Source organism: Centropristis striata, chromosome 1 (assembly GCF_030273125.1).
Source record: "Centropristis striata isolate RG_2023a ecotype Rhode Island chromosome 1, C.striata_1.0, whole genome shotgun sequence".
In the NCBI taxonomy this organism is placed as follows: Eukaryota; Metazoa; Chordata; class Actinopteri; order Perciformes; family Serranidae; genus Centropristis; species Centropristis striata.
The window spans coordinates 28,511,320-28,562,027 of record NC_081517.1 but is presented as its reverse complement, the minus strand read 5'-3'; the positions used below and the strand labels follow the sequence as shown (position 1 = coordinate 28,562,027).

The 50,708-nt window shown below is 38.1% G+C and overlaps 3 protein-coding genes and 1 long non-coding RNA gene across 4 annotated transcripts; 2 read left to right on the top strand and 2 right to left on the bottom strand.

Annotated features, from left to right (window-relative positions):
* Nucleotides 1–17,309: 17,309 nt before the first annotated feature.
* Nucleotides 17,310–18,039, top strand: LOC131978070 (uncharacterized). Its single transcript, XR_009394929.1, has 3 exons — nt 17,310–17,385; nt 17,718–17,774; nt 17,902–18,039. It is a non-coding gene; the product is annotated as an uncharacterized LOC131978070 (long non-coding RNA).
* A 5,333-nt stretch (nt 18,040–23,372) lies between these two features.
* On the top strand, nt 23,373–30,768 carry LOC131977431 (spore coat protein SP96-like). Its single transcript, XM_059340730.1, has 4 exons — nt 23,373–23,503; nt 23,608–23,681; nt 24,011–24,082; nt 30,566–30,768. Exons 2-4 carry the CDS (start codon nt 23,625–23,627, stop codon nt 30,737–30,739), a joined length of 303 nt encoding a protein of 100 aa, XP_059196713.1. The 5' UTR covers nt 23,373–23,503; nt 23,608–23,624; the 3' UTR covers nt 30,740–30,768.
* A 4,213-nt stretch (nt 30,769–34,981) lies between these two features.
* LOC131977979 (neurofascin-like) lies at nt 34,982–36,045 on the bottom strand. Its single transcript, XM_059341502.1, has 4 exons — nt 35,915–36,045; nt 35,737–35,810; nt 35,348–35,404; nt 34,982–35,220 (listed from the first exon to the last, which is right to left on the bottom strand). Exons 2-4 carry the CDS (start codon nt 35,791–35,793, stop codon nt 35,065–35,067), a joined length of 270 nt encoding a protein of 89 aa, XP_059197485.1. The 5' UTR covers nt 35,794–35,810; nt 35,915–36,045; the 3' UTR covers nt 34,982–35,064.
* Nucleotides 36,046–46,777: 10,732 nt separating this feature from the next.
* odam (odontogenic, ameloblast associated) lies at nt 46,778–49,638 on the bottom strand. Its single transcript, XM_059331688.1, has 9 exons — nt 49,565–49,638; nt 49,436–49,471; nt 49,289–49,336; nt 48,963–49,211; nt 48,807–48,863; nt 48,592–48,714; nt 47,160–47,192; nt 46,966–47,028; nt 46,778–46,813 (listed from the first exon to the last, which is right to left on the bottom strand). Exons 1-9 carry the CDS (start codon nt 49,625–49,627, stop codon nt 46,778–46,780), a joined length of 708 nt encoding a protein of 235 aa, XP_059187671.1. The 5' UTR covers nt 49,628–49,638.
* Nucleotides 49,639–50,708: the final 1,070 nt, after the last annotated feature.

Below are 50,708 nucleotides of genomic sequence, written 5' to 3'. Positions count from 1 at the left end.
AGCACTGGAGACACAGTATTTGAAAGAGGGAAACTTGAACTTTATTTGATATTATTTATGGAAAAAAACAACCACAAGTTAAAAGATAATGCATCAGAAACTTCATTGACACATTGTTAGTCCAAAGATTTATTCAGTCATGTTTTTTCTCATTGAGTTATCTCAACCATCTATCATCTTTGGCTGCTGTCTCAGACAGAGTTTCCTTGTGTGGGCTGGAGTTTGGGTTGAACAGGTGTTTGAACAGTGGCTGCGTCCTGCGCGGCCCTCTCCAAACCTACAGGGACCCCTTCAGTGTTCTGCTGTTGTCCAGAGATGGCCGGCCCCTGAGTCTGTGGCACTACAACTGAGGACGTCCCCACAGTTGGCACGATGCCTTGCTGATCTGGGTTTGCGAGCCCAGCGGCCTGGTTCACAGACGGAAGAGCTCCTGCAGGTGAGTTTGTGAGCAAGGTGGACAGGTACACACCCAGCTGACCCATTTTAGCTGCCATCTTAGACACAGAAGAGAGGAAAGATAGTGTAAGAGGACATCCAGGGTGAACAATTGGATCATCAGTGGGATCATTGGGTTTACTGCGCAGATGGTTTGAACAAGCTGAGAGACGGATAAAAATCTTGGCTGTGTTACCTGCAGTTCCTCTGAGCTCAGGCTGCCAATTGGAGAGCTCTAACAAAGAATAACAGCAAATGTCAATAAAGCGTAATCAGAGAGAAGATAAAACCAGACCGCACATTAATCATGATTACAGCATCATGATATAAGTTTACAGAGTGCATTTACCTGGGGTTGCTGGAGCATGTATACAATTTGGGGATTCTGTGGGTGAAAATTAGACAGTCTGAATATAATGCAGGTTTTACTTTGCCTTAAATTTTGCCACATTTTGAGAATATGCTCGCTTTTTTATTTATGATACAAGTGCTGCTGTCCAACTTAAAGTCCCCCTCCACTCAAAAACGTGTTATTTTATGTTCCCTAAAATGTCTGACCTTGGCTGTTTGACTTGTATCTGTGCAAAGTTTGTCACTGGAGAGGTGACTGCACATTCCTCTACTGAAGGGGCAGATGTCTGTTTACTTACATACAACATAGGTCTGACAAGCTAGCTTACATCCATCACAACTTTGTAAAACAATCAAAATCTGTAAAAAAAACAAAAAACAAAAAAACAGTGCAGTTAGTCAGCACAAAGACTGAAACACACTGTAACATCATAGCAGATAGTCTTGTATTGTATACTTCACAACCACTAATGATGTGTCAGCCACTGTGAGTTACAAGATAAGAAGCTAAAAGAGGTCAACTACACATACCATTTGGATACATCAGCTCGTTACCAATTTTGTTGCACAACAGACTCCTCACCTGAGTCTGGAGGCTGAAACATGCATGGCTGAATCTCTCCTTTGTTTCCTTTGACAAAGAAAATAGACCAAATACCAAAACTACCACAGCAGTCTGTGCATTGCAAGAATAGTCGACTTGCACTGCCCTTTCACTGGTCAACCTAGCGTGAGTAGTGGTGATGGATGAGGTGGGGGCCAGATAAGGAATTAACATATTTCATATAGGTAGAGACACCTGTTGTTGTTGCTGCACTGGCTGAGGTGCATCTACTGAAGGACCCGCTCCAGAAGGTGTTTCTGCAGGTAACACGGGACTGTTCGGAGGTTGATTTACTGGATTTTGTGGAAGAGGTGATTGAGGAACCATCGGGAATCCATATGGGGAGATCTGAAGAACAAAAATAAATAAATGTATACTTTGATATGTGTCAATAATTTCTGCACTGAGACAAGAACAATTTCAGGCTTCAAACTTCAGATATAAAGTTTTACAGTTACGGTGTAACAATGTTTTTCAAGGCAGCAAGCCAAGCTTCCATCTCAGACTCATAAATCAAGTGACAGATTGCGGCCATGTACAAGTGTCTCTATTTCCACAACACTGTCTGTATGGCTGTTTCAGGTTTCCTATACAGAACATGTTGACAGACCAAAACATGCTCTGTAGAAATATGTTAAAGAGCCCCCAGGTGAAATCTTTACAGCTGGGTTGTGGTTGTAAAATGTTCCACAGTCTATAGTTCAGTATAGAGCAGTACAAGGAAGACTGTTCGCAATGCATGGGAATATTAGACTCAGAAACCCAAGATAGTGTATTTCGGTAATAAAAATATATGAACTTACCAGTTGGTTACTATAGGGAGATGAGAAAAAAGGGAAGTATCTATAAGGAGGGAAAATCTGAAAGAAAAAAATGTAATTAGTTGCTTTCAGATATTCATTGAATATGTCTGGGATTTATTTGATTGTTGTAAGAAAGTAACAGAATAAATGTATTATATAAATGTAAAAGATTAAAAAATATACTTGGCATCATTGTAAATGAGGGCATTACCTCAATAATTCCTCAGAATTTCAATAAAGGCTGAATAAACAAAAATGTTTTGTATGCTATACGTTTTCTCAGATGTTTTATGTCCTACCAGAGGCTGCTGTGGGAGTGTTGGCTGGTGAGTAGGCTGAGATCCGTAGACACTCGGCTGCAGAGGGAAGATCATTGGGCTTCCTGCGAGTGGAGACCAGGTGTAGTATTGTGTTGGAAATAGCAACTGGGGGCCAACTTGAGGACCTGGCTGCTGGGGGACCCCAGGCTGTGGTTGCTCCACATTAGGGGAAAGCGGGGCTGGTGTCTGAGCATTAGATAGCTGGTTTGTGGCTTCAATGACTGTTTGAGCTTTAGTGACTCCTCCTTGTGAAAGGACAGGAGGAAGGACGCTCGGACGGACCTGAAAATAAAAAATAAAAAAACAAAATGATAATTGTCACAGCAGGCTTCACACAAAGCGAATCAAATGTTTAAACTCAGGATATAACATTTCAAATAACATTTTAAAAATACAATCAATAAATGAACCTACTTACTGGTACTGCAGACACCATTATGGTAAAACATGATAATAGGATTAAAATAATCATTTCCAAAAAACAAATTGGTTCCCACAAGATCAATAAAAGTTGTGGGGAATGTCCACTTGAACCACTTAGAGTAAATTCAGTGAAGCACTATGAGAGGGGGCATTGACTTATGCGCTGCTCTCGGAGGGAAACAACCAATCACATGACAGAAAAAAAACAGACAAATTCAAACTAATCTTCTGTTGTGAATGAAGCAATGAGGTGGAAACCAAAGAAAATCCAATGAATGCCCCAAAGTGCCTGTTTTCCTTCAATTATGCTGCTGTAATGTCTACAGAAATGAATAAACAAACACACAAGAACCCAGGACTTGCGGTTTTCCTGTTACTCAGAGCACCTGTGGGTGCGGCTGATGTGTCAGTGTCTCACTGATGTAATTATGGTCAAACCAAATATGTGTAATGTGCAACAAAACCAAGAAAAAGATGAATAAGGAAGTGGTTAAAAGGTAGGAACCAGTCATGGACATTCATCAGAGATCAAATTCGTAATATGAAACAGCATCTTCATACTAAAGCCGAAGTTGATTCAACCAATCAAAAGGCATTGGTTGTATGAAGTGTAAAGAAGTTGTTGTTTTATTTGGTGAATTTTTAATGTTCCACGTCCCAAACATTGTTTTTATGCTCCGCTCCATTGAAGTTTCTGTCTTTTGAAGCCCTGTTCCTGAAAAACCACATTCCGCTCTAATTGGTCAGGTTTTCAAGGTCTTCCACATTTGCACTCTTGGCTTTCTCTGCACCATCATTGCAGCTAGAGAATGACTGTAATGGCAATGTAGTGGCACTTAAGTATAGTTGTGCAAAACCTGTGACAAAAGACAGTTTAAGACACAGTTTCTGAATACTGGCTTAGGCTTTATTGAGAATTTTAATGCTTTCAATTATTTTTGAAGGACCTTCTTTATGATTAAAAAAGACATGTGAAATGCTTTCAGGACCTTTAAAACATGATCTTTGATAATAACAAACAAATACTGCAGAAAAGGGTAAACATATCAATGCAATGCTCAGTTATCAATGAAACATTTCATAAAGTCATGATTTTAAATATAATAGTGAACAAACACACAGCTTGTTTAGTATTTTCAGCTGGACAGATACAGGAATTGCAGGTATACACAAGTGCACAAGGGGGCAGACTAAAGCTGGAGGCTTTTACTTTCAGTCAGGGATCTTCATTACATTTCAACAGCTGGAGGTTTCAGTGCTGTGGGCAGAAAATAGTAGGATACCTTAAAATATATCCAGCAAACTCAGGTGTTTCTAGAGTCTATCCCAACATGCACTGTGAATCAAGGTGACACCCTGCAGGTAACCATTATATTACACAATCAGCAGTAATAGGCAGATGCACACTCACTTGTATTTATAGCTACGAGGCTTGACTGAGTATAAAGCTGACCTGACTATTATGTCTCTGGCTCAAACAGCAGCCTGAATCACTGTTATTTAATATTGTACATTGTACAGCATGTATATTGTACAGTATTGAATACAAGAAGTGACCTCCAGCCACATTCTATCTAATGATCAGCGGCTCCACTGGTTACAGAAAGAAGTCAAATGATATCAAACTGTATCAGAAAATAAGGTTTCAATGCTAGTTCCAAGTCTTCTTTAATACAGCATGAAGTTGTGTAAATGATGGTCCCATTCAGAGTAAAATACATGATTAAGCAGGAATGCTTTAGTCCATGTCTACTTTGTGATTGATAAGTCTCTACCACGGCACACTGTGTATTTTAATCTCAGAACTGTAACCCTTTTACAGACTGTTTTCAATTCATGAAAGCAATTGCAACATTTGCCCCCTTTCATATTTCTTGTTCAGTGTGCGGTTGTAGTTAGAGACACTCTAAGGCAGTTTTCCCAATTCTCTCCTGGCATACCACTTGTCCTGCATATTTTAGATCTCTCCCTGCTCCAACACAGTTGATTGAAATTATCAGTATGTCATCAAGCAGCTTCAGGAATTTCACAATAAGTTGATAATTTGAATCAGCTGTGCTGGAACAGGAAGAGATCTAAAACATGCAGGAAAGGAAAGGTTTGGGAAACACTGCTCTCAGGAGATGGCTTTTCATTTTGAATTAAAGATAAATGCGGCTAACCAAGCTAACTCACTTGTGCTAGCATTAGCTGACAACATAGTGTCTTTAGGGTTGCCACAAACATGTCTGTCCAAACCTGGTTCCGAAAAAACATGATGTTGCGGCCAAATTGCCAAACAGTTACCGTGTCTGTGCCCACTTTTTATTTTTAATGCAGTTTTTACATTTTTATACAGTCTATGGAATACTTTTTACTTCTGCACAGTTGCTTTTTACACAAAGCTCAAGTCATGTCACTCACAAACTTGGGATTTATTGTGATGTATGAATTATTGTAGCTCTTTGTAGCATTTACATTTCATTTAAAGGGTTCTCAACATGGCAGGCTGAGCTAGTGGCTAGCAGCTAAAGGTGCTAACACCTCTTATGGGTGACTGTTATGTTTTTCTCTTATGAAACAACACCACTTACTAAAGCAACAGATGTTTTCATTGTAGAGAGATGACAGAGGCATTTTTTAAATTGTGAAACACAATTAATGCTGTAATAACAAATAATAAAGTGGTGAGACAAGCTGGTTTGGCACAAACAACACAAAGCAGGAATGAAATCAACAAATGAAAACAGATCAGTGGACAGACTGACAGAAGATGCCACTCTGCCTGTAGATTAAAAAACTCAACATGTTTCTTCAAATTCGATTTTATTTTTCATAACCCCTATCTAATATGAACCATAATACACAAAAGTAATTATTCAGTGCATGATTAAAACATATTGATTTACACCAACTTCTTGCTGTTGATTGGTTGCATTAACATTATATAACAAAGTTTGCATGTTAAATTGAAATTGACAAACAAAAACGTACTAAAATAAAGTTACATTCACAATGCTGAGCAAAACGCACTGTTTTGGCACAAATACATGAAAAAAACTGTGATTGAATTGTACACTAAGACATGGGTGTATATTTGTGAGAATGTTAATGCAGCAAAGAGTTGGCAGTACAGTTCAATGAATGGGCTGAGTCATGATAAAGTACAGTGTGACAGACTTCACTGATGAAGCAAAGAGTCTGGCATTAAAGGCTCAATGATCATCCCTTTCTAAAGCTGTGTTGATCCAGGGATGGTGATGAGTGAGTGGATATTACACCAGCATGTCGTCAGCATCCTCTGAGCGGTGTCTCCACCGCCGTCCTGAGCCCAGCCTCCATTCTAAATTCATAATTACGCACCGAGGAAATGCCTGTCTCACTTTTACATGATCCAAATCACAATATTTCACTAGATTATTTCAATTTGTAGGAGTAGGAAAAATACAAAAAAATACAAGTGGAAAGGTTGCTGAACCAATACTGAAATATGCATTTTAATACATTTACAGTTTTGCAAAAGTCTGCTTCAAACTCGGGCTGTCACAATATCAGATTTTCACTATTTGATTATCATGGCCTCAAGAATTCACGATTATGATATTGAAGAAGATAGAAAATAGAAAAGTTGGGGGAAAAAAGTCAAATTCATCTTTAACTTTGATCACTGAGTTTTTTCTCTGTAATGGCAAATTAATTACACTCAAAATACTAATATAGGGAGGTGGGGAGAGACTTTGTAGTGCCATAATTATAAAACAAAACATATTATGTGTTTTATCTACATGATATCAATATTTAATTTTTTATCATCAATACTGTTATATCGTGACATCCAGAGTTCAAAACAAGGCAACATGATACATTATTACAAACATATAAATGCAAACACACACACACACACACACACAGAGAGAGAGAGAGAGAGAGAGAGAGAGAGAGAGCATACATTCACATACTATCTGTTTTTCCTGTTCTTGGGTCTGTCCAGTTCATCCGTTGTCTCCTCGCGGTTCCTCAGTGGTAGCATTTACTGGGGGCTGCGTGCCTGGGGCTGGTGTTGGGCTTGGGGTTGTGGTTGGTGCTGGAGGTGGAGCTGGGGCAGGAGCTGGTGGTGGCTGCGGGAACAGATCAGGAAACAGCCAGAATGGAAAGGAAGGCAAGGGAGGCAAGGGAGGCATGGGAGGAGGTTGGTTGCCACTCTGCAACAAGACAAAATAAACACAACAGAAAATTTTAAAAATCAAAGTTGTGATGCTCTAATCTCACTATGGATGATGAAGGATTAATTACATTCTTACCTCAACGCTGTCAGAGTCACTGCTATCGCTAGAGTCCGAATCACTGCTACTACTACTACTACATTTCTGAAAAAAAAAACACTCAATTAAAAACTAGTTTGCTTTTCTTATTAGCTGAAAATCAAGCAAGAACAGAGTATACATTTTGGTACTTACAGCTACAGGGAAACTGATCAAGAGGAAAATCAACAGAAGAAAAAACTTCATCTTGCACCTCATATTGTAATTTAAATCCCTTGATAGAGTTAAAGTGCGAGTGTAAGAAGCGGAACAATGAATACAATATTAAGTCTCTGTTCGCTACCTTCAAGCTGCTCCTTTCAGGAAAGCTCATTAGCTTTTAAACAGCCTCGGTGTGTCCACAATGCTCTCATACTTTAAAGGTGTGTTACTTCAGATGTGGTCAGTCTCATGGCAGCCGCCGGAGACAAAACCAAAATAGGCGTGAACACAGTTTCATTATCCAACTAGACTGTGTTTCTGACACATTAAAGGTCCACATCCTGTTGATAATCCTCGTGGATTTAAAGTATTTTCTGACACATGCTGATCTGAATTAACCACAACCCAATTTGTACCGCTGATCATGTACACACCTATACACACACACACACGCACACACACACACACACCCATGCACACCGCCTCCTGTTTTTTAAAGGAAACAATTGATTTCTGAGAAAATAACACACTCTAATTCATTAAATGAGCAGTTATAATTAAAGAAGAATTTCAAATATTTGCTGTCAAAGTGAAGATTGATATGGTGTTGTAGTGCTCTGCACTTGCGAAACAGTCATATCTGTTGCCCGGAGCTATATTTCCACCTGCAAAACAATACTTGCTCAATCCTTTCCCAAATACTGTAATCATCTTGTTTACTCAGGGTGGACCTCTTTTATTTCCTCTATAGCTGTCATTAAATTTTAGTACCTACTGCAAGTGTCATCCAGAGATTCTATCTCGGACTATCTAGAGATTTAAAAAAAAGTTTTATTTCCCAATGATCTGCAAAAGTGCGAAGATCAACACTGATATTAAGGCTTCATGCTTCACAGACCACTGGTTCCATCATCATGATCTGTGTTTTGTTGCAACATAAGTTGAACAGTCTTTTCTATCTGTTCTTTTCCAGACTACCAGGGGAAATTAGTTTTCAGGCTTACAGGCTACAAGCTGAACATTGTTACCAGTAATTTGATCATTGTACAGATTGATATAGTGCTTTGCTACAAACCTTGTAACAGAATCTGAGGGCTGTATTGTTGTCAGTTTGGTTTTTACTAAATATTTCATAGGACTTGTTATTGTTTAGTTACATTTTCTCACTAACAGAGCAGGCTTACCCATGAATGGTTTGTAGTTATCCCTGTGAAATAAATGCACCAAATTTTGTGGCTATCCCATGAGATTGGAGACTGGTCTCACCTCAGAAACGACAATATCGGTCATCTGTACAGGAAGCAAAGACCACTATTTACATTTTAGCCTGTCCTCCGCCGCCTTCATTCTTTTGAATGCATAAGTTCATCCTATAAGTAGTTATTTTAAGCCTAACCCTGCCCTTTTAAGCCCTACCTTTAAAGAAGTGACTTTGCTGCCCAAACCTAAAGGAATAGTTCCAGCACAATGTATTCTCAATATCTTATGAAAACAAATATGTTGTGATTTGTATGATATGCTGGGGAATATGACACCGTTTTCAACACGGAGCAGACTAGGGCTGGGCGATATGGACCAAAAGTCATATCCCGTTATATATTAAGGCTGAATATCAATACGATATATATCCTGTTATTTTTATCGCAAAGTGAGAACAAATGTTCAGTCAAAGTCAAAGCCAAATATGACATGTCACAAGTAGTTTTATTGAAACCATTTATTTAAGTGAACATTAATACTGAATAACAACAGGAGAACCTTTTTTCAAATCAAAGCTCCATAAAGGGCACATTTAAATATATAAAAAATATCTTGAATAAAAAATAGCCTATGAAATAAAATAGGCCAACCTTTTTCTGAAAAAAAATAAATAAATAAATAAATAAATGGCTTGTTTAAAGTTAGAGGGGAGAAAGAACAGGGTTAGGCTGAAAAACTACTTCTGGACTTCTGGACAACAACAACGGGACAAGCCCTGGGTTTATACACGTGCTTTATAAGGGACTTATGTAGCTTTTTACATAATGTTGCTTCATTGGAGGACATTAATGGTAAATGCCAGTGCAAAATAACATGCAGACTCTGACATCTACTAAAAGACACTTCAGAAAAAACATCATAAAACAGAGAAGTTTGCCCTCAGGGGCATAAGCAAACTGAACCAGGTAAAATTCTGATCAACACATCACTGACAAACAGCTCATAAAAAGATTATTCTTGCAACAGATTTTATGATGTGTAGTTTTTTGACACGCCACATGTTAAGCAATGCAGGACTCACACAATGTATGGCATATGTTTATTTTACGGTCTTTTACAGTCATGACACACTTAATCCACCCAGGCCTCCCTCCCACCTCACCAGATACTGATGCTTTGTCACGGCTCTTGGCATCTGACACAAGTTTCTGTTAGTGTCTGATTAAGATGCACAGGGCTTTGCTTTGACTGTAATTTAAACCCATCTGCAGCATTATTTGATGCTTAGAGTAACAGACATATTAAAAAGAGGGTGAAGTTTTCACTTAGGAGACCAGTGTTGGTGTCCCGTGTGAAACCAAAACTCCATATTATTATTTGGAGTCAAGCTATGTTTTTGCTTTCAGTAGTTCAGTGCAGAAGACAACTCAAGTGTCAACTGCTTTCATTGTCTCAAGTTGTTTGTTTCCTGTGAAGATAAGGAAGAAGTTTATTTTGAAACGTCACTTTGCAAAGCCAAAAGTGACATACAGGCCCTGACACGTTCATAACTGATGCAAAATGAAGCCTTCTGCATCTGTATCAGAGACAAAGGGCCTTTTCAAAGCGTCAAAGAGTTGGGTTTCCATTTTCTGTTTTTCTGTCATGGGCAAGTCCATTTGTGGCACGATCCACATCTTTCCCCATTTATTCCAAAGGAACCATTTCCCCTGGTAATCTAAAATGTTTCTCTCGACAAGGAAATTGTTTATGAAATAACAGTTAACAATGTACCTGCCTGTCTGGCCTCTGCAGGGAGCATAAAATAATGCAAATTACTGTTTTTTTTGCTGGTTTGAAATTGAGATAAAGAAGAAACTATTTTCCAAGACAGGGAGAATATTCAACGGGACATGTTAAAGCATTAATGTGTTTATGTGTACATTTTTCTGGATATTTTACTTGGACCTAAAAAAAATGTGTGTATGTGATATAATCAGTGCACATATAGTCATACAGAATCAATCAGGTCTGGAGGATAACATATCTAACACAACCTGTTGATTTTTACAGCATTTTGGTTTTTCTGTTCTTCTAACTTCCACATGGAATCTCATTGCTTCAGACACAAACCAGAGTTGTTACTGTGATATTGCACATTTGTGAAATATATATATTTTCTGCTGTGAGGTTGCTATGGCAATTCTTGTCTGAGCTTGAAACCTGATGTGGCAGCAGCTGACCATAAGGATAGCTTTGTGGCGTTATTGTTTCCTTCATGCAGCAGTATGGGGATCAGACCAACATTCACACAGTTACAGAATCACAACACATTAAATGCATGGTCATTGTGTTATGTATTCCTTCCATTTGTATTAAACAATTAAAAAAGTTATTTATTCAGAGCATGACCACATCATGGTTTTGGAGTTGCAGGAGGTTGTTTTGTCAAGTCCTGTAGAAACTTCAGGATCTTGAGCATCTCAGTAACCTGGGCCAAGGATGGAGTGTTGTTGATGTTTTTTTTGTTGCGGCGTGCAGGTCTTCTCTCTTGGCATTTATGTTTTGCAATATCAACACATTTTCTATTACCCACATTACACCAAGTTATTTAATTAAAAGCATTGTATGTTTTGTGTGTTAGGTGCATATGTCCATCAATAAATCAACAAGATAGCCACACTGCCATCAAATACCAGAATAGATTGGTGAATTTTATGTTGTTTTTCCTGACAGTTGATTGATTGATTAAATTATGAACAAACTAACCACCATGCAGCTAGCACAAATGCATTTTACAGACTGAATTTCAAAAGACACAGTACAAAGACGACCTGGGAGATCGTTATTAATATTGTGTATCACAACATGAAGTTGTTCCTGGAGTGAAAAGCTTCTACAATTCAGTGATCCAATTAAAGTCATTAAACTACATACATATATATATATGAAGTCAAAGGAGGTGTTTTATTCCTGTCATCCTGAGTGACTTCCATTTCTAATGTGCTATAGCCCTTTTTTCTGTTTATATTTTAGTTTATATTCATGAATCCTTCTGTAACAAACAAGTATTGTTTTACCAGGTGAAGAAGATTAGATCCTGATACAGGCATTACAAACAGCTGGTCCTTGTCTCCCCTGACAAAGACAGAAACTGATGCCTGCTGTATTTTGTGTTACATTTGGGTTTTATTTCCAATTGTGGTCCAGTAAACTGTAGGGATTGAGTATTTTTTACCAACTTGCATGAAGTTATTGTTGTTGCTGCTGTCATTTATCACTGCAATTCAAAGCAATCTGTTGGCTATGTCGTCATTAACTTTTGGCATGTTGTAAAAAGATCAATTTTACATCTATAAAGAGTCATTATATTTTTGACCAGCAAATTGTACTTATTTTATTGCTGACAATGTTAATATTATTAATAAGCTGTCATGACAACCCGGTCTCGACCCCAACTCATCAAATTACGAAGCTTTTTCACAGCCCCTCACCCTGTGATACTGACGCACAAGATACGCTGAAGTTGAGTATGAGAAGCGGGCTTTCCATTGACTTTGTTGCATTTTTAAAGTCATTTTACAGAATATGACTTATTTTGTAAGTAAGAGAACCTTTGTCAGCTCATAACACCTTGACTTGAAAGTACTGTAAAGAAATTCAGTTGTGCAAGCTGCAGGCTGCTTCTCTTTAACTATGAATAATCTCAAGAGATGAAAATCATTCCTTCAAAGTCAAGAGTGAAGTCCACAATAAAGGCTAAATGCAGAGTCCAGTGGTGAATTTCAGACTGAGGAACTTTTATCTCCGAGTGAACTTTTAAAAGAAAAAACTCTACCTCCAGTCGTCCCATCGGCTGTCAACTGTGTTTTGATTTTGTAATTGACCTAAAGGTGTGGAACGCTTTCATAAGACTGATTGAATACATATTTATAATATCTTGCCAATTTACATCAGCATTGTTACCTGGCGAATCAAAATCAGTGCGCCAAGGTAGCCTTGATGGTGTAGTCCTAACCCTGCAAAAGTTTTCACCTTGAGAAGAATACAGATATGGGACACAGAGTTTATTCCCTCTGGCACATAAAGGTGTAACACTTTATAATAAGTGTGGTACCCATAGTATTATGGGTCATGTTAATGAACAGTTAAAAGAGTACACCCCCCATTATAATGTTAATGTACTATTTTATTCTCTGAATTTAATTCATTTGTTCCTGATTTTATTTTTGTAATATTTAATTTAATTAACTCATGCACTATGTCCTTTCACATTAGAAGCTAGTTTTGATCAGGTAAAGTTAGGGTGTCTATAAATGAAGTTTATACAGGCACTGTGGGCAGCACAGGGGTCCATGAGAAGAGTCAAGAAGACCATGCATGTGAGATGAAAATGTAAACAGTGAGCAGCATCATGCTAATGTGCTTGTGTATACGTGCAGAGGAAACCGAACCCAAGTAAACTTTATTTTTTGAACTTATGCACGCCTGGAAATCCCTTTTTGTGTCCAAGTCTGCAACGTAAGCACTTTAATTATTGTATAGTAAAGATTAGAACATTTTAAAGTTAGTTTAAGGAAAATGCTCTCACTACAGTAAAAATGCTAATTTGAACTAACATCATCACAAAAAAGCAGCATGTGTTTGATCCCAAACTGGATCTATCTATCTATCTATCTATCTATCTATCTATCTATCTATCTATCTATCTATCTATCTATCCATCCATCCATCCATCCATCCATCCATCCATCCATCCATCCATACATTGCCCTATGGGGGGAAAAAAAGAAAAACAAATATCTTTGAATACAACTTTTTCCATGATTGTTGTTTATTTGGCAGACACTACACTACATTAATTTCATTTGTTTGTTGAATTGAACTACAATGATTCAGACAATGTGTTGGTTGTCAGTAAAACATGAAGACATACTGACACAAAACAAAGCAGATGTCAAAAATCTAAGCCATTCATTCACTTATTAATTGGTTAAATTGCAGATCAATTTATTTGATTTCCTCTGTAGTAGTAGTAGTTGTAGCAGGATATTATCCTAATAAGGCCTGGAGCAATTGCAAGATCTGTGCAGATGACAGAGTAGTAGCCGCCGTAGTTGCAGCAGTAGTTGTCGCTGCCGTTGTCGTCGTCGCCGCTGTTGTTGCCGTTGTTGTCGTTGTTGTCGCTGTTGTGGAACTCTTTAAGAAATTCAGAAACATTCATTGTCAAATACACAACACATCAGAGGAGTTTCTAAGACATTTTGCAATAATTTACATCCGGGTGTTTTGACTGTTGAATTGTAGAGGAAATAGGAAGAACTCACCTCTCCAGAATTGGAGTTAGAGCTAGAGCCAGAGTCAGACTTAGACCGAGCAAGTCGTTTGTGCTCCATGTCCGTCTGCAGAAAATCCAAATGTTTACCATAACAGTAATGGTATAAACATGTAAGAACACTGGTATTGATAGTGACAATGTCATACTTACAGGGTGAGCCAGAATGAGGCTCAGGAGGCATCCAAGCACAAGTACTACCTTCAGCATGGTTACAGTGATCACACCTATGAAAATGGAAATAATAAAGATTTGCTCAGATGAAGAGAACAATCACCAATAACCTCAGACAGAAAGACAGAAACAGAAGATTCTTAAAATTACCTTCAAGTCTTCACAACTTCAGCAGACTGTCTCGCAGATTGTCGAGGAGGTTGTTTTGTGTTGATCTGAATGTTGAGCTTTACTTATATACAGCAACAGGAGCGGATTTGATCTCATTGGCAAACAGCACTGTTGGGAAATTGCAAATATTAGGAAATCTTCTACATTGACATTTCAAGAGGTGTCTGGGGATCAGAGATGGCCACCACACTTGGATCGTATGATATGAAGCTTTCATTTCATCATAGTAATTTCATCAAATCTAGAAATAATATACTGGACTTAACTGGATTTGTCCAAAATTCAAATATAAATATTTCTTTTCATATAGTCTGATACTATTTTATATTACCACTGCCCCCTTGTCACATTCCCTGAGCCAGTTTGTGACACAGTAGAATATACAACTCCCAAAACTACACGACTGTCTATGTCAAAGAATAATGGGAGAAAGAATTGGTTATTTCAAAGATAATTGGAATGATATTTGCAAAAGCTTAGACCACCAACTCAAGTTTGGTTTGAAGAACATAACAGTGACTCCAAAATGGAAAATGTATCCAAAGACTTATCAGCAACAAGAAGAACGCTGGAGGCAAAGTGACACGAAAAAAGACTTTCATATTTTAGGAAACAGCTAAAGGAATAGTGAAAAATGTTTGGAATAAAAATTGCTCTTAGTTTTGCATAGCCGGACAGTGCTGTGTCACTGGAGCACAGGAGAGAGGTCTTGCAGCCCCTGTTATTAGTCAGGTAAAAAACACCACAGCTTATTTGTGTACCTTTAAAACAGTCTAAGCCCTGGTTATGGAAACAATGCACCTGTAAAATAGATAGTGGAGACAGAAGTTGGGGAGGAAAATTCCATCTGAAATAGAGGACAGGCGTATCTCAATAGTCTATATCCAGTGAGTCAGACGACTCTTTTGTCACATTATACCTGACCAAACCCCAGACAGACTCATGTCTCAGGATGATTGTTATTCTGTGTGAAAAAAGTTCACATAGTCACCAGCCCCCATTGGTTTGTGGACTATAGTTTTGAGGCCTCAAGTTTGGCATTTTGTCTATCGCTATCTTGTTTTTCTGAGACAAAAGTGGCCATAATTTGGAACAGAGGGTGGGGCTGGGGAAGAGAACACTAAGATGTCTTCTAATCAAGCGGCAACCTCCGGGTCTGAGCAGGGAGGCAAACCAGGAAGTGCCTTAAGCTGCATTCAACCAAAAATTGTGGCTGCAAAAACATTTCTGTCCATTAATTTCAATGCAAAATGAGAAAACTTCTCACTTCATTTATTGCCTCAGAATTTTTTTTAGGACATCACTATGGTTTCAATCGCTAAAAAATCTTCTTCAAGACAGTTTCATTTCAATAGTTAAATAATGGCCCTATTTAGAAGAAAAGAGAAGATAAAGAATCGTATGATTTGCACAAGTAGAACAATGCTTATCCACAGCACTGTGTCAATAAAGTTATACATAACATTATATAGATTTTTTTTTTTTTTAAAGACGTCTACAGGTTTGGTCTCATAACTTTGAGCCTTTCATATTTTATTAATTGTTACTGTTGATGATTAAAGGCACAGTACTCTATTTTTTCCACAGTTCTTATAGTCTTAAAATCAATTTCTACACATAGTTAATTTTATTTATAATTGCAGTTCAGGTGTTCTGTTGGAGAGTTTGGCTGCATTCTTTTTTTGTGACGGCTAAAATGTTAACTTTAAACAGACAATTGCTTTGAAAATGAGTCCTTAAGCTTTTCCCTCACTTATAATGTAAAGTAGAGCCATTCAATTTCATTCCAGATTTTTTCATTGGATCACTTTTTATTCCTTTGACACAAAAATGTGTTAAATGACCACATCTTTTAAAATCCCTGAAGTGTTTTCTCACTAAAACTCACCAACACCTTCAAAACTCAGTCCATTTTGTTTTCAATCGATACAAACAGTTTAACCTCTGTTCAACACCTCATATAAAACAGAATTACTCTAAATTCTGCTGCAATCTGCTGCATTCTTCTACTCGTATTTATAAGAAGAGTTTAAAAAAATCCTGATTGTAACCTATAACAATGAATCGGCCTCTTTCTCCTGAACTCGGAGGTTCAGGTGAGGAAAAAGGGCATTTTGTAATTGTTTGGGACGATGAAGCGTTTCACCATTCTCTCCCAGTCACAGACTGGTGTACAGTTCATCCCAGGATGATGAAACGTTTCTACACACCTAACTCTCTATTCCTCAAACCTTTTTGACTGAATGCTGGATGTCTGGACAAGTCTACAGAAGATTTCCAGGGATTGATAAAACATGACAAACTTATTGCAGTATTTCATACAGTAAAAAGAAAAGGGGCAATGCTGATCAATCATATACTAGCGGTCAGAGTGAAAATTATGTTGCCAAGATACTGTTGTTATTACTCTGATTTTACTGATGTTTATTGACAGAATTATTTACTTTTGAGGGATAAGCTTTGGATTTTAGTTAGGCTCTTGCAGGTAATCCATTGTGTGCTGCTGTTTGAGACATTTGTTAATAATAAGGATGATTAATTCATTCTGGGACATATACAAACATGTTGTTTTAAGGCAAGGTGTAATGATTGACAAATGTTGTCAGAGTGGTGGTAGAAGAGTTCATCCTGAGTGTTGTATTACTTGTGTTTGTATTAGTGCATTTTGGGTGTTTGATTGTGTTGAACTGCATTTTGGTAACAAATAACTGTGTGAAAAACCACAGTATTGAGAAAAATGTGTGAACATTTATTAAAAATAATTAAATATAGCTACATATCATATCATATCTCTGATCATTAGCCACACCTGGGATGTGGAAGATTTCCTAATATTTCCCAACAGTGCTGTTTGCTAACAAGATCACATCCGCTCCTGTTGCTGTATATAAGTAAAGCTCAACAGTCAGAGCAGCACAAAACAACCTCCTCGACCATCTGTGAGACAGTCTGCTGAAGTTGAACTTGAAGGTAATTATAATATAATTATTATAAGAATCTTTCTTTTCTGTCTTTTCTGTCTGAGGTTGGTGATGATTGTTCTCCACAAATCTTTATTATTTTCTTTTTACTAGGTCCGATCACTGTAACCATGCTGAAGGAAGTCTTTGTGCTGGGATGCCTCCTGAGCATCATTCTGGCTACTCCTGTAAGTGTAACATTAAACATCATCACCAGTGTTGTCAGATTAAAAGGATACATTACTCCAGGCAAACTGTATTGTATTGTATTTTCATGCACATTGGCATGATTGTGAATGTTTTTATATTATTAACATTCAACATTATTTATTGTGGCCTCCATTAAATAATGTTAAACATATACTGTAGAAAATATTTTCATTGTCTAAGAAATTTATGTTTTTTACCCCTCTGTCTGGGCCCCTGGTAGCAAGAAGGCCCAAGACATGCATAGATCCAGCCCTGGATGTTATACGTTGATACCTTTAATACATTTGCAACTTTTGCATTTTTTCTACAGGACATGGAGCACAAACGATTTGCTCGGTCTGACTCTAGCTCTTCAAGTTCTGAAGAGGTGAGTGCTTTCTTTTTCCTCTTTAATTTAACATTCAACACACAATTAATATAGTTAATTATTATAAAATGTCTGAGAAACTCCTCTGATGTATATTTAACTATGAATATCTCTCATTTCAATGTAGGGTACTACCACTGCCGCTACAGCTGCCACTACCACTGTCAATGCGTTGCAGGCCTTAATCTTACAATTACTTCAACAATTGGCTACTGCTACTACTACTACTGCAGCTACTACTACGACTACGACTACAGCTGCCGCTGCTAATAAAACCGGTTAATGACATCAACTTTTGACATCAGATCCTGTTTTGTGTCAGTTTGTCATGACAACTGCTTCTTTTCAAATTAAAATAATGTTTTTTTAACCAGAATGTTTTAACAACCATCATTGTAATTCAATAACAACATATGGATAAAAATCACGTCATCCTCTGTAGGATCTGCCAAATAAACATCATGAATGGAAAACACTGAACTGATATCTTTGTTTTTCTTAAACTCCATGTGTATGACAACAAAAACATTAATGAAGATGTGTAGAAAGATGTGTATCTATGGAGTTGGCTCCTGGGGCTCCATTCTCAAATGTTTTCTCTAAAGCTGAGAATGTTTTAAATTTTTTAAAATACCTTTAACTCTGGGTTATTTCCCCTCAGTCTCTCTGACTGGAGCAGAAAATCAATGGAGCAAAAGTTGCATTACTGGGGAAATGTCACCATCTAGTGTTTCACTCTAACATTGTCACGGGGAGTTGTTCTATGCTCCTACCTCTACTACGATTAGTACTACTACTAAAACTATACAATTGAGCAAATGTTTTGTCTTTGGCTTATATATATATACAAATGTGACAAATGTAAAGTATTGCTTGAATTTGAAAAATGAAAATCTACCAATGGGAGTATGCGGAAGTATGTTTCTGGACCCTGCCTTGGTTTTGGGCTGAGCCCTGAATGTTTACAAAGTCTGGCTCTGCCCCTGTATGTTTAAATATGCATGCATAGACAGAGAGACAGACAGACAGACAGACAGACAGACAGAGATAGATAGATAGATAACTAGATAGGTAGATAGATAGATAGATAGATAGATAGATAGATAGAGCAACAATCAACACCTATGATATTTCCCAGCACCTCTGAGTGTCTGTCTGACTCTTGTGGTGACTGTGGTTGGAATGAGCCACCGCATACTGTCCATGGCTTCATCACATTTCCCACCAATAATAGAAATTCTAAATCCCAAGCCCACTTTGACAGCTGATTGGATGACTGAGGGGTAGAAATGTCTTTAAAAAGGGGACCTGCACCCATCCTTCCACCCTCCAGCCGTCCTTCCACCTGTCCCACCTGTCATCCCTCCAATCGGAAAATAAGTTGGCCACCTGACTGACTGGAGCTAGTCTGAAATGTTATACAATTTGAATAAAGCAATATATGTATGAATAAGTGATTGACCTCTTAGTGTTTTGTTTCCACCCATTAAGAGTGTAACTGTGAAGACAGCTTTTATACTATCGCAGCTTTCTGAGACTAAAATGTTTCTGCCAAAACATCAATATATTAAGTTTCCTTGTACCGACTAATAGTTGCATTTTATAAACAATTCTTGGGCAGACAGGAAACTGGTGTACCAGATACCTCAAAACTGGACTGATGCGATCCTTTTTTTTAAACTTAGTGAGGACTTGAGCAGCAGCATTCTGAATCAAAAATTTAATAAATAATATAAATGATAAAATATATCCATTTCTTGCAACTTGCTTTGAATAATCAGGGTCTAAATATGTTTGGTTGATCTTTTTTGATCAAAAAAAGGGAATGACATTGGCAATATCATACTCTCTTGAAGAATGTAAGAGTGACATCTTAAGCAATAATTCACCATCAACTTAGACTACAATATGAGGTACATCTATCTATCTATCTATCTATCTATCTATCTATCTATCTATCTATCTATCCATCCATCCATCCATCCATCCATCCATCCATCCATCCATCCATCCATACATTGCCCTATGGGGGAAAAAAAAGAAAAACAAATATCTTTGAATACAACTTTTTCCATGATTGTTGTTTATTTGGCAGACACTACACTACATTAATTTCATTTGTTTGTTGAATTGAACTACAATGATTCAGACAATGTGTTGGTTGTCAGTAAAACATGAAGACATACTGACACAAAACAAAGCAGATGTCAAAAATCTAAGCCATTCATTCACTTATTAATTGGTTAAATTGCAGATCAATTTATTTGATTTCCTCTGTAGTAGTAGTAGTTGTAGCAGGATATTATCCAAATAAGGCCTGGAGCAATTGCAAGATCTGTGCAGCTGACAGAGTAGTAGCCGCCGTAGTTGCAGCAGTAGTTGTCGCTGCCGTTGTCGTCGCCGCTGTTGTTGCCGTTGTTGTCGTTGTTGTCGCTGTTGTGGTACTCTTTAAGAAATTCAGAAACATTCATTGTCAAATACACATCAGAGGAGTTTCTAAGACATTTTGCAATAATTTACATCCGGGTGTTTTGACTGTTGAATTGTAGAGGAAATAGGAAGAACTCACCTCTCCAGAATTGGAGTTAGAGCTAGAGCCAGAGTCAGACTTAGACCGAGCTAGTCGTTTGTGCTCCATGTCCGTCTGCAGAAAATCCAAATGTTTACCATAACAGTAATGGTATAAACATGTAAGAACACTGGTATTGATAGTGACAATGTTATACTTACAGGGTGAGCCAGAATGAGGCTCAGGAGGCATCCAAGCACAAGTACTACCTTCAGCATGGTTACAGTGATCACACCTATGAAAATGGAAATAATAAAGATTTGCTCAGATGAAGAGAACAATCACCAACAACCTCAGACAGAAAAGACAGAAACAGAAGATTCTTAAAATTACCTTCAAGTCTTCACAACTTCAGCAGACTGTCTCGCAGATTGTCGAGGAGGTTGTTTTGTGTTGATCTGAATGTTGAGCTGTACTTATATACAGAAACAGGAGCGGATGTGATCTCATTGGCAAACAGCACTGTTGGGAAATTGCAAATATTAGGAAATCTTCTACATCGACATTTCAAGAGGTGACTAGGGATCAGAGATGGCCACCACACTTGGATCGTATGATATGAAGCTTTCATTTCATCAGAGTAATCTATCTATCTATCTATCTATCTATCTATCTATCTATCTATCTATCTATCTATCTATCTATCTGTCTGTCTGTCTGTCTGTCTGTCTGTCTGTCTGTCTGTCTGTCTGTCTGTCCATCTGTCTGTCTGTCTGTCCAAACAGCTTCATTCATGACAAACTTAGTCAAAATTATGTTGTCAAGATACTGTTATTACTCTGATGGTTACTGTTTATGATTAAAGGCACAGTACTCTATTTTTTCCATTATTTTATCCATCCATCCATCCATTTTCCTCCGCTTATCCGGGGCCGGGTTGCGGGGGCAGCAGGCTAAGCAGGACATTCCAGGCGCCCCTCTCCCCAGCCACGTCCAGCTCCTCCTGGGGGACCCCGAGGCGTTCCCAGGCCAGGAGAGAGATATAATCCCTCCACCGTGTTCTGGGTCTTCCCCGGGGCCTCCTACCAGTTGGACGGGAGGCGCCCGGGAGGCATCCTTACCAGATGCCCAAACCACCTCAGTTGGCTCCTTTAGACACGAAGGAGCAGCGGCTCTACTCCGAGCTCCCTCCGGATGTCTGGGCTCCTCACCCTATCTCTAAGGCTGAGCCCAGCCACCCTACGGAGGAAACTTATTTCAGCTGCTTGTATCCGCGATCTTGTTCTCTCGGTCACTGCCCAAAGCTCATGACCATAGGTGAGGGTTGGAACATAGATGGACTGGTAAATCGAGAGCTTTGCCTTCCGGCTCAGCTCCTTCTTCACCACGACGGTCCGGTACAACACCCGCATCACTGCCGACGCCGCACTAAACTGCCTGTCCATCTCACGCTCCATTCTACCCTCACTCATGAACATGACCCTGAGATACTTGAACTCCTTCACTTGAGGCAGTACCTCTCTCCCCACCTAGAGGGGGCAGTCCACCGTTTTCCGGCAGAGAACCATGACCTCAGACTTGGAGGTGCTGACTCTCATCCCAACCGCTTCGCACTCGGCTGCAAACCGCCCCAACGAGTGCTGGAGGTCCCGGTCTGATGAAGCCAAAAGAACCACATCATCTGCAAAAAGCAGAGATGCAATTCTAAGGTCACCAAACCGTACCCCTTCCTCCCCCCGCACAGAATCGGAGACAAGGGGCAACCCTGGCGGAGGGCAACACCCACTGGGAACGTGTTTGACGTTGTGCCGAGTATGCGGACACAGCTCTCACTTTGATTATATAGGGACCAGATAGCTCGTAGCAACGAGCCCGGTACCCCATATTCCCGCAGTACCCCCCACAAGACTCCCCGAGGGACACGGTCGTAAGCCTTCTCCAAGTCCACAAAGCACATGTAGACTGGATGAGCAAACTCCCATGACCCCTCCAGAAGTCTCGCAAGGGCAAAGAAGCCGCATTGTTCCTCCTGAATCTGAGGTTCGACGATCGGCCGGAGCCTCCTTTCCAGCACCCTGGAGTAGACTTTTCCGGGGAGGCTGAGAAGTGTGATTCCACGGTAATTGGTCCACACCCTCCGGTCCCCCTTATTCACTATTTTATATAGTCTTAAAATCAATTTCTCCATACAGTGAATTTTAGTTGCAATTGCAGTTCAGGTGTTCTGTTGGAGACTTTGGCTTTCTCAGCAGCTAAGATTTCAATTTTAAACAGGAAATTCCTTTGATCATGAGTCCTTAAGCTTTTCCCTCACTTATAATATAAAGCACAGCCATTGATTTTTATTCCAGATTTTTTTCATTGGATCTTTTTATTCCTTTGACACAAAAATGTGTCAAATGAGCACATCTGGATTACAACCACAGACTGGTTTACAGTTCATCCCAGGATGATGAAACGTTTCTACACACCTAACTCTCTATTCCTCAAACCTTTTTGACTGAATGCTGGATGTCTGGACAAGTCTACAGAAGATTACCAGGGATTGATAAAACATGACAAACTTATTGCAGTATTTCATACAGTAAAAAGAAAAGGGGGAATGTTGGTCAATACTAGCAGTGAAAATTATGTTGCCAAGATACTGTTGTTATTACTCTGATTTTACTGATGTTTATTGACAGAATTATTTACTTTTGAGGGATAAGCTATGGATTTTGGTTAGGCTCTTGCAGGTAATCCATTGTGTGCTGCTGTTTGAGACATTTGTTAATAATAAGGATGATTCATTCATTCTGGGACATATACAAACATGTTGTTTTAAGGCAAGGTGTAATGATTGACAAATGTTGTCAGAGTGGTGGTAGAAGAGTTCATCCTGAGTGTTGTATTACTTGTGTTTGTATTAGTGCATGTTGGGTGTTTGATTGTGTTGAACTGCATTTTGGTAACAAATAACTGTGTGAAAAACCACAGTATTGAGAAAAAGGTGTGAACATTTGTTAAAAATAATTAAATATAGCTACATATCATATCATATCTCTGATCATTAGCCACACCTGGGATGTGGAAGATTTCCTAATATTTCCCAACAGTGCTGTTTGCTAACAAGATCACATCCGCTCCTGTTGCTGTATATAAGTAAAGCTCAACAGTCAGAGCAGCACAAAACAACCTCCTCGACCATCTGTGAGACAGTCTGCTGAAGTTGAACTTGAAGGTAATTATAATATAATTATTATAAGAATCTTTCTTTTCTGTCTTTTCTGTCTGAGGTTGGTGATGATTGTTCTCCACAAATCTTTATTATTTTCTTTTTACTAGGTCCGATCACTGTAACCATGCTGAAGGAAGTCTTTGTGCTGGGATGCCTCCTGAGCATCATTCTGGCTACTCCTGTAAGTGTAACATTAAATATCATCACCAGTGTTGTCAGATTAAAGGGATACATTACTGCATAACTGTATTGTATTGTATTTTCATGCACATTGGCATGATTGTGAATGTTTTTACATTATTAACATTCAACATTATTTATTGTGGCCTCCATTAAATAATGTTAAACATATACTGTAGAAAATATTTTCATTGTCTAAGAAGCTGATGTTCTTTACCCCTCTGTCTGGGCCCCTGGTAGCAAGAAGGCCCAAGACATGCATAGATCCAGCCCTGGATGTTATATGTTGATACCTTTAATACATTTGCAACTTGTGAATTTTTTCTACAGGACATGGAGCACAAACGATTTGCTCGGTCTGACTCTGGCTCTAGCTCTGACTCTGGCTCAAATTCTGGAGAGGTGAGTGCTTTCTTTTTCCTCTATAATTTAAAATTCAAGACAAAATGTTAATTTTTATAAAGTGTCTGAGAAAGTCCTATAATATATATTTAACGCTGATCATCTCTGATTTCCCTGTAGACTACTACCACTACAGCTGCCACTACCACTGCCCTAAATCCACAGTCATTGCAGATCTTGCAACTACTTCTTCAACTATTGAATCCTACGACTACTGCGGCTACTACAACTACCACTACAGCTGCTGCTGCTAATAGAACCGGTTAATGACATCAAATTTTGACATCAGATCCTGTTTTGTGTCATGATAACTGCTTCTTTTCAAATTCAAATAATGTTTTTTTAACAAGAACTTTAACCATCATTGTAATTCAATAGAACATGTGGATCAAAATCACATAATTCTCTGTAGGATCTGCCAAATAAACATTATAAATGGAAAACACTGACCAAATATGTTTGTTTTTCTCCATGTGTATGACAACAAAAACATGAATGAAGATGTGTAGATGTGTTTCCATGGAGTTAGCTCTCGGGGCTCCAGTCTATTGTTTCACTCTTTCACTCTAACATTGACTAACCCATAGAATCTATGCTACTACCTCTACTATTACTACTAGTATGATGAAAACTTTACAATTGAGCAAAGGTTCTTGCTTTGGCCTAATAATAAATTCACAGCTTTGAAGAACACATTTACTTAGCTTTGTATTTGCAATCAATTAAAATGTTTCTAGATTAGTATTACTCTTAACACCAAATTCCAACCCTGCCTCTGTTACGTAACTTAAAAATAGTAACATGAGACAATTTTCTTGGGAGAATCTAGTCATCATTACGTACGTACAGACAGACAGACAGACACACAGACAGACAGGCCGACCGAGATAGATAGATAGATAGATAGATAGATAGATAGATAGATAGATAGATAGATAGATAGATAGATAGATAGAGCAACAATCAACACCTATGATATTTCCCAACACCTCTGAGTGTCTGTCTGACTCTTGTGGTGACTGTGGTTGGAATGAGCCACCACATACTGTCCATGGTTTCATCACATTTCCCACCAATAATGAAATTCGATATCCCAAGCCCACTTTGACAGCTGATTGGATGACTGAGGGGTAGAAATGTCTTTAAAAAGGGGACCTGCACCCATCCTTCCACCATCCAGCCGTCCTTCCACCTGTCCCACCTGTCATCCCTCCAATCGGAAAATAAGTTGGCCACCTGACTGACTGGAGCTAGTCTGAAATGTTATACAATTTGAATAAAGCAATATATGTATGAATAAGTGATTGTCCTCTTAGTGTTTTGTTTCCACCCATTAAGAGTGTAACTGTGAAGACAGCTTTTATACTATCGCAGCTTTCTGAGACTAAAATGTTTCTGCCAAAACATCAATATATTAAGTTTCCTTGTACCGACTAATAGTTGCATTTTATAAACAATTCTTGGGCAGACAGGAAACTGGTGTACCAGATACCTCAAAACTGGACTGATGTGATCCTTTTTTTTAAACTTAGTGAGGACTTGAGCAGCAGCATTCTGAATCAAAAATTTAATAAATAATATAAATGATAAAATATATCCATTTCTTGCAACTTGCTTTGAATAATCAGGGTCTAAATATGTTTGGTTGATCTTTTTTGATCAAAAAAGGGATTGACATTGGCAATATCATACTCTCTCGAAGAATGTAAGAGTGACATCTTAACCAATAATTCACCATCAACTTAGACTACAATATGAGGTACATCTATCTATCTATCTATCTATCTATCTATCTATCTATCTATCTATCTATCTATCTATCTATCCATCCATCCATCCATCCATCCATCCATACATTGCCCTATGGGGGAAAAAAAAGAAAAACAAATATCTTTGAATACAACTTTTTCCATGATTGTTGTTTATTTGGCAGACACTACACTACATTAATTTCATTTGTTTGTTGAATTGAACTACAATGATTCAGACAATGTGTTGGTTGTCAGTAAAACATGAAGACATACTGACACAAAACAAAGCAGATGTCAAAAATCTAAGCCATTCATTCACTTATTAATTGGTTAAATTGCAGATCAATTTATTTGATTTCCTCTGTAGTAGTAGTAGTTGTAGCAGGATATTATCCAAATAAGGCCTGGAGCAATTGCAAGATCTGTGCAGCTGACAGAGTAGTAGCCGCCGTAGTTGCAGCAGTAGTTGTCGCTGCCGTTGTCGTCGCCGCTGTTGTTGCCGTTGTTGTCGTTGTTGTCGCTGTTGTGGTACTCTTTAAGAAATTCAGAAACATTCATTGTCAAATACACATCAGAGGAGTTTCTAAGACATTTTGCAATAATTTACATCCGGGTGTTTTGACTGTTGAATTGTAGAGGAAATAGGAAGAACTCACCTCTCCAGAATTGGAGTTAGAGCTAGAGCCAGAGTCAGACTTAGACCGAGCAAGTCGTTTGTGCTCCATGTCCGTCTGCAGAAAATCCAAATGTTTACCATAACAGTAATGGTATAAACATGTAAGAACACTGGTATTGATAGTGACAATGTTATACTTACAGGGTGAGCCAGAATGAGGCTCAGGAGGCATCCAAGCACAAGTACTACCTTCAGCATGGTTACAGTGATCACACCTATGAAAATGGAAATAATAAAGATTTGCTCAGATGAAGAGAACAATCACCAACAACCTCAGACAGAAAAGACAGAAACAGAAGATTCTTAAAATTACCTTCAAGTCTTCACAACTTCAGCAGACTGTCTCGCAGATTGTCGAGGAGGTTGTTTTGTGTTGATCTGAATGTTGAGCTTTACTTATATACAGCAACAGGAGCGGATTTGATCTCATTGGCAAACAGCACTGTTGGGAAATTGCAAATATTAGGAAATCTTCTACATCGACATTTCAAGAGGTGGCTAGGGATCAGAGATGGCCACCACACTTGGATCGTATGATATGAAGCTTTCATTTCATCAGAGTAATCTATCTATCTATCTATCTATCTATCTATCTATCTGTCTGTCTGTCTGTCTGTCTGTCTGTCTGTCTGTCTGTCCGTCCGTCCGTCCGTCCGTCCGTCCGTCCGTCCGTCCGTCTGTCTGTCTGTCCAAACAGCTTCATTCATGACAAACTTAGTCAAAATTATGTTGTCAAGATACTGTTATTACTCTGATGGTTACTGTTTATGATTAAAGGCACAGTACTCTATTTTTTCCATTATTTTATCCATCCATCCATCCATTTTCCTCCGCTTATCCGGGGCCGGGTTGCGGGGGCAGCAGGCTGAGCAGGACATTCCAGGCGCCCCTCTCCCCAGCCACGTCCAGCTCCTCCTGGGGGACCCCGAGGCGTTCCCAGGCCAGGAGAGAGATATAATCCCTCCACCGTGTTCTGGGTCTTCCCCGGGGCCTCCTACCAGTTGGACGGGAGGCGCCCGGGAGGCATCCTTACCAGATGCCCAAACCACCTCAGTTGGCTCCTTTAGACACGAAGGAGCAGCGGCTCTACTCCGAGCTCCCTCCGGATGTCTGAGCTCCTCACCCTATCTCTAAGGCTGAGCCCAGCCACCCTACGGAGGAAACTTATTTCAGCTGCTTGTATCCGCGATCTTGTTCTCTCGGTCACTACCCAAAGCTCATGACCATAGGTGAGGGTTGGAACATAGATGGACCGGTAAATCGAGAGCTTTGCCTTCCGGCTCAGCTCCTTCTTCACCACGACGGTCCGGTACAACACCCGCATCACTGCTGACGCCGCACTAAACTGCCTGTCCATCTCACGCTCCATTCTACCCTCACTCATGAACATGACCCTGAGATACTTGAACTCCTTCACTTGAGGCAGTACCTCTCTCCCCACCTAGAGGGGGCAGTCCACCGTTTTCCGGCAGAGAACCATGACCTCAGACTTGGAGGTGCTGACTCTCATCCCAACCGCTTCGCACTCGGCTGCAAACCGCCCCAACGAGTGCTGGAGGTCCCGGTCTGATGAAGCCAAAAGAACCACATCATCTGCAAAAAGCAGAGATGCAATTCTAAGGTCACCAAACCGTACCCCTTCCTCCCCCCGCACAGAATCGGAGACAAGGGGCAACCCTGGCGGAGGGCAACACCCACTGGGAACGTGTTTGACGTTGTGCCGAGTATGCGGACACAGCTCTCACTTTGATTATATAGGGACCAGATAGCTCGTAGCAACGAGCCCGGTACCCCATATTCCCGCAGTACCCCCCACAAGACTCCCCGAGGGACACGGTCGTAAGCCTTCTCCAAGTCCACAAAGCACATGTAGACTGGATGAGCAAACTCCCATGACCCCTCCAGAAGTCTCGCAAGGGCAAAGAAGCCGCATTGTTCCTCCTGAATCTGAGGTTCGACGATCGGCCGGAGCCTCCTTTCCAGCACCCTGGAGTAGACTTTTCCGGGGAGGCTGAGAAGTGTGATTCCACAGTAATTGGTCCACACCCTCCGGTCCCCCTTATTCACTATTTTACATAGTCTTAAAATCAATTTCTCCATACAGTGAATTTTAGTTGCAATTGCAGTTCAGGTGTTCTGTTGGAGACTTTGGCTTTCTCAGCAGCTAAGATTTCAATTTTAAACAGGAAATTCCTTTGATCATGAGTCCTTAAGCTTTTCCCTCACTTATAATATAAAGCACAGCCATTGATTTTTATTCCAGATTTTTTTCATTGGATCTTTTTATTCCTTTGACACAAAAATGTGTCAAATGAGCACATCTCTTAAAACTGTTTTCTCAATAAACTCGCCAACACCACCAAAACTCAGTCCATTTTGTTTTTGTTTTCTATAGAAACAGTTTAACCTCTGTTGAACACCTCATAATCAACAGATTCACTGTAACGATTGTAACCTATAACAATGGATAGGCCTCTTTCACCTGAACTCTGTGAAATAATTGTGCCAGGTGAGGAAAAAGGGCATTTTGTAATTGTTTGGGACGATGAAGCGTTTCACCATTCTCTCCCAGTCACAGACTGGTTTACAGTTCATCCCAGGATGATGAAACGTTTCTACACACCTAACTCTCTGTTCCTCAAACCTTTTTGACTGAATGCTGGATGTCTGGACAAGTCTACAGAAGATTACCAGGGATTGATAAAACATGACAAACTTATTGCAGTATTTCATACAGTAAAAAGAAAAGGGGGAATGTTGGTCAATACTAGCAGTGAAAATTATGTTGCCAAGATACTGTTGTTATTACTCTGATTTTACTGATGTTTATTGACAGAATTATTTACTTTTGAGGGATAAGCTATGGATTTTGGTTAGGCTCTTGCAGGTAATCCATTGTGTGCTGCTGTTTGAGACATTTGTTAATAATAAGGATGATTCATTCATTCTGGGACATATACAAACATGTTGTTTTAAGGCAAGGTGTAATGATTGACAAATGTTGTCAGAGTGGTGGTAGAAGAGTTCATTCTGAGTGTTGTATTACTTGTGTTTGTATTAGTGCATGTTGGGTGTTTGATTGTGTTGAACTGCATTTTGGTAACAAATAACTGTGTGAAAAACCACAGTATTGAGAAAAATGTGTGAACATTTGTTAAAAATAATTAAATATAGCTACATATCATATCATATCTCTGATCATTAGCCACACCTGGGATGTGGAAGATTTCCTAATATTTCCCAACAGTGCTGTTTGCTAACAAGATCACATCCGCTCCTGTTGCTGTATATAAGTAAAGCTCAACAGTCAGAGCAGCACAAAACAACCTCCTCGACCATCTGTGAGACAGTCTGCTGAAGTTGAACTTGAAGGTAATTATAATATAATTATTATAAGAATCTTTCTTTTCTGTCTTTTCTGTCTGAGGTTGGTGATGATTGTTCTCCACAAATCTTTATTATTTTCTTTTTACTAGGTCCGATCACTGTAACCATGCTGAAGGAAGTCTTTGTGCTGGGATGCCTCCTGAGCATCATTCTGGCTACTCCTGTAAGTGTAACATTAAATATCATCACCAGTGTTGTCAGATTAAAGGGATACATTACTGCATAACTGTATTGTATTGTATTTTCATGCACATTGGCATGATTGTGAATGTTTTTACATTATTAACATTCAACATTATTTATTGTGGCCTCCATTAAATAATGTTAAACATATACTGTAGAAAATATTTTCATTGTCTAAGAAATGTATGTTTTTTACACCTCTGTCTGGGCCCCTGGTAGCAAGAAGGCCCAAGACATGCATAGATCCAGCCCTGGATGTTATATGTTGATACCTTTAATACATTTGCAACTTGTGCATTTTTTCTACAGGATGTGGAGCACAAACGATTTGCTCGGTCTGACTCTAGCTCTTCAAGTTCTGAAGAGGTGAGTGCTTTCTTTTTCCTCTTTAATTTAACATTCGAGACAAAATGTTAATTATTATAAAGCGTCAGAGAAAGTCCTATAATATATCTTTAACGCTGATCATCTCTGATTTCCCTGTAGACTACTACCACTACAGCTGCCACTACCACTGCCGCTACCGCTGCCACTACCACTGCCCTAAATCCACAGTCATTGCAGATCTTGCAACTACTTCTTCAACTATTGAATCCTACGACTACTGCGGCTACTACTACGACTACCACTACAGCTGCTGCTGCTAATAACACCGGTTAATGACATCAAATTTTGACATCAGATCCTGTTTTGTGTCATGATAACTGCTTCTTTTCAAATTCAAATAATGTTTTTTTAACAAGAACTTTAACCATCATTGTAATTCAATAGAACATGTGGATCAAAATCACATAATTCTCTGTAGGATCTGCCAAATAAACATTATAAATGGAAAACACTGACCAAATATGTTTGTTTTTCTCCATGTGTATGACAACAAAAACATGAATGAAGATGTGTAGATGTGTTTCCATGGAGTTAGCTCTCGGGGCTCCAGTCTATTGTTTCACTCTTTCACTCTAACATTGACTAACCCATAGAATCTATGCTACTACCTCTACTATTACTACTAGTATGATGAAAACTTTACAATTGAGCAAAGGTTCTTGCTTTGGCCTAATAATAAATTCACAGCTTTGAAGAACACATTTACTTAGCTTTGTATTTGCAATCAATTAAAATGTTTCTGGATTAGTATTACTCTTAACACCAAATTCCAACCCTGCCTCTGTTACGTAACTTAAAAATAGTAACATGAGACAATTTTCTTGGGAGAATCTAGTCATCATTACGTACGTACAGACAGACAGACAGACAGACCGACCGAGATAGATAGATAGATAGATAGAGCAACAATCAACACCTATGATATTTCCCAACACCTCTGAGTGTCTGTCTGACTCTTGTGGTGACTGTGGTTGGAATGAGCCACTGCATACTGTCCATGGTTTCATCACATTTCCCACCAATAATAGAAATTCTATATCCCAAGCCCACTTTGACAGCTGATTGGATGACTGAGGGGTAGAAATGTCGTTAAAAAGTGGACTTGCTGGACCGAAGGAGGACCAGTGCAAAATACAACACACTAGGTGGCTATTACAGTAAAATCCTAAAAAGCTGCTGATTTTGATTTCGTCCTTCACGGTATTGTGTTCCTCCATCCCGGTAAGTATCTATGAGTCACATGTTCATTTATCTGCTGTTGTGGTATACTTTGTATACTTATGTCCATCAAAACAGTTTCTGATGTGAGATTATCTATAACTGAAGGTCTCTGAGGAAAAGAGCCGAGTCAAGCGCTCAGATGATAGTGATGAGGTGAGTATCTGGGTGCCACTGTCAAAATAATCACCTACAATACACAATACACCTCTCTGTTAAATTTGCTTTTCTTTTTCACTTTGTTTTCCAGATGAACCAGAACTACATGCAGCCTGAAAAACAGAATAACAGGAGCGCTGCTGGTGTCCCTAAACACACCGGTGCTCTTGCAATGGGTAAACAGTGAACTCAAAAGAAGAAAATGCAGGCACTCAGGTGGATTGACAAAAGTTAAAAACCCTTTATTTTACATGGGTTGCATATAAAAAACACCAACGCGTGTCGGCTTGCGCCTTCCTCAGGTTGTATGACATGCAGCCTGAGTTCCAGCCATTTCCCATCCCAATTCCTGAGCCACTCCCACAGCTTTTTGCTTTTCGACCTGTCCCTCCACCCGTCCACCTGTCTCACCTGTCATCCATCCAATCGGAAAATGTGTTGGCCACCTGACTGACTGGAGAAAGTGTGAAATGTTAGGCTAAATAGTTTTAATAAATGAATAAGTGATTTAACTGTGAAGACAGCTTTTATACTATCCCAGCTTCCTGAAACTAAAATGTTTTTGCCAAAACATTAATATATGACAAGTTTCCTTGTCCTGACTAACTGTTGCATTTTAAAACCAATTATTGGACAGACAGGAAACTGGTGTACCAGATACCTCAGAACTGAGGGACTGGACTGATGTGATCCATTTTTTTGACTTAGTGAGAACTCGAGCAGCAACATTCTGAATCACCTACAACTGTCTGACTGATTTTTAAGGGAGACCAGTGCAGACACCGTTACAGTAGTTACGTCTATTTAAGATAAATGCATGGACAAATTTTTAATGCTGCTGAGACTCTCCATTAAAAGAAATAAAGTCAAATGTGGGAGGTAGCACTGACCTTTTTCGGTCATTTCTCAATATAAAATATAAATAATATGATAATAAACTAGAAAATTTCCTCTGGGGAAATTTTGAAAGGGTGTGTGTGTGTGTGTGTGTGTGTGTGTGTGTGTGTGTGTGTGTGTGTGTGTTTGTTTGTTTTTACTCTTCCTGTAAGTCTCTTTGGATAAAAGCGTCTGCTAAATGTCAATGTAAATGTGTGTGTGTGTGTGTGTGTGTAATTAAAATCACATAAAGTTACTGTGTGTGTGTGCGTGCGTGCGTGCGTGTGTGAGGAGTGTGCATGCTTACGCGCATGTGTGTGTGTGTGTGTATCTGTAACTGTAATCACATCAAAGATCAAAGGCAATCAGATCAAAGCAATCAACAGAAATAACGACACCTGTTCCGGCATGGTGACAGCAGAGGTGGACAGACTGAAATTTCTGGTCTCGAACAGAAAGCATTTTTGGCAAAACCATAATACCTATCATTGATCCGACTTCACTTTGAGCGTCCTGAGTTTTTCCTGAACGTCTACATATGGTTTTTTTTAAAGAAAAATGAAAAAATAGCTTTGTTAGAGCGATCTAAAAAAACAGTTTTTTCGGCTTTTTCCGAAATCTTCCTGCGTTTTTAATATAGGAGCCAATGAGGCAGTTGGTGGTGTTGGTGGATCATCTCTGCGTCTTACGCCCAAACTATAACTCTGACAGCTTTACCAGAGGATTGTGAGTGAGAAGACAAATTTTCCTACGTTTCTATGTATATATTATTTCTGTAGAGTGGAATTTGCGGCCTGGAGTGCAGTTTTAAAATTTATTTTTTGACAGTTTTACCTCTCCCTCTACACTCTGAGCGATGACATCACACACTCTGACACGAACATTCCGTGCAATACACACCCATTATAATCTCAGAATTTCTCCAAAAATGATCATGGTCATTGAACAGGGATTGACAAAAAACTATATGACCTATCGAAACGTGGATTAATACACCGATACACAAGACTTGTGTCTACTGTTTAAAGTTTAAATGGAGTCTCTAGGTGAAATTATGCCGGAGAAGTAGACGTTTAAAAATATCCAATGATTGTTCTTTTTCGCTCATTTTTTGTCGGCCGTCCCATTCATTTCAATGCAAAATTTTGAGCAGTTTTTCGCGACTTACGTCGCGAAAAATTTGTATTCTGTAGAGAAAAGTAATAGCACACCGATCCCGATCAAACCGCACGTTTTGATATATAATTTGTAGCGGGACGAAATTGCGTCCGCAAGAGGAATAAGAAGAAATCCACAGTATAACAGTAGTTATACTGTGGATTTCCTAAGTACATGTATAAATTTATTAATGAATTAGTTCGCCCCGAGCACTGGTCCCTACAGCTATTGCTGTATGGGACCAGTGCTTGGTGCGATTGCCCCGAGGCCCTAATAATATAAAAAATAAAGTATACCCATTTATTGCAACTTGCTTTGAAGAATCGGGATTTAAATATATTTAATTGATATTTCGGTGCAAAAAGAAGCGATTGACATAGGCAATAATACTCTCTCAAAGAACGATTTAAGAGTGACATCTTAAAGGCACAGTATTCTATGTTTTCCACTATTTATTCAAATCATATTATAGTCTTAAGGTCAATTTCTCCATATAATACAGTTCATTTAATTTACAATCTAGAGAGTTTGGCTGCAGTCATTTCTTTGTGACGGCTTTCTACGTAACAGCTAAGATTTTATGTTTAAAAAGACAGTTTTGTTCGATCATGAGTCCTAACTTTTATGCTTATTGCTTGCAAAAGTGAATTTTGCGTTTTACACAACAAATGTTGACAATAACTAGATTCTCTCAAGAAAAGTGTCTGGTGTTACTATTTTTAAGTATATATATATGTATATATATATATATAATGCCAAAACAAGTTTTAATCATACTAGTAGTAATAGTAGTAGAGGTGACAATTCCCTGTTAATGCAACTTTTGCTCCATTGATTTTGTGCTCCAGTCAGAAAGACTGAGGGAAAATAACCCAGAGTTAGAGGTATTTTAAAAAATGTAAAACATTCTCAGCTTGAGAGAAAACATTTGAGAATGGAGCCCCAGGAGCCAACTCCATAGATACACATCTTTCACACATCAAGATATCTGCTCAGTGTTTTCCATTCATGATGTTTATTTGGCAGATCCTACAGAGAATGACGTGATTTTGATCGACATGTTTTATTGAATTACAACGATGGTTGTTAAAACATTCTGGTTAAAAAAACATTATTTTAATTTGAAAAGAAGCAGTTGTCATGACAAACTGACACAAAACAGGATCTGATGCCAAAATTTGATGTCATTAACCGGTTTTATTAGCAGCGGCAGCTGTAGTCGTAGTCGTAGTAGTAGCTGCAGTAGTAGTAGTAGCAGTAGCCAATCGTTGAAGTAATTGTAAGATTAAGGCCTGCAACGCATTGACAGTGGTAGTGGCAGCTGTAGCGGCAGTGGTAGTACCCTACATTGAAATGAGAGATATTCATAGTTAAATATACATCAGAGGAGTTTCTCAGACATTTTATAATAATTAACTATATTAATTGTGTGTTGAATGTTAAATTAAAGAGGAAAAAGAAAGCACTCACCTCTTCAGAACTTGAAGAGCTAGAGTCAGACCGAGCAAATCGTTTGTGCTCCATGTCCTGTAGAAAAAATTCACAAGTTGCAAATGTATTAAAGGTATCAACGTATAACATCCAGGGCTGTATCTATGCATGTCTTGGGCCTTCTTGCTACCAGGGGCCCAGACAGAGGGGTAAAGAACATCAGTTTCTTAGACAATGAAAATATTTTCTACAGTATATGTTTAACATTATTTTATGGAGGCCACAATAAATAATGTTGAATGTTAATAATATAAAAACATTCACAATCATGCCAATTTGCATGAAAATACAATACAATACAGTTTGCCTGGAGTAATGTATCCCTTTAATCTGACAACACTGGTGATGATATTTAATGTTACACTTACAGGAGTAGCCAGAATGATGCTCAGGAGGCATCCCAGCACAAAGACTTCCTTCAGCATGGTTACAGTGATCGGACCTAGTAAAAAGAAAATAATAAAGATTTGTGGAGAACAATCATCACCAACCTCAGACAGAAAAGACAGAAAAGAAAGATTCTTATAATAATTATATTATAATTACCTTCAAGTTCAACTTCAGCAGACTGTCTCACAGATGGTCGAGGAGGTTGTTTTGTGCTGCTCTGACTGTTGAGCTTTACTTATATACAGCAACAGGAGCGGATGTGATCTTGTTAGCAAACAGCACTGTTGGGAAATATTAGGAAATCTTCCACATCCCAGGTGTGGCTAATGATCAGAGATATGAAATGATATGTAGCTATATTCAATTATTTTTAATAAATGTTCACACATTTTTCTCAATACTGTGGTTTTTCACACAGTTATTTGTTACCAAAATGCAGTTCAACACAATCAAACACCCAAAATGCACTAATACAAACACAAGTAATACAACACTCAGGATGAACTCTTCTACCACCACTCTGACAACATTTGTCAATCATTACACCTTGCCTTAAAACAACATGTTTGTATATGTCCCAGAATGAATGAATCATCCTTATTATTAACAAATGTCTCAAACAGCAGCACACAATGGATTACCTGCAAGAGCCTAACTAAAATCCATAGCTTATCCCTCAAAAGTAAATAATTCTGTCAATAAACATCAGTAAAATCAGAGTAATAACAACAGTATCTTGGCAACATAATTTTCACTCTGACCGCTAGTATATGATTGACCAGCATTGCCCCTTTTCTTTTTACTGTATGAAATACTGCAATAAGTTTGTCATGTTTTATCAATCCCTGGAAATCTTCTGTAGACTTGTCCAGACATCCAGCATTCAGTCAAAAAGGTTTGAGGAATAGAGAGTTAGGTGTGTAGAAACGTTTCATCATCCTGGGATGAACTGTAAACCAGTCTGTGACTGGGAGAGAATGGTGAAACGCTTCATTGTCCCAAACAATTACAAAATGCCCTTTTTCCTCACCTGAACCTCCGAGTTCAGGAGAAAGAGGCCGATTCATTGTTATAGGTTACAATCAGGATTTTTTTAAACTCTTCTTATAAATATGAGTAGAAGAATGCAGCAGATTGCAGCAGAATTTAGAGTAATTCTGTTTTACATGAGGTGTTGAACAGAGGTTAAACTGTTTGTATCGATTGAAAACAAAATGGACTGAGTTTTGAAGGTGTTGGTGAGTTTTAGTGAGAAAACACTTCAGGGATTTTAAAAGATGTGGTCATTTAACACATTTTTGTGTCAAAGGAATAAAAAGTGATCCAATGAAAAAATCTGGAATGAAATTGAATGGCTCTACTTTACATTATAAGTGAGGGAAAAGCTTAAGGACTCATTATCAAAGCAATTGTCTGTTTAAAGTGAACATTTTAGCCGTCACAAAAAAAGAATGCAGCCAAACTCTCCAACAGAACACCTGAACTGCAATTATAAATAAAATTAACTTTATGGAAAAATTGATTTTAAGACTATAAAAACTGTGGAAAAAATAGAGTACTGTGCCTTTAATCATCAACAGTAACAATAAATAAAATATGAAGGGCTCAAAGTTATGAGACCAAACTTGTAGACGTCTTTAAAAAAAAAAAATCTATATGATGTTATGTATAACTTTATTGGCACAGTGCTGTGGATAAGCATTGTTCTACTTGTGCAAATCATACAATTCTTTATCTTCTCTTTTCTTCTAAATAGGGCCATTATTTGAACTATTAAAATGAAACTGTCTTGAAGAAGATTTTTTACTAGCGATTGAAACCATAATGATGTCCTAAAAAAAATTCTGAGGTAATAAATCAAGTGAGAAGTTTTCTCATTTTGCATTGAAATTAATGGACAGAAATGTTTTTGCAGCCACAATTTTTGGTTGAATGCAGCTTAAGGCACTTCCTGGTTTGCCTCCCTGCTCAGACCCGGAGGTTGCCGCTTGATTAGAAGACATCTTAGTGTTCTCTTCCCCAGCCCCACCCTCTGTTCCAAATTATGGCCACTTTTGTCTCAGAAAAACAAGATAGCGATAGACAAAATGCCAAACTTGAGGCCTCAAAACTATAGTCCACAAACCAATGGGGGCTGGTGACTATGTGAACTTTTTTCACACAGAATAACAATCATCCTGAGACATGAGTCTGTCTGGGGTTTGGTCAGGTATAATGTGACAAAAGAGTCGTCTGACTCACTGGATATAGACTATTGAGATACGCCTGTCCTCTATTTCAGATGGAATTTTCCTCCCCAACTTCTATCTCCACTATCTATTTTACAGGTGCATTGTTTCCATAACATAAAGGTACACAAATAAGCTGTGGTGTTTTTTACCTGACTAATAACAGGGGCTGCAAGACCTCTCTCTTGTGCTCCAGTGACACAGCACTGTCCGGCTATGCAAAACTAAGAGCAATTTTTATTCCAAACATTTTTCACTATTCCTTTAGCTGTTTCCTAAAATATGAAAGTCTTTCTTCGTGCCACTTTGCCTCCAGCGTTCTTCTTGTTGCTGATAAGTCTTTGGATACATTTTCCATTTTGGAGTCACTGTTATGTTCTTCAAACCGAACTTGAGTTGGTGGTCTAAGCTTTTGCAAATATCATTCCAATTATCTTTGAAATAACCAATTCTTTATCCCATTATTCTTTGACATAGACAGTCGTGTAGTTTTGGGAGTTGTATATTCTACTGTGTCACAAACTGGCTCAGGGAATGTGAAAAGGGGGCAGTGGTAATATAAAATAGTATCAGACTATATGAAAAGAAATATTTATATTTGAATTTTGGACAAATCCAGTTAAGTCCAGTATATTATTTCTAGATTTGATGAAATTACTATGATGAAATGAAAGCTTCATATCATACGATCCAAGTGTGGTGGCCATCTCTGATCCCCAGACACCTCTTGAAATGTCGATGTAGAAGATTTCCTAATTTTTGCAATTTCCCACCAGTGCTGTTTGCCAATGAGATCACATCCGCTCCTGTTGCTGTATATAAGTAAAGCTCAACATTCAGATCAACACAAAACAACCTCCTCGACAATCTGCGAGACAGTCTGCTGAAGTTGTGAAGACTTGAAGGTAATTTTAAGAATCTTCTGTTTCTGTCTTTTTTGTCTGAGGTTATTGGTGATTGTTCTCTTCATCTGAGCAAATCTTTATTATTTCCATTTTCATAGGTGTGATCACTGTAACCATGCTGAAGGTAGTACTTGTGCTTGGATGCCTCCTGAGCCTCATTCTGGCTCACCCTGTAAGTATATCATTGTCACTATCAATACCAGTGTTCTTACATGTTTATACCATTACTGTTATGGTAAACATTTGGATTTTCTGCAGACGGACATGGAGCACAAACGACTTGCTCGGTCTAAGTCTGACTCTGGCTCTAGCTCTAACTCCAATTCTGGAGAGGTGAGTTCTTCCTATTTCCTCTACAATTCAACAGTCAAAACACCCGGATGTAAATTATTGCAAAATGTCTTAGAAACTCCTCTGATGTGTTGTGTATTTGACAATGAATGTTTCTGAATTTCTTAAAGAGTTCCACAACAGCGACAACAACGACAACAACGGCAACAACAGCGGCGACGACGACAACGGCAGCGACAACTACTGCTGCAACTACGGCGGCTACTACTCTGTCAGCTGCACAGATCTTGCAATTGCTCCAGGCCTTATTTGGATAATATCCTGCTACAACTACTACTACTACAGAGGAAATCAAATAAATTGATCTGCAATTTAACCAATTAATAAGTGAATGAATGGCTTAGATTTTTGACATCTGCTTTGTTTTGTGTCAGTATGTCTTCATGTTTTACTGACAACCAACACATTGTCTGAATTTGTATTGTAGTTCAATTCAGCAAACAAATGAAATTAATGTAGTGTAGTGTCTGCCAAATAAACAACAATCATGGAAAAAGTTGTATTCAAAGATATTTGTTTTTCTTTTTTTTCCCCCATAGGGCAATGTATGGATGGATGGATGGATGTATGGATGGATGGATGGATGTATGGATGTATGGATGGATAGATAGATAGATAGATAGATAGATAGATAGATAGATAGATAGATAGATAGATAGATAGATAGATAGATAGATAGATAGATAGATAGATAGATAGATAGATAGATGTACCTCATATTGTATTCTAAGTTGATGGTGAATTATTGGTTAAGATGTCACTCTTACATTCTTCGAGAGAGTATGATATTGCCAATGTCAATCCCTTTTTTTGATCAAAAAAGATCAACCAAACATATTTAGACCCTGATTATTCAAAGCAAGTTGCAAGAAATGGATATATTTTATCATTTATATTATTTATTAAATTTTTGATTCAGAATGCTGCTGCTCAAGTCCTCACTAAGTTTAAAAAAAGGATCACATCAGTCCAGTTTTGAGGTATCTGGTACACCAGTTTCCTGTCTGCCCAAGAATTGTTTATAAAATGCAACTATTAGTCGGTACAAGGAAACTTAATATATTGATGTTTTGGCAGAAACATTTTAGTCTCAGAAAGCTGCGATAGTATAAAAGATGTCTTCACAGTTACACTCTTAATGGGTGGAAACAAAACACTAAGAGGTCAATCACTTATTCATACATATATTGCTTTATTCAAATTGTATAACATTTCAGACTAGCTCCAGTCAGTCAGGTGGCCAACTTATTTTCCGATTGGAGGGATGACAGGTGGGACAGGTGGAAGGACGGCTGGATGGTGGAAGGATGGGTGCAGGTCCCCTTTTTAAAGACATTTCTACCCCTCAGTCATCCAATCAGCTGTCAAAGTGGGCTTGGGATATAGAATTTCTATTATTGGTGGGAAATGTGATGAAACCATGGACAGTATGTGGTGGCTCATTCCAACCACAGTCACCACAAGAGTCAGACAGACACTCAGAGGTGTTGGGAAATATCATAGGTGTTGATTGTTCCTCTATCTATCTATCTATGTATCTATCTATGTATCTATCTATCTATCTATCTATCTATCTATCTATCTATCTATCTATCTATCTATCTATCTATCTATCTATCTATCTATCTATCTATCTATCTATCTATCTATCTCGGTCGGTCTGTCTGTCTGTGTGTCTGTCTGTCTGTCTGTCTGTCTGTCTGTCTGTCCGTACGTAATGATGACTAGATTCTCCCAAGAAAATTGTCTCATGTTACTATTTTTAAGTTACGTAACAGAGGCAGGGTTGGAATTTGGTGTTAAGAGTAATACTAATCTAGAAACATTTTAATTGATTGCAAATACAAAGCTAAGTAAATGTGTTCTTCAAAGCTGTGAATTTATTATTAGGCCAAAGCAAGAACCTTTGCTCAATTGTAAAGTTTTCATCATACTAGTAGTAATAGTAGAGGTAGTAGCATAGATTCTATGGGTTAGTCAATGTTAGAGTGAAAGAGTGAAACAATAGACTGGAGCCCCGAGAGCTAACTCCATGGAAACACATCTACACATCTTCATTCATGTTTTTGTTGTCATACACATGGAGAAAAACAAACATATTTGGTCAGTGTTTTCCATTTATAATGTTTATTTGGCAGATCCTACAGAGAATTATGTGATTTTGATCCACATGTTCTATTGAATTACAATGATGGTTAAAGTTCTTGTTAAAAAAACATTATTTGAATTTGAAAAGAAGCAGTTATCATGACACAAAACAGGATCTGATGTCAAAATTTGATGTCATTAACCGGTGTTATTAGCAGCAGCAGCTGTAGTGGTAGTTGTAGTAGTAGCCGCAGTAGTCGTAGGATTCAATAGTTGAAGAAGTAGTTGCAAGATCTGCAATGACTGTGGATTTAGGGCAGTGGTAGTGGCAGCGGTAGCAGCAGTGGTAGTGGCAGCTGTAGTGGTAGTAGTCTACAGGGAAATCAGAGATGATCAGCGTTAAATATATATTATAGGACTTTCTCAGACACTTTATAAAAATTAACATTTTGTCTTGAATGTTAAATTATAGAGGAAAAAGAAAGCACTCACCTCTCCAGAATTTGAGCCAGAGTCAGAGCTAGAGCCAGAGTCAGACCGAGCAAATCGTTTGTGCTCCATGTCCTGTAGAAAAAATTCACAAGTTGCAAATTTATTAAAGGTATCAACATATAACATCCAGGGCTGTATCTATGCATGTCTTGGGCCTTCTTGCTACCAGGGGCCCAGACCGAGGGGTAAAGAACATCAGCTTCTTAGACAATGAAAATATTTTCTACAGTATATGTTTAACATTATTTAATGGAGGCCACAATAAATAATGATGAATTTTAATAATGTAAAAACATTCACAATCATGCCAATTTGCATGAAAATACAATACAATACAGTTTGCCTGGAGTAATGTATCCCTTTAATCTGACAACACTGGTGATGATATTTAATGTTACACTTACAGGAGTAGCCAGAATGATGCTCAGGAGGCATCCCAGAACAAAGACTTCCTTCAGCATGGTTACAGTGATCGGACCTAGTAAAAAGAAAATAATAAAGATTTGTGGAGAACAATCATCACCAACCTCAGACAAAAAAGACAGAAACAGAAGATTCTTATAATAATTATGTTATAATTACCTTCAAGTTCAATTTCAGCAGACTGTCTCACAGGTCGTGGAGGTTGTTTTGTGCTGCTCTGACTGTTGAGCTTTACTTATATACAGCAACAGGAGCAGATGTCATCTCATTAGCATATTGAATTGTTGGGAAAACACAAATATTTGGAAATCTTCCACATCCACATTCTAAGGTGTGGCTAATAATCAGAGATGGAAACAACTCCTGGATCGTATGATATGAAGCTTATATTTAGTGTTATAGTTCATATTAGAAATAATATACTATAGTCCATTGAATTAGTCTAGAATTAAAATCTATTTAAGTTTGGTAAGAGAGCATTTTGTATTTCTGTTGTTGCAAGTTCAGTCTCTTTATTCTCCACCCTTCAGTATTGGCAAATCGGAAACATATTTCACACAAAGAAATACCCGGTCTTAAGATTACAAATCAAGTGACTTAGTGGTTAAGGCAGGTAACAGGTAACACCCAAGGAAGTTTCCTTCCCTTTGCCTTTGCACATGAGTTGCTGCTTTTCCCTCTACTACCCAAAAAAAGTACAGTTAACAGAGATGGGCAGTTTTTCCAATTTAATTTATTCAAAATACCTGTTTAATTACTTCTGCATATTTTGTGATGTGTGTTTTGCTTGACAGAAGTTACGTTGACTCAAACCTTGTTCTTTGTCTTCAAACTTTTACCATTTTTGTCATTTTTTTTGTCTAAACCAGTTCCATTTCACAACATTAAACAGTAACATTACTACTGTTTCACATTAATATAACTGTTTTTCATTTATAATTTGTAGGATATCATCCATGAGGATACTTTGGCCATACTGAGACTACCAAAAATGTGATAGTCTCAGTTTGCATGGCATGTATTTCTATACATTTCTAATGTATTTCTATGTATCCAAAATTATATATATATATATATATATATATAGATAGATAGATAGATAGATAGATAGATAGATAGATAGATAATTAAATACATTTCTCAAATCAGTATTTCGTATTTTTTTATTTATCTGTGCCCATCTATGACAGTACAGTCATTCAAACGATCTTTAGGGGTTTTCTATTTCCAGTTTGTATCTAATTATGAATCATTATTGCGGCCATGTACTGTTGCTTAAACAGGGATTAAAGACAATTAAGAATCAGCAAACTGACAGACAATTAAACATAAGCAAACAATGTGAAGTAATTGTTGATTTGCACATAGTGTGACTAAGATGTGTTGTTTTGAGAAATGCCTGGTGTGTCTCAATGTCTGATGTCTGATATAAGTATGAATGCTCGATGGGCCACACATATACTTGCACAGCACAGTTGAGTGTTCCAGCAGACGTTATACAGTAAGTGACTCACTATGTATAAAGTCTGTTTGGTCTGTTTGGGATGTAAAGTGGTCAAGTTTATTTTTCAGAGTTGAATTTAAGCTAATATTTTCTTGTAGGTTCCGACGAAGCAATGCAGCTCTTGTGTATTGCAGCTTTACTTTTGTCAGCGGTCGCTGCTCAGCCGGATCCCTGGGGAACAGATGGACCCCAGCTGGATGCAGACCCTAAGGTACAGAGAATAGACTTGAGGTGACACACGGGAGGTGCAGCTGCCCTCTGCATGTTGCATGTCAAGTATTTTTCAGTAAACTTCCTGTTTTTTTAGCGTGGTGATGAAGATCCATCAGTGATGCCAACCCCAGGAGACGAAGGGCCAGATGAAGGGCCAAGCGGAGAAACGCCAAATTGCGACTCTGACTACCCAGATCTGGTAGGTGGTGTTTCAAGTTGGCTAATTGTGATGACATGTTGGTTGCAGACAATCATTAGTTCAAGTGTCTTTTCTTGTTTTGGTTAGCAAGATGAGATGCCCTCTTGGATCCCAGACAGGCCCTTTGGAAGACCAGGAAGTGGAAAGCCTTGGAGACCTTTCCCATTTGGCGACAGGGTATTTACATTAAGTTTTTAAGGGGGGGGGGGGGGGGGGGGGGGGGGGGGGATTTCAGCAAACATATCTTATGGCAGTAAAGGAGACAAGTGATCAAATTTATAAAGAAATATCTATTTTAGAAGCGTGTGCACCATGTAACACTATGTATAACTATGGAAGCATGCACAATACTTTTAATTCTACATCCAAAATGTCAGCCTTTAGGGGTTATAATAGGGCAGACCTACTATTAAAAAGTAATTTACTGTGCATGGCACTTTGTGCTTCACACAGCATACTGGTTCCAGGTTCAGGAGCCGTGTGAGGAGACACAGAGGAGGACATCACAGAGGACCTCACAGAGGACCTCACAGAGGACCTCATGGAGGCAGGAGGCCCAATGGGAGACCATCGGTAAACACACAATGAGATGCAGTGACACTATAGCTGTACTCAAATGAAAGCAGCAACATAAGTATCATTAATTGGGTCTCTATCTCATTAAAGTCTTAAGTTCACTCCTGATCAGGAATGCTGGAAGGTGATTAGAGTTGAAGTTTGCTACAATTGTGTCCTGCTTTCGCTATAATTGTTCTTTTTTATTTCATTTTCTACTTAAATGTCTTAAGTCTAAATGTCTATTTTAAGTATGATTTTGTCTTTTAGGGGGAATCATTTGATATCTGCAAGTACAAGGTGCTTAAACTTAAACATTGGCATTGTTTTGCATGTAATAAACGATATGATATACAGTTACTTATTTTTTTTCCTTTTAGGTGTGCTCCCCTGTGTTCAAGGTAGGCCTGCTGTCATTTACCAATGTTATATTATAACACACCATCATAATCAGCAAAAACTCAGATTTTCTTGTGTTTATTTTTCTCTTCAGGTTGACAATGTGACAATTCAGGTAGGTTCATGAATTTAAAAATTTAAATGTCATATAGCCTAGTATACCTTGACATAAAAAGCTTCACTGAATATTGACAGTAAATTAACTAACTGTGTGGCGTTTCATTCATAGAACAACACCACTGACACTTTTCCCCTGAACGAGGTAAACAATATGATTTAACTTCACTTAAGAAAATATTCACTTTATTATGTAAATAACATTATGTAATGATTTTACTGAGCCTCGGTGTGTAAATCTTTCAGGGTGAGAACATGTTTGTGATGCTGAAGGTAAGTGACTGAAGAATCAGTTAAGGAATCAGAAGACTAAATAGATTAGTTTCATTATCAATGAATACTAATGACTGACAATCCATTCATAGCATGGTGGAAGAGGCCCTCATCATCATAAGGTATGAAAAATAATTTAACTCTTTGTAGCGATGACTAGAATATTTTAAAGCTCAGGCACTCAGCACATCTGATTTTCACTATTTTACAGGGAGGAAGACACGGACCACCAAAGAATGGGGTATAACATTTTGATTTTGATTTTAGGCAACTATTGAGTGTATATGAGTGTATATATTCATATTATTTATTTATATTTAAACATAATTTTCTCTACATTGTTTGTTTTGTTTTGTTTTGTGTCAATTATGTGTCCTGGGTTTTTTTTTTTAAACACCATTTTGATTTTTTGCTTGTCTCGATCTCAATTTCAGACATATGTGAAGCTCTTCTACGATGCCAAAGCACCGGTAATCTCCTTTAAAAAAATGTCTTTCTTTTTTTTTATTGATTTGTCGTCCATGATAATCATAATTTTTCTGTTTTCCATTTAAAGAACAAAGTCTCCATCGAGCTTGGGGTTATTAAACCTGTAAGTACAGACAATTTATTAGCATATGTTACTACTTAAATGTACATCTTTAACATCGTTTGTGCCATTAAAGTGTTTGTATCTTTTTAAATAATATGTTAAAATTAAATTAAAATGGTTGTTTTGGCTTGTGTGGTAAATTTCGACAACTTTTTTTTTTATCATTTTCAAGGTGAACTTTGGTAAATTCGTTGGAGATGAAAACAATTATGAGGAAGATTTCTGACAACTTTAAAAGGTGAGGGTGCTGATGAAGTGGAACTGATTAATTTCAATTACCTGATAATAAACTTGCTACAGTAACTGTTGCTGACACATTTTCTTATTGCACACTTCTCTCAGGAAGAAACCAACAACAAGAAGCTGGATCAACCAACTTTACAGAAGATTGTGGTTTTCTTTCCTGTGGTATACTCTGAGAAATCTCTTGTAATTTGGCATTTTCCTGTAAAAGCATGATTCCTGTGTACCACAATAAAAGTCTTAAAGACATTTCTTTGGTTAAAGTTCTTTATTTGACATGTTGTGAGAGCGAGGCGCAGATTCCTGAAAATTTCACTGTAATATAAAATGTAAAAATGTGTAAATAACGGCACACTCTAGAACATTTTGCAGAAGTGGCCAGACACACAGAATTGAATTTTTGACTGATCACCTCGTTGTTATTTCTCAGGTAAAATCTAGGGCTCGAACAGGAAGGGGAAGTTGGAGTGACCCTGGAGAAACAAAAAACAAATAGGTTGACATCCTGCACAACAAAAATAATAGTTCAGACTGTGTGTGTGTGTGTGTGTGTGTGTGTGTGTGTGTGTGTGTGTGTGTGTGTGTGTGCAATCAAGTAAGTGTATGGAAACATTAAAGTGTTTACCTCATCAACCCCTGGACCAGATGCGTCGCCACGAGGATCAGGAGGAATTGTAGTAGACTCTTTCTGTGTCCCCAGTGGCCATGTCTGATGTAAAGAAAATGTTTCAGAACACAACAAATACACTGACCGGCTTCACACTTTTTGATTTATTGGTGAAATTATAAAACAAGTAAGCAGTTATGAAATATACTCACTCTTTCTGTTTGCACCTTAGGCTGGGAGGCCTGCTAAAATGGGAAGACATGCAGATATATTAGATTACAAAAAAAGAGTTCTTAATTAAACCTCACTATTACGTAGTTATTAACTTATTTGGGGGGGGGGGGGGGGGGGGGTAAACCCATTAAAATGCAATATCTCAAGTTTTCATTTTTTTTTAATTTTTTTTTTGCACTTTAAGCACCACAAGCTGAGTGCGATCTAGTTCCATTATATTCAAGAGCAACTCACACCAAAACAAAATTTTGATTGATGGTACTAGACATAAGAGAAAGACATGTGTATTTTTGTTTTTGTGTCCCTTTAACAGGCAACAAAAACAATTTAAAAGTAGTAAACAACAACAAAACAATCAATATAAAACAATAGCCAACACAGATATGCACCTACTACATCTGTGTTACAGACACCATCTGCACAAAACTAGCAAGAAATGACTTGGATAACAACAACAAATGAAGTGACAGATAAAATGATTAGTATTGAGCAATGAAACATATAAGCTGCACAAGGTATCACACAACACTTATTCAGCACTGAGGTGACTTGATTTCAGCAGAGTGTGGTCACTATGGCAGACAGTCGACTTTGCATCACAGTCACCGCACATGACTCATCATCTGCAGCTGTGTTATCATCATTAAGTCTAGTCTTTGGTCATCATGTTTCTGTTCTTACCCTCAAGGGAATTTGACAGACACAAACATTGTGGTATTTTCAATATTTGTGGCATCAAAATAATAAACATTTTGCATGTTTGCATGCTTGCATTAGTGGTAGGAGAATTATTCAGATCCATATTATTCAGTAAAAAAGTAGGAAAATCTTACTATAAAAATACTCAATTATAAGTAAAACTTTTGCATGAAAATGTAATTTAAGTAAAAGTATGTAAGTATTATTCAATTTACTAAAAATATTAAAAGTAAAAGTTTTATAAATTTCTTCTGTGATTGTCTTGTATTCAAATATTGTATCATTATAATAAAAGCAGCTCATTGCTGTAGCTACATTTGAAAAATAAATATTTTCATAATGGATTAATCTGATGATTGTTTTCTCCATGATTTTCACCACAATTATTAAGGTTAAAAGTAAAATGACTTCCCAAATAATTTGACTTTTGACAATAGTTTTTGTGTGCAAAAATCTGAATAAGTAAAGTAAGTAAATGTATTGGAGTAAAAAATACAATATTTCTGTCTGAAATGTAGTTGAGTATAAGCATAACGTGGCATTCAAAGGTAAAGTAAATGCTAAATATGTAGCCAATATGCACTGAACATTGCGTTGCTGGTCTCATTCACTCAGTAGTTTTCAAAATAGATAATGTTACATTTGTTTTTGATTCTTAAGAATAGAAAAACTGTGACCTTTTCTCTGCATCATGTTGTGTTGGTGTCTCACCTGCAGGGGAAGCTGTGGTCTCTGTGTGGCCCTCTCCAGCTTCTGCTGACCGTTGTTGGGCTGAAGCACCACAGGGTTCCTCTGCTGGGGATAGCCGTAAGACGGCACAAAGTAAGGGAAGCCCTGTGGAGGACAGAATCCATTTAAATCTGCAGTGAACGTCTGAATAGAGATATTGGGATTTTGCACATAGGTAAATTTGTTTTACTTCCTACCTGCTGTCTGTGAAACTGAGGAAATCCGTAAGGCTGGTAATGGAATTGTGGAAACATCTTAAGGAAATTTAAAAACAAAAATGTATTTATCTGTATGCTGGTGGTAACACAGAATAATTAGATAATGTTATCTCTTTATAAGCTGTTTTGTTGTACCTGGACAGGGTTTTGGGCCTGCTGTGGGACATTAGGAGCATTGGGGTCCTGTGGAGGTCCAAGCTGCTCTTGCTGGCCGTTGGGGATAATCACAGGCGTGAGCTGGTTGCCTTGGTTGGGGAAAAACAGCTGGGGCCCCTGGGGACCGTAGGGACTGGCCACTTGAGGGTTCAAGTTCACCACCTGTGGTGTGAGCAGCACCTCAGGCTGCTGCTGCTGCAGCACAAACTGAGGTAATAGGGAAGACCCCTGGAAAGAAAGGGATTTGGTTCAGTTTGAATATTTTCTTCCTCAAGATAAATGCAAAGCAAGAAAGTTTCCAGTACCTGTGTTTGTCCAAGTGCTGCAAGAGTCAGTCCATTCAGTCTTAGGATCTGGACACACAACACCCAATGTGATAATATTATTTCTAAATCACAAATAATTTCAGCTTTGTAACCAACAAGCAGAACATTTTAAACAGCTTTATTTACCTCATTGCTGTTGCTTGCAATAATTCCAATCTGCACCTGTTAAAATAGGAATAATAATAAGATAACAGTGTACGTCTGCCAGTTTAGAATATGTGAAAAATAAATATTTTAACAAGAGATTTAACTTACTGGAAGGGCAAAGCTTGTCCTGAATAGACAGAGCAACAGGAGAACAGTCTGCGGCTTCATCATGTTCTACAGTCTGTAAATACATCATGTTTAAAAATCCCTCAAATAATACACTCAAGTTATTTTCGTCAAGTTGTATAAATTCACACACATTTTACCATGACAGAAATCAATCTTTTGGTGTTACAAAATCCTCTTACCGTTTCTCTGGTTGTGCTTTCTCTTTCTGTGAGCCTGTCTCCTCTGCTTGTCCACATCCCTTTTAACTTGTGTCCATCTGAGCTGTTATCGTCCACTGCCAACCCATCCAGACAATGTGTGGTCAGTGACAGACATTTCTCATGGCATCAGACTCAGACTCTTACAACACAGGACAGTTAAGTATGTTATTAGGTGTAAGTCATGTCTCTAAACACCATGACATGGTTGTTCACAATCCTCTAAAGTATCTCAATTTGAATATATATGCTTTCCACATAAATATTTCTTATCAGTTTTTCAGTGACTGTTTTACATTTACAGGGCATTAACTTTGACTTTGGGCAACCTGTGTATAAAACACTCTTCTTGTATGTTTTCTTAAGTAAAGTTTATGTGCATATGGTCATATGTGGTGCTCCAGGTTGTAATTAGATGTTAAGACTGACTGGATTTTTTGGCATGTCATGAGAAAAAAAAGGAAGCCAGGAGCTGGGAGCTTATAATCAGACATTTGTCACTAGTTGTTCATCATGCGCTGGCTGATGTTGGCATCTAATTGGACAATCATGGGTATTAATGGCTGACTAGTTGGGATTCAAGTTGAGGATACACAGCAAAAAAAAAAAAGTGTTTTTGTGAGTCTCTCTGAAAAAGTTGGACTTTTGTGCTTTAGTAGTCAAAAAGTCAAACTGATTCAATTTCCTTGTATCATATTCCTTGTGTGCACATCATTTACTAGTAAAGTTGATTCTGATACTGATTAGCTCAAATGTCAAAGACTGTAGATTGGCTGCAACTGGGTTTTTTTATTGATCCATGCACTTAGGATGTTTTTATATTTTTTTGCCACCCACTTTGAACATGAGCAGCCGATTTAATGGCTATTATTGGTTGATATCAGGAACATCTCTATCGGTAAGTTAGAGCACCGCAGGAAGCTTCA

What these genes read in the sequence shown, in the direction of transcription:
- LOC131977431 (XM_059340730.1), top strand. Translation starts at nt 23,625, where the DNA reads ATGCTGAAGGAAGTCTTTGTGCTGGGATGCCTCCTGAGCATCATTCTG. An exon ending in GCATCATTCTGGCTACTCCT is followed by an intron (nt 23,682 to 24,010) that starts GTAAGTGTAACA and finishes TTTTTTCTACAG; the next exon opens with GACATGGAGCACAAACGATT. An exon ending in CTGGCTCAAATTCTGGAGAG is followed by an intron (nt 24,083 to 30,565) that starts GTGAGTGCTTTC and finishes ATTTCCCTGTAG; the next exon opens with ACTACTACCACTACAGCTGC.
- LOC131977979 (XM_059341502.1), bottom strand. Translation starts at nt 35,793, where the DNA reads ATGCTGAAGGAAGTCTTTGTGCTGGGATGCCTCCTGAGCATCATTCTG. An exon ending in GCATCATTCTGGCTACTCCT is followed by an intron (nt 35,405 to 35,736) that starts GTAAGTGTAACA and finishes TTTTTTCTACAG; the next exon opens with GACATGGAGCACAAACGATT. An exon ending in GCTCTTCAAGTTCTGAAGAG is followed by an intron (nt 35,221 to 35,347) that starts GTGAGTGCTTTC and finishes ATTTCAATGTAG; the next exon opens with GGTACTACCACTGCCGCTAC.
- odam (XM_059331688.1), bottom strand. Translation starts at nt 49,627, where the DNA reads ATGATGAAGCCGCAGACTGTTCTCCTGTTGCTCTGTCTATTCAGGACA. An exon ending in CTCAGTTTCACAGACAGCAG is followed by an intron (nt 48,715 to 48,806) that starts GTAGGAAGTAAA and finishes TGTCCTCCACAG; the next exon opens with GGCTTCCCTTACTTTGTGCC. An exon ending in CTAAGGTGCAAACAGAAAGA is followed by an intron (nt 47,029 to 47,159) that starts GTGAGTATATTT and finishes CTGGGGACACAG; the next exon opens with AAAGAGTCTACTACAATTCC.